Source organism: Elephas maximus, chromosome 20 (genome assembly GCF_024166365.1).
Source record: "Elephas maximus indicus isolate mEleMax1 chromosome 20, mEleMax1 primary haplotype, whole genome shotgun sequence".
Taxonomy (NCBI): domain Eukaryota; kingdom Metazoa; phylum Chordata; class Mammalia; order Proboscidea; family Elephantidae; genus Elephas; species Elephas maximus.
This window is the reverse complement of record NC_064838.1, coordinates 59,877,891-59,949,366: the sequence shown is the minus strand read 5'-3', so window position 1 is coordinate 59,949,366 and position 71,476 is coordinate 59,877,891. Positions and strand designations below refer to the sequence as shown.

Below are 71,476 nucleotides of genomic sequence, written 5' to 3'. Positions count from 1 at the left end.
TTCAAAGAACCACATTTTGATGGTATAACCAGTAGTTACCTCTGGGCCAGGTTGGAAATGAAAACAATTCTTTAAACCACTAAAAACTTGCTGAGAAATCGCCTTATGAGAACGTGGTGTGTGTCTCTGACAATGCATGGCACATCTAAATTGATCATTCATAATTTTATCTACCCTGTCCATGTACTGAAGAGTGGCAAAAGCCTGAGGCACCTCCATCTATCTGTTCCCTGTGTCCGTGCACCCCATGGCTGGGACATGACCAAACCTCAGACTCTTCCCATTCCTGTACGTGCAGGTCTCCATGAAGAAGCTGGGGGACTCGTTCACATTTCAAGATCCAAACGCTGTGCAAACGGTGTAGCTTAGATCTTTCTGGAAATGAAGGGTCATTTCTCTCTCTTTTTATTTTAAATTTGTCTCCAACATAGTATTCCAAAGCATTTTCAGCATCAAACATGAAAACATTGATGAATGAGGAGCAATCACGAAAGCTGTGTATCTGTTTATAGCTCTGTGCAACGTGTATGTGGGCGCAGAGCCATTTAAGCACATGCCAGGAAAGAGACCAACTTTTGAGGTCTTTTACATACAGGCACTTGGGACTGAGGAGAATTCAACTCCTACTGCTTCTTCTGAAGATTAAAAAAAAAAGTTGTTGTAACTTCATAAAACTCCTGAGCAAGTCGGACAGACATGCAACTCTTGTATCAACCCATTTTCTTGTCAATGGAAGAAACCCTTCCTTCCACTCCTATGCAAGTGGGAGTGAAAATCTGCATTTGTAAAGGACAAACAGTGAATTTAAGCATGAGTGGCCTTAATAAATATAGTTGTCTTTCTTTGCTGCTGTGGAAAGGATTCTAAACAAATATCCCCGAGGTCTTGCATTGAATTTAGTCGTCATTATTACTTTTTTTTTTTTTTTTTTAAATGTTGGTGCAATTAACTCTGGACCTGTCTTATGAGCCATAGAGATATTTCTAAGACAAACATCTTATTTATCGAGGAAGATAAAACCGTGTCTGAGTTGCACTGTTCATTCTTGGTGGTTAGGAGTAATATATTCAAGCAGGTTTCTTGCTTCTGGCTTTGTTCTTGTCATCGGTAAGTATAGCAGACTACATAAAGCTTATGTGTTGCATAAACAATTCAAATGCATTCATGTTTAAAAAGTTTGTCCTTTAACTATAGAAGGGATTTAGGCTTTGGTTGGAGAAGCGGGAAGAGTTCTTTGCAAGCGTATCTAGCACATTTCGACACAATGTTGCACAGCAAACCCAGGCCACAGAAGCAGCTCCATGAAGAGTTAGGGTGTTCTCAAAGAGGCGATTCTCGTTGCCTCCTGAAGCCAGGGCTTGACCTGAACTCGGCAGCTGAATGCTTGAAGTAGGAAATCCACAAGGGAACATAGGGTCCTCGAAATGGGGGGAGAAAAAAAAAAACCACCATGTATAGTTAGCTGTTTCTACATATGTGCCAATTTTGTCACAGGTATTGTTTTGGGGATCATTTTTTGCCCCACTTATGTTGCATAGAAGTATTACCAGTCTGACCTTTATTGAGGGTATATCATTTAGTCCCTTAAAAAATGAAAATTCTGTGTAACATCTTTTCCCATTTCATGTAGTATTCTTTGATGTTTGGGGGTTACCCAAAAAACAAAACCAAAAACCCCTTTTCATATATTAAGAATCGTCTCTGGGTTTACAATGGACACTGTGATGTTAGGAAGGTATTTCCTTTGCGCAAACTCTAGCAAGTTCCCCTTAATGGTAAATGAAGTTTGAAAAAAATAAAAACAATGTGGGCTAACCTTTAGGAGAAGCTGGTCTTTGTGCAGAAGCAGGCTTGTACTTTATACCCCATTTGATTTCATTGTACAGTCTCGATTTTGTATTTAATGATTTTTGTGTATCCAGTATGCACGTTAACAGCGTGTCAACTTTCATTTGAAAGTGGGTTTCAACTTACTTTTTAAACAGTGTTTATGACGAGACCTCAAATGTGTTGACATAAGCTCTATCTGCGATGTTTTTGTTTAGAGTGGCGTTTGAATGCTGCCCAGGGGTCAGTATATCTAATTCCCCAGACCCTCATTTGATAGTGCTTCTTGTAATATTTCTTCCAAGTGAGTGGCATGTGGTTGTGATATTGATCATGTGATTATGGACATTGATATGAAAAAAAACAAAGTAACAAAACTAAGGAACACTCAGAAACTATCAGTGGGCATGTGTTGCCAGTCATCCTAAACTCGTGTCTAGTAGTACCTCGTACAAGATAATGTACAGTTCATGAATTTGTTATCATGTGTATGACAAGTACTTTGTGCTGGCCGCCTTATTTATATTCATCAAATAAACTTTGTTTCTTTCTGAAGTGAGTTCATTCCATGTTTAATAAATGCTTCAATTGTCGTGATTTCTAATCTCTTTTGGAGTCATGGATCCCTATTTGGAAATCTACTCAGAACACTGTTGACTTGAAGAAAAAGGGAATTTATTGGCTCACTTATCTGGAAAAGCCAAGGCATAAACCTTCCTCTAGGCATGACTAGATCTACAGGTTCAAATCAAGAAGTTAAGTCATGGAAGATCTCTCTCTCCCTTCTCCCCTCCTTCTTCCTCTTCCCTTTTTGCCCTTCTCTAACCCTCAATTCCTCTCTCTTTTCTCCATCTCTCCTTCCCTCTCTTCCTCCTTCCCATTTTTCCTCTATTTCCATTTTTCCCTCTTTCCATGCCTCCATCCATCCCTCTCTCTTTATCTCCCTGTTTCCTCTGCACTTTCCATTGGATTGGCTTCAGTTTCTGCTAGGGTGTCTCCACTAGGTGGCAAAGATGGCTCCTAAGAGCTCTGAGCGCTTCTGGTTTTTTGAGGAGAAACTCTCCCAGCATTCGTATTAATCCCCTAAAAGCACTCTTATTGGTCCTTTTTGGATCGTGTGTCTAATCACCTTTTTCAAGGGTTTTGGGGAGATGAGGCCCTGTGATTGACAGTTTTGCTGGATGTTGGAGGGGTAGTTTCCAAGGAGACAGAGGGTTGGAAGAAGAATGGAATAAATCAGTTTTAAAGGAAGTACATCCAGAATGCTCCTTAGAAGTGAGGATGGCTTTGGACATGTCATCAGGAGGGACCGATCATCAGAGGAAAACATCATTCTTGGTAAAGTAGAGGGTCAGCTAAAAAGGAGATCCTCAGTGAGATGAATTTGACACAGTAGCTGGAACCAGAGACGGATTACCCAATAAGGAAGGTACACATGGGCTTACTTGTGCTTACTTACTAACTTGTAGTGTACAATTTCACCTGTTTTTCATCACATTAAAGATGTGGTGAACCCTATGTGAAACTGTGCCCTACAGATTAGTAAATAAACACAATTAAGTCCGTGCATACTTTGCTTACTATAAGCCTGCATGTACCTTGTTTAGTGGTTAATCTGCCCCTGGCTGCAACAGTGGGCTCAAACATAGCAAGAGTTATGAGGATGATATAGGACTGGGCAATGTTTTGTTCTGTGAAATCCAAAGTCGCTATGAATCAGACCTGAGTTGATGGCACCTATAACAACAATAATTCTGGAAGATCCCTGGGTAGCACAAACGGCTGATACACTTGGCAACTACCTGAAAGACTGGCGGTTCGAATCCACCCAAAGTGCTACGGAAGAAAGGCCTGACGATTTACTTTTGAAAGATCACAGCCGTTGAAACCCCTATGGAATATAATTTATACTCTGAAGCACATGGGGGCGCCATGAATTGAAATAGACTGATGGCACCTGGTTTGGTTTTTGGTTTTATTCTATAAGAAAGATACAAGAAAACTGGGCACACAAAAATAATAGATAGCCCTGCCACTGCACTGCCTCAGAAAAATACATACCAAAACATCCATGTAAGGGCTTACCAGCCATCACTGCCTACCTGTGGATCATAGCTGAGAAACCTCATTGCCAAGTGCTCTTTTCAAACCTGCAGAACTACTCCTGGAATTCTCTGTATTCCAGGGAATGAATTTCCAATTCTTAGCATTATTGAAATCAGAGTCACTGATTGTCAGAGCTCGAGAGAATGTTAGATGTCATATAATCCAGCATCCTCATTTTACCAGATGCGGAAACTGAGGTCTAGTCAGAAGTGACTGATCCAAGCATGCAGGGTAAATTTGTGGAAGAGCCAAGGCTGTGCCCAGAGCCCCTGAGGCAGGAAGTCCTGAAGACTCTCTGGGGAGGAGAGGATGGGACAAAACCTTCCCCCAGTTGGCCCTTGGTGACATAAGGAAAATAGCATTGGTTTCTGTGCTTTATGGACTCAAAGCCACCATGTGTGAAATTCTCTCAGCCAGTCACTTCTTTGGGGGCCTACAAAGTCATTTGCCCTCTTCATTATGTTCCCCCTTTCTAGAAAGAGAATGTTTGTTGGGCAGGAATTTCTTACCTCATGGGACTTCCTGATGCAGCTGGGCTGGCTTTCAGACCTGGTTATGTAAACCCAGCCAGGTGGATGGAGCCTGTGTTCCTTCGCCCACAAACCAGGACTGTTGGTAAGGAAGGTACCTACCTGTGCACACACTGCTGGGCACAAGCCGGAAATCAGTTGGTACCTTCAGCTTCTTTGAGGCACATAGCCTTAATTTTGTTACAACCTCAGGTTTTGGTCTTAAAAACATACCCTGGCTGCTTCAAGTATCTGTGAACTGCCCTTACAAAGGATAGGATAAACATTCTGATTCTTGGAATGGCTGATCCAAAAATAATGTTGCTTTTGTTGGGTCCCATTGAGCCAATTTGTGACTCATAGCAACCCCATGTGACAGAGTAAAACTGCCCCATTGGGTTTTCTGGGCCCTAATCTTGATGGGAGCAGATCAGCAGGTCTTTCTCCTGCAGAGCCACTGGGTGGGTTCGAACCACCAGCCTTTCAGTTAGCAGCCAAGCACTTAACCATTGCATCACCAGGCTCCTTCCAAAAATAATAGCCATACTAATAATAAGTAAACACAGAAAATAATTGAACATCATTGAGTGTTTTCCAGGAGCTGGACCGTGCTGCTAAGAACTTGGCATGTATCGACTCGTTTATTTCCGACAGCAGCCCCATAAGGTAGGTACTGTCATCATCTCCATTTTACAACATGGTCTCACAGCTCACAGGTCCTGAAGGAACTGGTTACCTCATCAGAGCCACCAACTGCCATCAAATCAACTCCAACTCATGGTGACCCTATGTGTGTCAGAGTAGAACGGTGCTCCGTAGGGTTTCCACTGGCTGATTTTTCGGAAATAGATCACCAGGCCTCACTTCTAAAGCATCTGTGGGTGGATTTGAACCTCCAACCTGTTGTTTAGTAGTCAAGGATGTTAACCATTTCTACCACCCAGGGACTCTAGTTGACCAATATTGTGAGGAAATGGGCTACCGCGTGGTCAAGCAGTGGATTCCAGTGGAAATCAAACCATGTGTGAAAAGTAAGCCTAAGCAAAATTTGGTACACTGGATTAAACCTGTTATTCATGGACCTCTCATTTCTTTTAAGCCTTCAGTCTTCACCTGAGATGACCTTTCAGTCATCTGTGGAGTTGTAGGGTAGAACATCCAGTGAGAGGGGACTAGACAGGTATCCCCAGGCTGGAAAGGGCCTTCAGCGCCATGCTAAGGGGGTGGACATAATGATCTTGGCCTTTGGTTCCCAACTTGAGTCATTCGAATACCAATTTCCTGATGTGTACCAACAGGGCTCCTTGAAGATAACATGTAGTATTAGTCAAATAACTGTTTCATTAAATGGGCTTATGTTTTTACTTAAATAATTTTAAACTAAAATGCCGCTGCCATAAATGAGAAAGTAGGATCGTTTAACTTGTGTAAGTATATGGCACCAAGAATAAGAACAATGAAAGTAATTAAAAATAATGAAAGCCAAGCTCTGAGCCTGAGGCCCTTTTCTTTGTTAAAAAGGAATGTTGGAAAAGGTTAGAGCAGTGTTCCTAGAGGTAAACAGGACTTTCTCTTTTGTCCCGAGTCAGAAAGACTGAAAAATCATCAATGAGGCAGTAATTCGCTACCTGGCTCACAGCTGTTGAAGGCTATGCTGGTTAACTACTGAATTTTTAGAAACCCTCCTACACCAACAGGAATCCAGGATGGATTTTTCTTTTCAATAGACTGATTTTCAGAACAGTTTTAGATTTTCAGAAAAATTGAACAGGTACTGCCAGGGTCTCCATATTGTTGTTGTGAGTTACCCTCGAGTCAATTCCAACCTACAGCAAATCCAGTGTTACAGAGCAGAACTGCCCTGGAGGGTTTGCTTGGCTGCAATCTTTACAGGAGTGTATCGCCAGGCCTTTTCATCTGCAGAGCTGCAAGGTGGGCTAGAACCATGAACCTTTTGGTTGGCTCCTATATATGCCCCCAAACACACACACACCCATTTTCCTTGTTGTTGACAACTTACATTGTTATTGTTAGGTGCCATTGAGTTGGTTCTGACTCATAGCGATCCTATGTACAACAGAACAAAACCTTGTCTGGTCCTGCGCCATCCTCACAATCATTGTTATGCTTGAGCTCATTGTTGAAGCCACTTTGTCATTCCATCTCCTCGAGGGTCTTCCTCTTTTTTGCTGACCGTTTACTTTACCAAGCATGATGTCCTTCTCCAAGGACTTCTCCAAAGTACGTGAGACGAGTCTTACCATCCTCGCTTCTAAGAAGCGTTCTGGCTGTACTTCTTCCCAGACAGATTTGTCTGTTCTTCTGGCAGTCCATGGTATATTCAATATTCTTCTCCAATACCATAAATCAAACACATCAATTCTTCTTCAGTCTTCCTTATTTACTGTCCAGCTTTCGCATGCATATGAGGTGATTAAAAATACCATGGTTTAGGTCAGGCCCACTTTAGTCCTCAAAGTGACATATTTGCTTTTTAACACTTAAAAGAGGTCTTTCGCAGCAGATTTGCCCAATGCAATATGCCATTTGATTTCTTGATTGCTGCTTCCATGGACATTGATTGTGAAGCCAAGTAAAGGAAATCCTTGACAACTTCAATCTTTTCTCCATTTATCATGATGTTGCATATTGATCCAGTTGTGAGGATTTTTGTTTTATGCTGAGGTGCAATCCGTACTGAAGGCTGTGTGGCCTTTGATCTTCATCAGTAAGTGCTTCAAGTCCTCTTCATTTTCAGCAAGCAGGGTTGTGTCATCTGCATATCTCAGGGTGTTAATGAGTCTTCCTCCAATCCTGATGCTGCATCCTTTTTCATATAGCGCAGGTTCTTGGATTATTTGCTCAGCACGCAGATTGAATAGGTATGGTGAAAGGATACAACCCTGACGCACATACGTCTTTACTGATTTTAAACCAGTATTTCCTTGTTCTGTTCAAACAACTGCTTCTTGATCTATGTACAGGTTTCACATGAGCACAGTTAAGTGTTCTGGAATTCCCACTCTTTGCAATGTTATTCATAATTTGTTTTGATCTACACAGTTGAATGCCTTTGCATAGTCAGTGAAACACAGGTAAACATCTTCTGGTATTCTGTGCTTTTAGCCAAGGTCCATCCGACACCAGCAATGATGTCCCTAGTTTCACATCCTCTTCTGAATCCAGCTTGAAGGTCTGGCAGTTTGCTGTCAGCGTACTGCTGCAACCGTTTTTGAATTATCTTTAGCATACTTTGGAAACCCTGGTGGCATAGTGATTAAGCGCTACGGCTGCTAACCAAATGGTCAGCAGTTCGAATCCGCCAGGTGCTCCTTGGAAACTCTATGGGGCAGTTCTACTCTGTCCTATAGGGTCGCTATGAGTCAGAATTGACTCGACAGCACTGGGTTTGGTTTTTGGTTTTAGCATGCTTTTACTTGCATGTAATATTAATGATATTGTTTGATAATTTCTGCATTCCATTGGATCACCTTTCTTTGAAATGGGCACAAATATGGATCCCTTCCAGTTGGTTGGCCAGGTAGCTGTCTTCCAAATTTCTTGGCATAGATGAATGAGCATTTCTCATGTTGAATCCATTTGTTGAAACATGTCAATTGGTATTCTGTCAATTCCTGGAGCCTTGTTTTTCACCAACACCATCAGTGCAGCTTAGACTTTTTCTTTCAGTATTATTGGTTCTCGATCACATGCTACCTGCTGAAATGGTTGAATATCGACCAGCTCTTTCTGTTACAGTGACTCTATGTATTCCTTCCATCTTCTTTTGATACTTCCTGCACTGTTCAGTATTTTGCCCGTAGAATCATTCACTATTGCAACTCAAGGCTTGAATTTTTCTTCATTTCTTTTATCTTGAGAAATGCCAAGTGTGTTCTTTCCTTTTGGTTTTCTAACTCCAGCTTTATGCACATTTCATTATGTACTTTTAAAAAGGTATTTCAAAAAAATAAATCATTACCCTTGCAAAATTCTATCATGTGACCTCCAGCGTCGTTTCTATCACCAAGGCCATGTTTTCCAACTACTGATCCTCCTCCTCCTTTGTTTCCAACTTTCACATTCCAATCACCAGCAATTTATCAACGCATCTTGATTGCATGTTTAATCAGTTTCTGGCTGCAGAAGTTGGCAAAAATCTTCAATTTCTTCATCTTTCGCCTTAGTGATTGGTACATAAATTTGAATAATAGTTGTATTAACTGGCCTCCCTTGTAGGCATATGGATATCATCCTATCACTGTCAGCATTGTTTTTCAGGATAGATCTTACATTAGTGTGTACATTTGTCACAATTAATGGATCAACATTGGTACATTTTTGCTAACTGAAGTACATACTTTGTTCAGATTTTTCTAGTATTCACCTAATGTCCCTTTTTTTTTTGTCCCAGAACACCACACACACCACATTGCATTGAGTCATCGTGTCTCCTTAGGTTCCTCTTGGCCATGACAGTTTCTTAGACTTTCCTCGCTTTTGTTGGCCTTGACGGTTTTGAGGAACACTTGTCAGGTATATTCTAAATTATATTGGAATTTGTCAGATATTTTTCTCATGATTAGACTAGGGCTATGGGATTTTGGGAGGACAACCACAGAGGAAAATTGCCTGCTCATCATATCTTATCAATGGTACGTACTGCAAGCATGACCTACGGGTGATGTTAACCTTGATCACCTGCTTGAGGTAGCGCTTGTTGGGTTTCTCCCTTGTAGTTACTCTTTCTCCTTCTTTGTGATAGATTTCTAAAGTTCAGAGATATGTGATCAGACCTCTATCTTTGAAAGAGTATTCTGGTGGCAGTTGGAAGAAAAAAAAAAAAAAAATCCCCAAAGTCTTTTGGACCAAGATTGTTTGAGCCAATAGCACCGTTGTTTGGATTAGTTTTTCCCTGCTATTTAAATATACCTGTGATGGTTAATGTTATGTGTCAACTTGGCTAAACTGCGATTCTCAGTGGTTTGGCAGACACTGTGTAACCACCTTCTATTTTGTGATCTGATGTGAGCAGCCAGTGAACTGGGAGTTTCCTTGGGGGTATAGCCAGCATCCAGTATATAAATGAATATTCGGGCAAAGCTCGCTCTCTTTCTCAACCCGGCACTCTTCTGATCTCCTGTCCTCAGGTTTTTGGGACATAAGCCTGCAGAAGTCCCTGGCCTACTACCTGACCTGCAGATTTTGGGTTTTTCAGCCTCTGAGGATGATGTAGGACAGGACAGTGTTTCATTCTGTTGAGCGTGCGGTCGTTATGAGATGGAACTGACTTGACGACACCTAAGAACAACAATCCCTGCAACCATGTGAGCCAGCAGAAGCCTTCAGCCCGTTGCCTGACCTATGGTTTTGGGACTTGCCAGCCCCCATAACTGCGTAAGCCATTTCTTCACAATTGCATGAGCCATTTTCTCACAATTTTGTGGGCCATTTTCGTAAGTAAATTTCTCTCTATTAAAAAAAAAAAAATCAAGCCCGTTGCTATGGAAGTCTATTCCGACCCATAGTAACCCTATAGGACAGGGTAGAACTGTCCCATAGGGTTTCCAAGGAGTAATTGGTGGATTGGAACTGCCAACTTTTGGTTATCAGTTGAGCTCTTGACCACTACACCACCTGGGCTCCAAATTTCTCTCTAAGTGGGTTTTTTAAATATATTATATATATGCCTCACTGGTTTTGCTCCTCTAGAGAATTCAGACTAGGGCAATACCATCCCTAGCCGTTCCTCTCCCTATTCGATTATTACTTGAGCGAGTGGGGTAGACCTTTCCCCAAGTACAAGGAAATGCCAGTATTTCTATATTTTAAAAACAAATGCTGTCCTCTGGGTGACTTCACTTAGGGAGACTCTGGAAAGAAACTTTGCATAAGTTCAAGACAAAACTTTAGTCTGCGTAACTGCAACTTGCTGGGTAAGGAGTTATGGTTCTTTGTATTTGGGGAGGAGAAATATAGGTATGTATTTGATTAAGTGTATCCCTTAGTAACTATTTTTTCTTTTGAAAGTGCCCCCCACAAAAAAAAAAAAGAGGAAAAAAAGAAACAAGAAAAACCTAATATAAGATATCTCAAGCAAAAAGAAATACACAATAAACATCCACAAATAGTTTAGTGATGATGGGCTTTAGGTGTGGCTTGTTCCAGGGTCTCAAATGATTCTCCATTCTCCTTCTCTTAGTTTTGCTTTCATGACATCTAATTCATTCTTAGTTACTATCAAGGTTGCTGGTGAAGCACCAGGTCCTACATCCCTGTCCCTGAGGGGAAGAGTTGTGTACTCCCCCCTTATGCTAGGGATGAAGCCCAAGGCCAATTTAGCGAACGAGAGAGGGGAAAGGGTGGATTTCCAAAAAAGAAAGGGAAATGTATGCTGGGGAGGCATCGCATTCACACAGCAGTATGAAATGGTCCCAGCAAAGCAACAAAAGATTGGTTTATTTTTCCTTTGAATGGAGTTTCGACCCAGAGAGGAACAACAGGATGTCTGTTCGAGTAGAAACAGCATCAGATTGGTAATCAAGGCTAAACATCAGCTAAACCCTCAGTTTTGTGACTATTCTGCCACACTTGCTCTTGGGATAGCGTACAATCCTATAACCACACGGGGCCTTCGCTTATGAATCTAACCAGTGGGAACATTATGTCTCCTAAGTACCTGACATGGGATAAAAAAAAAGAAAAAAAATTTTTTTTTTTTTTATGAGAGGATAAAATGAGACAATAAATGGGAAAACGTTTAGAAAAAAATATTTTAACAGCAAAACTCTCCCTGTAACTGTAACAGATTCCTAGATTGTCTTGTTTTAATTTTTAAAATCTCTACTTAGAGAACAGGAGCCCTGGTAGCTCAGTGGTTATGCTCTCGGCTGCTAACCAAAAGGTTGGTGGTTCAAATCCAGCAGCCGTTCTGTGGCAAAAGGATGTGGTAGTCTGCTTCCATAAAGATTACAGCCTTGGAAACCCTGTCCTGTTGGGTCTCAATGAGTTGGAATTGACTTGACGGTAATGGATTTTGTTTGTTTGGGTTTAGTACTCAGAAAAGTTAAGTCTTCCTCCTTAATTTCCCAGGTAGAAAGTATTCAGGTGAATATTTCCAACAATAGATTTGAGGATACAAGCTCTTTAGAAGGAACTGTTGCTACATGCCACAACATGGATGAATCTCACATAATATTGAGTGAAAGCTGCCAGACCCAGTAGAAGATACTGTCTGTGCCATTTATATGAAGTCCAGTGTGGGATAAAATTAATATATGAAGCTAGAAGTCAGGATAGTGGCTGCCCTCTGGGACGTTTATAACTGGTAAGGGCCCCAGAAAAGGCTTCTGTGATCCTGGTAATATTCCGATTCTAGATCTAGGAGTTGCTTCCACTGGTGTTCAGCAAGTGAAAATTAGCCAAGCAATACGCTTCTGATTTGTATGCATTTCAGTCTTTACGTTCTGTCTCATTTTAAAAATTTGCCTTAAAAATTTTTAATACCATTTAGCACTAATCTAGTTTCAAATTACAGATGCTGAAATACTAGGGCCTACGGAGTGAATCAAACCAAAAGGTCAGCAGTTCAAATCTGCCAGGCGCTCCTTGGAAACTCTATGGGGCAGTTCTACTCTGTCCTATAGGGTCGCTGTGAGTCAGAATCGACTCAACGGCACTGGGTTTTTTGGTTCAGTTTACGGAGTGAATTTAGACCTCCGTTGTTTCTTGTTTGGTCAGCACAGGGTCTTAACATTTTTAACAGAGCAGTAGTGTTAGGTACGGAGTCTAGGGGATCTCTAGGTTGTTCTCACCACTCTCTAATATGTTCTGCCTGACAAGCTTCACTGCAGTGTGTCACCTGCCTGGGTGCTGAAGGTGTTTGAGTTTGCAGCCTGGAGACATGTTCAAATGCTGGCTCTACCACATCCCAAACAAATGACCTGTGCCAGTTCCTTAGTCTCTCCATGTTTATTTCCTCATCCTAAAATTAAGGATTATAATACATTCCCAGAAGTTTGGTTTTGTTTTAACAAGGATCAAATGAGCCTTTACCACAGTGCCAGCCACAGAATAGATTATGAATTAATAGAAATGATAACTATTAGTAATCATAATATTATCATAAATAATAAAAATGTTTTACAAAATAAAATCAACGGTCACTTGCTGACTGCCAGCCATTCTCTCACAAGAATTGCTGCTGAGCTGGTCCTCATTCAGATCCCATTTGCCACGTCAGGGTTTTCCTCGACCATGTTTAATAACCAGTTTCCAGATCTGGATATTGGGGGCTGTAAATTTCCCTGGCGACCGTTGCCAATGACAGGGGAGGAAAGACTTGCGTAATTACCACTTGTACTTCCACAAAATGCATGAACTCAAGTCGAGAGCAAGGGTTTTGGACAATAAAACACTGAGTTTTAAAAATACACTAAAGACCTGCTGAACTTGTGTGATAAGAAATGTGTGCGTGATTAGAAAAACAAAAACAGGGCTAAAACTGGCCTCACGTAGTGCCACTGGAATCCTTTGCATTGGACAAGATAATTTCCTCTTTCCCTCTCAAAGGCAGGATAGCCACACATCTCTAAACAGAAGGAAAGCCTTGGGATTAGTCATGTGTTGGCTGGGAATCGGCACCTTTGCCTGTGGCCAAAGTCTGTGGTCTTGGATTTAAGTGTTTCTTTTGTAATGCAGTTGCCTTTCCTAGTTTGTTTTACAGTTTGATTATTTGGAAATGATGCCACGTTGTTCACATTCTTTGAACAAGGTACGTTAATGGGCTCCATGGACACATCCCAAGACAGCAACATACTAGGGCTTTTGGAAACATTAAAATTCTGTAACTCCAGGTGGAAATGCTGAAGAGAGCCCTTGGTAAGATACTGGTCCTGGGTCCCAAACTCTAGTTGATGATGCTTTGATTTCTCAGCATCATGTTTTTAGTTTAAAAGAAAGGAGGTAGAGATGGGTTGAGGAAGGGGATTGCATTGCCTTTGAGTTCCCCCAAAGTGTTTGATTTTTGGAAAGAAGAAGATAGATAAGCTTTTAAAAAAATCTTTTTTTTACCCTGCAGTGTTTATGTGTTAGGAAGACAGCATTTCTTAAGTAGGCTTAGGTTGGTTTGGTGTTTCTGGAAGGAGCTGTCCACATCAGCACAGAACCAAGGGAACTGAGAAAAGCCTGAGCAGATTGAGCAGGGATAGGGAACAGAACTGGAATTTGTAGAGCGACCAGCCCCAACCCTCCTGTGCTTCCAGAAGTCAGGAAGCCATGGGAGAATTTCTCCAAGAGTCTGATTTGACCAGTCAAAGAAACTGAAGACCACCGTGAGTTCTTAAAGAGCAAGCTCAGGGCATGGCACATGGCCCTTTCTAGAAGCATAGATGTCCTCCCATCAAGCTAACAAAATGGGGCCTTATTTTCATTCTGACAACAACCGTTACATTGAAATCTCACTTTGCCCCAAACCAGTCAAAACTGACAACAGAGTAGTTGGTTTTAAATTACTGAAATCTCAAGTAGGAGGAAAGGAATAAAAATTTGTTCCAGGTATTTGGAGGGAGAGGACCTTTCGCAAAATAGGACAAGACTGATCATTATCAGCAGTTTCTCCAGTAGACCAATTTCTGTGCATATGCCCTTGGAGTTCTTAGCTGGAAACATTGATTCCTCTTGGCTCACCTGGAAGGCTTCTCTTTTCCTAGCCTGTGACTTTGGCTCGTACAACTTTACCTATTGTCAAAAGCATGCAACTAAAAAGAGTAAAGGGTGTTTGATGGAAGAGCTCAAAGGTGAATAATTGGACTCCAGGTTTTATACAAGTCAAAGGTAGTTTATGCTCACCTTTTCTGTCTCAATACTGGAGTAAATTGCAAGATGTGCCTTAAACCTTCTAGGTGCTACAGATTGCCTCTGAAGAAAACATAAGCAGAACTTCTATTTAGAACAGTTCTCCCTTTGTCCTCCAAAGCTGTCCTTGTAGGTATGATCGTAATAGAGCTAGGTAAAATGGCTAGCACATTTGGAGCAAGGAGCTGTATTTTTCTTCAGCCAATACTTTGGAAAATTTTGATGTTAGTTTGGACATTGGTATTAAACCAGTCCATGCAAGCTTAGTCAGATGCAGCTACAGAAGTTGCATGTAAAAGCCACTTTGTGCTGAAGGCATATAACTGGATATTAGCATGTCATGGTAACTGGCACGTTGGTTTGTACGTTTGACTAGAATTTCAGTAGGTAATTGTTTCATTCCCAGGTCTACCTCTGGCTCACTATTTGACCTCAGACTAATTGCTTAATCTTTCTTGGCTTCAGATTTTCTATCTTGAAAGCGAGAATAATAATAACTTCCAACTACCTATCTCATCCGGGTATTGAGTGGATTAATGGGGTCATGTTTATAAAGTCTTGGAAAATTCTCAAGAGAGAGAAAGGTCTACTTCTTGTGCAGTTCTGGTTGGTAATGTTTCAGGGCCCTAGGTGGGTAGAGCTGATTTAATGACCAATGTTCTCTGCTTTCTTATAGCTAAGGAATGGTCACCTTTTGAAAGCAGAACTTTTCACTACTATGAAATCTCTGATTCTCTGTTGTTGTCTTAACACTCTGGGATCCCTGTGGTAAACCAAGTTTCTCCCCCATCTAAACAGTTCATGGAACACTAAGGAAAGCACCGTGATTTCATGGCCACATGGAATTACCCAGAATACTTCTGTGTTAGTAACACATACATTGCTTTTGGGGTCAGCAGGCTTGGGTTGAGTCCTGGCGCTGCCACTTCCTGGCTAGGTGACCCTGAGCAAATCAGCCAACCCGCCTGTGCCGTTGTGTCCGTGGGAGAATTGCGTGGGACCCCTTCATGGAGAAAGCTGAGCACTGTGGTTGGCTGGGGTGAGCTCTCTGGAAATATTGTTGTTAGTTGCCACTGAGTTGATTCTGACTCCATGTGGTTTTCAAGGCTTGTGACCTTTCAGAAGCAAATCACCAGGTCTGTCCTCCAGGGCGCCTCTGAGTGGGTTCAAACCACCAGTCTTCATGCTAGTAGAGGCGTGTTTACCTGTTTGCACCACCCGGGAAACGTGTCACCTATAGTAATAACGTGAGTAACAGTAACTGCATTTATTCTCTAGTGCCATGAAGAATTATAATGGGTCTGATAAGTTCAGTTTTGGTTAATTATAATGGGTACTAGTCCTTAATTAACCAAAACCGAACTTATCAGAACTTGTGCTTGACCAGAACCTAGCTAACCACGGCCATCTGTTAACAATAGTCTTATTTTGTGAGCACTTTAAATTTAGGAAAATGGCAAATCAGAAGGAAACAACTTGGTATCAGGGATTTATGCAAATTTCTAAGTATGTTTTTATGTCATTACTGGTTTAGCTCAATCTTATGACTTTCCTGGTTCAATACCACAGTCACTCAGAAGAGCCGACATTTACTAAGAGCGGACTACATGCCAAGCACTGTGCTGAACACTGTGAATGTATTTTCTCATTTAATCGTCATAACAGCCCAGTGACATAGATACTGTTAGTTATCCCTTTTATGGGGGGGGGGGGGCGGGGACCAAGGTTCGGTGAGGTTAAGTAACTCATCCAATGCCACACAGTTATTAAACACAGAAGCCAGATTCCAAGCCTTACTCAGACTCCAGAGTCTACATTCTAACCTGGTGCTACCCAAGAGAAAATAATGCAAGCCACATATGTAATTTTAAAATTTATAGTAGCCATGTTGAAAAAAATGAAAAAGAAGTAGTGAAATCAGTATTAATAATATATTTTATTTAACCTAATATATCCAAAATATCATCTGAACATGTAATCAATACAGACATTATTAGTGAGATTGTTTACATTTTTTTCATACTAATCTTTGCAATGTAGTATATATTTATTTTATACTTATAGCATGTCTTAATTAAGACTAGTCATATTTCAAACACTGAACAGCCACATGTGGCTTGTGGCCACCATGCTGGACAATGTAGCTCCAACCATTGTACCATCATAGTTGAGTCTTTGAAGATTCTGTCAAGTGGGTTCACCAGACTGTACTTACTGAGGAATAAACTAATAGGTTTTCCATTTTCAGCAAAGGTAATAAAACATTTTTTTAATAAAAAGAGGAAGGTTAGGCATGGAAGAGGAGTTTACCATGTTAATGTTTACATTCTCAATTTACCAAACAATGAATTTACCCTCAAAGAATAGCTCTTACCTGAAACTTTGTACTTACTGTGTTTTTACTTTGTCATGTGTAATACAGAATACATCTCACAAATGGGTGCAAATATTAATCTTTGAAGGAAGGAAGGAAGAAAAGGAAGAACATATTCACTGCTATGTAAGAAGAAGATCTCTTAGGCAGAAAGAACGTGTAAGCTCCATAAGAGGAGGGATTTTCTCTGATTTTTACCTGCCTCTGTAGCCCTGATAGCGTAGTGGATAAGAGTTACAGCTGCTAACCAAAAGGTCAACAACTCGAATTCACCAGGCGCTCCCTGGAAACCCCATGGGGCAGTTCTACTCTGTCCTATAGGGTTGCTTTGAGTCGGAATCGACTCTACAACAATGTTTTTTTTTCTTTTTTTCCTGTAGCCCCACCCCTAGCACAGTGCCAGGCAGGTAGACAATTTGCAAGAACTGTTTGAAGAAGCAATTAATGTCTTCACATAGAGAAACTACTTATTTCAAATTTCATCCCTAATGGGCTTAGGGAATCTAAGGTCCTTCTTTCTCTCCCCTGGGCTTTAAGACCCAAAGTTAAACCCAAATAGACTTAGTTTATCTAATCCATTTAAATTATGTCTCTAAATGAAATAGCGTCAGACAGCCCACAGTAAAAATGAAGAGTCTACTTTTAAAAACCAGTTGCTGATTTTCCCACAGGTCTCAAATCTCTAGACTTGATTATTTTTAACTTTACCATTTTTCCTGATAATCCCAAATATGTCAAAGCCAGCTAGCCTGTAGATGTAGGTGTAGGTCACCTACAACAACAAACAACAAAGAAGCAATCTAATCTTGGCCTCATGAACTCTTCATCAGGTATGTGATGACATGTAACAGATTACAATCAGGATTTAAATACGGGTGTTTGATATCCTGCAGGTCCATCTCTAGACAAATTAGAGAATTAGCAAATCTGATTCTTTCCCATTGCTCTTCTGGGAGACTTGTCTTGACACCTTCCTTTCTCCCTCATTCCCATCTCCATCCTTTTCTTACATTCTTCCCATCTCCCTTGCTTCTTCTCGTCCCTCCTTCACCTCTGCTTTCCCCCCTCCTTCTTTCCTCCTCTTTTCTACATCTCTCCTCTGCTTTTGCCCTCTGGAATCAAGGCTCTTGATATATAAGACCCAGGTTTAAATCCTGGCTGTGTGACCTTGGGCAAGATGCTTCACCTCTCTGAGCTTACTTTCCTCATCTGTAAAACCAGGATAATAGGAGCCACTACTGTTATTCAAAGGACCCCTGGTGGTGCAGTGGTTCAGTGCTCAGCTGCTTACTGATGGTTCAAACCCATCAGCTGTTGCATGGGAGAAAGATGTGGCAGTCCGCTCCTGTAAAGATTACATACAGCTTGGAAACCCTATGGGGGCATTTCTACCCCGTCCTGTAGCATCGCTGTGAGTCAGAATTAACTCGATGGCAATGGGTTTGGGGTATTTTTGGCACTATTACTCAGGTCAGGTTCAATGATATCATCTATGTAAAGTGTTCAGCATAGACTAGTGCAGGAGGTTTTGGAGAGAAGTGGGAGAAAAGCTGTGTTCTGTGTGGTAGTCGAGACTGTGGGAAAGAGCCTCTCTTGATGACAGTTCTCCCCACCCTAGACCAGCCTCCTCTTACATGGTCTGAGATGCTCGTATCCTCTGAGCCTCCCACTGGATGGCGATGCTCGGGGGCCAGGCAGTAAAACGGCCATTGCAGAGCATTTGTTTTCTGATGGTGACCCATGGGGCCTAAGTCAATCCCATCCTCTTGCTGGACCCCTTGGGACCACAGACTTCTAGGGTGGCCAGCAAGCACAAGGTGGGATCCCTAATGTTGAACTTTGGCCTTAAGCCCTTGTAGCCCTATTCCAAAGCCACTGAGCTAAGAAGCTATAGGCCCTAGGACCTTGCCTAAGCAGCAACAACATCCAGGATATGTTCAGAAACACGTTTTGGGGACTTTGATCTCACCTGTACATTTGGGACTTCCTTTTAGATTCTGTTCAGTTTTGGCACTTAATAAGTGTCCAGTAATTATCTGTGGACTAAAATAAACAAACCAATGTGACCTGATATACCAAAACCAAACCAAACCCACTGCTGTCGAGTTGATTCCGACTCATAGCAACCCTATAGGGCAGAGTAGAACTGCCCCATAGAGTTTCCAAGGAGCGCCTGGCGGATTCGAACTGCCAACCTCTTGGGTAGCAGCCGTAGTACTTAACCACTACACCACCAGTATGGTACTAATTTGATGAATGAATGGTGTTTCATAAATTCTTATTAAATGAATGGTTGATGATCCCAGGTAGATGATCCATAAATATTTGTTGAACGAGCAGACAATGAAATGAACGAACGAATGAATGAATGAACAAATATGTTACTGCAGCTGTTACTTTCCATATGTTTTAAGCTCCCTTTTGATTTATTTTTTGTAGCTATAATTCAGTCCCAACAAACTGACTCTCTAAATTTATGATTTGCTTTTATTTTCTGTTGTTGGATTTTTAAGTGGATGGTAATATCATATGGATCGAATCCCACTTCAAAAAAGCAAAGAGGTATTTTCAGACCCCCTTGCCTTGAGCATGCAGAATGAGGGAGGGATGGCACTTATGGACCGACTAATCTCTGTTATGACATATCCGCATGACGGAGGACTGAGGGCCACAGGGGGAGGATCATACTCGTTGGTTGAGAAGAAGAGGGTTGCCCACAAATGACACGTGAGTAGAACCATCATGTTCATGTATATACTTGGTAGATATATGAATGGGCCGGAATAGGTAAATTTAATCCTTTGCCATTATTCATTTCACTTTCTTAAATTCTGTGGTATTTCCAAGGAGTGACTGCTTTTCTTCTAGGTTAAGTAGAAATCTTTGCTTAAGTCAAAACCACTTAGTTTAAATATATTCAGCAGCATGGAGATCTTTTGCCCTTGGAGTGTTTCTCATGGCTTTCACAATTACTGAATTATCACTTGACCCTAATGGACACCTATAGATCACCGAATTGAGAACTCCACTGAGTGGAGAAAAGAAGCTTTAATCCAAAATTCACTGATTTACTGAGACACATTTGGGAAGTCAGAAGAGTCACTTTGTTCAGTATCGATGATTACAGGAGCAAAACCCAAAGCAAACCAAACCCGTTGCTGTCGAGTTGATTCTGACTCACAGCCACTCTATAGGACAGAATAGAACTGCCCCATAGGGTTTCCAAGGAGCGGCTGGTAGATTTGAACTGCCGATCTTTTGGTTAGCAGCAATAGCTCTTAACCACTGTGCCACCAAAGCGTACAAAATTGAAACGACTTGGATTTTAATTCTGCTATTCAGAATTGTTTGGGGTCTCTTTTAAAGAGGTTGGGAATGTTGGCATAGAAAAATAAAATCACATTAGAGTAATTCCAATTAAAATTATGTAAGATACAAAATTGCTATGACAGTGTCAGAACATTCTTGAAAAGTTATATAAAAGAAGTGCACTCAACTTCCTGGATGTTTGAAACACAGCTTGGCATCAGGAAGACCAAGTAACTGACTGAATGCTAAGATAGATTCTTTTCATTTAGAATTTTGCTATCGTGTAGACATAGTTCTCAAACTTGCAAAGTTTTTCTCCATCATTGGTTTATGTTCAAATGAAGCATCATATGGCTGAGACTGACCCAGAGAGATGTTCATATTCTTAAGTAGGCTTGCGATGATTTGACCAAGTCCATTTTGACATTCCTCCCAATGTGTTCCTCGGCAGCTTTCCAGGTGGTAATGAAAGGAGGACTGTTCATTGCTTCTTATCTGGAAGGGACAAGATTTGATCTATATTGGAAATTAGTTACAACTGAATATGAGCCTTAGCTTGCTGCTTTCTAATGAGATCTTTTCCTCTGCCAGCCTGCCTTAAGTCAAAAAATTTTGAAAAACACTCAAGTTTTCTAGATTCCCCTTCCAGAAAATAGAACTTTATAAAACAGTTTTAAAACTTGCTGTTACATATCCGAGAGCATTTGGCTGCTAACCAAAAGGTTGGCAGTTCAAAACCCACCCAGTAGCTCTGTAGGAGAAAGACGGGGCTACATGTTCCCATAAAGACTACAGCCTAGAAAACCGTATGAGGCATTTGTACTCTGTCCCATGGGGTCACAGCGAGTTAGATCCACTCGATGGCACTCAACAACAACAACAACAATGACATGGCTGTGTAATGGGTTGTTGAGAACAAAAGTAATTATCCAGGAGAGCTGAAAGAGAGTGCTGAAGCCCTACTACGCAGACTTAGCCATGCTGCTGTCGTTAGTTGCCTTGGAATTGATTCCTATTCATAATGACCCCTTATGTGCATAATAGAACTGCTCCATAGGACTGACCCCTCATTTTCGACAGAGAATATCAAAAATTACAAAAAATAAATAAAGTTAAAAATTATAGTCTTTTTTTTTTTTCCACTTTCCCTCTGATAAGAAATTAAGCTTCCTCCATGTTAGTAAGGGGACGTGTGTTCCCCGGAATAATTAATCTACATTCTTCTAAGCCCAGCATATAGCTGCCCATGGCCCGTATACAACAGGGAATATACGATATGGAACTGTGTCACAGGACTGATCATGCCAGCTGCCTTTCATGAGAAAATGCCAGCTAAGAGGAAACAACTTTTCAGAAAAAACCACAGGACAAGAGGGGAGAATAAAGGGAATGCTGTCTTTCTTCAAGAAGAAAACTATTTCTCTTACCAGACTCTTTCCTCTTATGGTAAGCCTTGTGTGGAAGAGGACAAGGGGAAAAGTGGGGGCACATTTCAAAAAATATAGTTTTGTCTTTATAGGTAGGTAAGGTATAGTGATTAAGACCCTAAGATTTAGAGAGAGATTAAAAAACAAACGAAAAAACAACTTGAGTCCTTTCAACTTACGTCCCTTGGTGGCACCCATGGATAATGCACTTGGCTGCTAAAAGGTTGGAGGAGGTCCAAGTCCACCCAAAGGTGCCTGAGAAGAAAGGCCTGGGGGTTGGCTTCCGAAAAATCAGCTATCGGAAACTGTATGGAGCGCAGTTCTACTCTGACACACAAGGGGTCGCCACAAGTGTCCATTACTAGAATTCAAACTCTTGCTCACCAGTTATGTGGCCACGGGTAAGAGCAGTTGATCATTCATTCATTCACTCACTCTGAGCCCTTTCTCTGAGTCAGGCACTGAAAATTACAGCCTTGAACAACACAGGTGAGATTCCTGCCCTTCCAGAACTTACATTCTAGTGAGGGGAGACAGAAAATAAGCAAGTAAACAAACCTGCATGTAAATGAAATAAGATCATTTTAGGTCAGGATGACTGCAATGCAGAAAATCATACAGGTAAGGTGATGGAGGACCATTGGGAAGGGGCAGCGACTCCTTGGAGACTGGTGTGTCCACTGGGGTGGTGACCTGAATGAAGTGAGAGTTCCCAGACTGGAGGGAACAGCATTTCAGACAGAGGAAACAGCAAGTGCAAAGGATGTGTTCTGATGAGCTTGCAGGCCAGGCCCAGTTGTTTAGGCCAACCCTGGGGATTTCCTGAAGGTTGGTAAGCAAGGGAGTGACAAGATCTGAGCTGTACTGGGGAAAGAGAACCCTAATGCCCTTATCCATTGCTTCAGTGATGACATGGGACAAACACCAGACCAAGCTCTCTTCAGAGTGCGAGGAATTCAAAAAACACTGCCCGATACAAGGTACAAACTCCAGGTGCCTTGCTGAGTACAGATGCGCTGTTGCTGATGGTGGTGGTGGGGTGGAGGCAGGGAAGTCATGGCTTCATAGTAAGCCAAATAATGATATAAGAGCAAATCTTTGACAGCTCTGTTGAGTTGGACTTGAAGAAGGTTTTTCTGGTATGGCTGATTCTTATAGGGTTCGTGCTGAGTGCTTAGTGGAGTGAATCAGAAGCTTTCAGGATTCAGGCCCCTGGTCTGCTTTTCTCTATATAATGCGGACAGTGCTAGTAACTACTTCACTCAGTAGTGCTGACTAAACATGGTAATGAATGTAAGGAGTTTAGACAGGGCCTGACACCTGCATATAGCAAAAACACAGTAAATGTTAACAGCAATTTTTTATTATTATTCATTATTATCTCAACACTTACAAGACTTCTCCTTATTGAGTTCCATGACATAGACATGGCACATAACTGTATAGATACCCTCCATTTTCTCTACTTTCTGTCCCTACCCTCCTCAGATTCATTTGTCTCAGGATTTTACCTGGGGACCCAGGGACAGATATTTATTTCTAGTGTTGAAATAATCACAGCAGCTGGCATTCACCGAGCTCTTGCCATCAGCGGGGGCTGATGTATACTATCTCAATTATTAAAACAACCCTATTGTTGTTGTTGTTAGGTGCCATGAGGTCAGTTCTGACTCATAGTGACACTGTGTACAACAGAAGGAAACACTGTTCGGTCCTGCACCATCTCACAATTGTTGCTATGTTTGAGCCCATTATTGTAGCCACTGTGTCAGTCCATCTCCTTGAGGGTCTTCCTCTTTTTTGCTGACCCTCCACTTTACCAGGTGTCATGGATTGAATTGTGTTGCCACAAAATATATGTCAACTTAGCTAGGCCATGATTCCCAGTATTGTATGATTGTCCACCAAATTGTCATCTGATGTGATTTTCCTAGGTGTTATATATATCCTACCTCTATGGTTTAAAGTCAGGAAAGGTGTGTATCAGTGTTGTATCTTTTTACCATACTTATTCAATCTGTATGCTGAGCAAATCATCCGAGAAGCTGGACTGTATGAAGAACAGAGTATCAGGATTGAAGGAGGACTCATTAACAACCTGTGTTATGCAGATGACACAACCTTGCTTGCTGAAAGTGAAGAGGACTTTAAGTGCTTACTGATGAAGATCAAAGACCCACAGCCTTTGGTAGGAATTGCACCTCAACATAAAGAAAGCAAAAATCCTCACAACGGGACCAATGAGCAACATCATGATAAACAGAGAAAAGATTGAGGTTGTCAAGGATTTCATTTTACTTGGTCCACAATCAACACCCATAGAAACAGCAGTCAAGAAATCAAAAGACATCAGATATCACCTTGAGGACTAAGGTGCGTCTGATCCAAGCCATGGTGTTTTCAGTCGCCTCATATGCCTGTGAAAGCTGGACAATGAATAAGGAAGACCGAAGAAGAATTGGGACACCTTTGAACTGTGGTGTTGGCGAAGATTATTGAATATGCTACGGATTGCCAAAAGAATGAACAAATCTGTCTTGGAGGAAGTACAACCAGAACGCTCCTTAGAAGCAAGGATGGCGAGACTATGTCTCACATACTGTCTCAGGCTGGGTTCTATAGAGAAGCAAAACCTATAAGTATCTAAATATATAGAGAGATTTATATCAAGGAAACAGCTCACGCAGTTATAGAGGTTGGAGCGTCCCAAGTCCACGGATCAGGATAGAGGCCTCTCCCAATTCACACAGCAGCAGAAGCTGGCGAACCCAAGGTCAGCAGGTTGGAGAGCAGGGCTCCCGCTCACAGGCTGCGAAGGCCGAGGTTCCAAGATCAACAGCTAAGCTGCTAGCTCGAGTACCAAGAACGGGAGGTCAGACAAGAGACAGCTGCTGAATCCAGAATAAGCCAAAACCTTGGCAAGTTGGCAGGAAGGAAGTAGGTGGTGGAGGGTGGAGAGATGAAGGCTGAGGGGGTGGTGAGCCACCACAGGCCCCGCCCCCACCAGTACCACTCAGCAGATTCCATCATGGCGGTGATTACATATAAAGTTTCAAGTGGAAATGATCAGAACGTTACGCAACTGCCAAAACACTGAGACTCATGGCCCAGCCAAGCGGACATACAATCTTAACCATCATACATACTTTGTGCATGTTATCAGCAGGGATCAGTCTCTGGAGAAGAACATCATGCTCCGTAATGTCGAGGGCCATCGAAAAAGAGGAAGACCCTCAATGAGATAGATTGACACAGTGGCTGCCACAATGGGCTCAAGCATAGCAACAATCGTGGGGATGCTGCAGGACTAGGCAGTGTTTCTGTCTGTTGTGCATAGGGTCACTATGAGTCAGAACCTACTCCAAGGCACCTAACAACAACAACTATGATGTTAATGAGATGGGATTAGTGACAGTTATGTTAATGAGGCAGGACTCAATCTACAAGATTAGGCTGTGTCTTAAATCAATCTCTTTTGAGCTATAAAAGACAGAAGCAAGCAGAGAGACAGGGAGACCTCATACCACCAAGAAAGTAGTGCCTGGGGTCCCTGTGCCTGAGAAGCTCCTGGATCAGGGGAAGATTGATGATAAGGACCTTCCCCCAGAGCCAACAGAGAAAGCCTTCCCCTGGAGCTGGCACCCTGAATTCACACTTGCAGCCTGCTAGATTGTGAGAGAGTAATTTCTTCTTGTTAAAGCTATCCATTTGTGTATTTCTCTTATAGCAGCACTAAATAACTAAGACATCAAGCATGAAGTCCTTCTCCAGGGACTGATCCCTCCTGATAACATGTCCAAAGTACGTGAGATGAAGTCTTGCCATCCTTGCTTCTAAAGAACATTCTGGCTGTACTTCTTCCAAGACAGATTTGTTCATTCTTTTGGCAGTCCGTGGAACATTTGATATTCTTTGCCAACACCATAATTCAAATGCATCGATTTTTCTTCAGTCTTCCTTATTCATTGTCCAGCTCTTACATGCATTTGAGGTGATTGACGTTACTTATCTTCACTTACAGGTGAAGATATTGAGGCTCAACAGCTTAAGTGACTCCTTTAGGGTCACTCAGCTAGGGAGTGGCAGAGCTGAGATTAAATCTCAGCTCTGCCTGATTCTGATGTCCCTTAAAAAAATAAGCCTCCATTGAGACTCCCAAACAAGCTTTCCTGGGTATAAAAATAAAGGGGGCTTTTAAGTTAGGGAGGTCCTGGGTGGCACACATGATTTGCACTGGACTACTAACCTGAAGATTTGCAGTTTGAACCCTCACAGCAGCACTGCAGAGGAAAGGCCTGGCAATCTGCTTCCATAAAAATTGTTGTTGTAGTTAATAGCTGCTGTTGAGTCAATTCTGACTAATGACAACACAGTCAAGAAAACCCTGTGGAGAAGTTCTACCGTGTAACGCATTGGGTCAGCATGAGTCAGACTCAGCTCAAGGCAACAGGGTCTAAATTAGGGACTGTATGCTGATTAGCCTCCAGGTGTCTCTCAGTTTGTTGTACTGTGGGGGCTCGTGTATTGCTGTGATGCTGGAAGCTATGCCACCGGTATTCAGGTACCAGCAGGGTCACCCATGGAGGACAGGTTTCAGCTGAGCTTCCAGACTAAGACAGACTAGGAAGGAGAACCCAGCCGTCTACTTCTAAAAAGCATTAGCCGGTGAAAACCTTATGAATAGCAGCCGAACACTGTCTGATATAGTGCTGGAAGATGAGCCCCCCAGGTTGGAAGGCACTCAAAAGATGACTGGGGAAGAACTGCCTCCTCAAAGTAGAGTCGACCTTAATGACGTGGATGGCGTAAAGCTTTCAGGACCTTCATTTGCTGATGTGGCACGACTCAAAATGAGAAGAAACAGCTGCAAATATCCATTACTAATCAGGACCCAGAATGTACAAAGTATGAATCTAGGAAAATTGGAAATCGTCAAAAATGAAATGGAACGCATAAATATCGATATCCTAGGCATTAGTGAGCTGAAATGGACTGATATTGGCCATTTTGAATCAGACAGTCATATAGTCTACTCTGCTGGGATGACAACTTGAAGAGGAATGGTGTTGCACTCATTGTCAAAAAAACAAAAAAAAAATTCAAGATCTATCCTGAAGTACAACGCTGTCAGTGATAGGATAATAGCCATACGACTAAAAGGAAGACCAGTTAATACGACTATTATTCAGAATTACACGCCAACCAGTAGAGCCAAAGATGAAGAAATAGAAGATTTTTATCAGTTGCTGCAGTCTGAAATTGATTGAACATGCAATCAAGATACATTGATAATTACTGGCGATTGGAATGCAAAAGTTGGAAACAAAGAAGGACCAGTAGTTGGAAAATGTGGCCTTGATGATAGAAACAATGCTGGAGATCGAATGATAGAATTTTGAAGACCGACTTCTTCACCACAAATACCTTCTTTCACCAACATAAACGGCGACAAAAAAAAAAAAATTTTTTTTTTTTTTTATACACATGGAGCTCGCCAGATGGAACACACAGAAATCAAACTGACTACATTTGTGGAAAGAGACGATGGAAAAGCTCAATATCAGCAGTCAGAACAAGGTCAGGGGCCGACTGTGGAACAGACCATCAATTGCTCATATGCAAGTTCAAGCCGAAACTGAAGAAAATTAGAGCAAGTTCACGAGAGCCAAAATATGACCTTGAGTATATCCCACCTAAATTTAGAGACCATCTCAAGAATAGATTTGACGCATTGAACACTAGTGACCGAAGACCAGACGAGTTGTGGAATGACATCAAGGACATCATCCATGAAGAATGCAAGAGGTCACTGAAAAGACAGAAAAGAAAGAAAAGACCAAGATGGATGTCAGAGGAGACTCTGAAACTTGCTTTTGAATTTCGAGCAGCTAAAGCAAAAGGAAGAATTGATGAAGTAAAAGAGCTGAACAGAAGATTTCAAAGGGCCTCTTGAGAAGACAAAGTAAAGTATTATAATGAGATGTGCACAGAGCTGGAGATGGAAAACCAAAAGGGAGGAGCACGCTTGGCGTTTCTCAAGCTGAAAGAACTGAATAAAAAATTCAAGCCTCGAGTTGCAATAGTGAAGGATTTTATGGAGAAAATATTAAATGATGCAGGAAGCATCAAAAGAAGGTGGAAGGACTACACAGAGTCATTATACCAAAAAGAATTAGTCAATGCTCAGCCATTTCAAGAGGTGGCATATGATCAGGAACCGATGTACTAAAGGAAGAAGTCCAAGCAGCTCTGAAGGCATTGGTAAAAAACAAGGCTCCAGGAATTGATGGAATATCAATTTAGACGTTTCAACAAACAGATGCAGCGCTGGAGGTGCTCACTCGTCTATGCCAAGAAATATGGAAGACAGCTTCCTGGTCAACTGACTGGAAGAGATCCATATTTATGCCTATTCCTAAGAAAGGTGATCCAACCGAATGTGGAGATTATAGAACAATATCATTAATATCACATGCAAGCAAAATTTTGCTGAAGATCATTCAAAAGTGGCTGCAGCAGTACATAGACAGGCAACTGCCAGAATTTTTTTTTTTTTTTTTTCCAGAAGAGGATGTGGAACCTGGGATATCATTGCTGATATCAGATGGATCCTGGCTGAAAGCAGAGAATACCAGAAGGATGTTTACCTGTGTTTTATTGACTATGCAAAGGCATTCGACTGTGTGGATCGTAACGAATTATGGATAACATTGCAAAGAATGGGAATTCCAGAACACTTAATTGTGCTCATGAGGAACCTTTACATAGATCAAGAGGCAGTTGTTCAGACAGAACAAGGGGATACTGATTGGTTTAAAGTCGGGAAAGTTGTGCATCAGGGTTGTATTCTTTCACCATACCTATTCAATCTGTATGCTGAGCAAATAATCCAAGAAGCTGGACTATATGAAGAAGAACAGGGCATCAGGATTGGAGGAAGACTCATTAACAACCCGTGTTTTGCAGATGACATAACCTTGCTTGCTAAAAGTGAAGAGGACTTGAAGCACTTACTAATGAAGATCAAAGACCACAGCCTTCAGTATGGATTGCACCTCAACATAAAGAAAACAAAAACCTCACAACGGGACCAATGAGCAACATCATGATAAACGGAGAAAAGATTGAAGTTGTCAAGGATTTCATTTTACTTGGATCCACAATCAACACCCATGGAAGTGGCAGTCAAGAAATCAAAAGACGCATTGCATTGGGCAAATCTGCTGCAAAGGACCTCTTCAAAGTATTGAAGAGCAAAGATGTCACCCTGAAGACTAAGGTGCACCTGACCCAAGCCATGGTATTTTCAATCACATCATATGCATGGGACAGCTGGACAATGAATAAGGAAGACTGAAGAAGAGTTGACACCTTTGAATTGTGGTGTTGGCGAAGAATATTGAATATACCATGGACTGCCAGAAGAATGAACAAATCCGTCTTGGAAGAAGTGCGGCCAGAGTGCTCCTTAGAGGCAAGGATGGCAAGACTGCGTCTTACATACTTTGGACATGTTGTCAGGAGGGATGAGTCCCTGGAGAAGGACATCACGCTTGGCAGAGTACAGGGTCAGCGGAAAAGAGGAAGACCCTCAATGAGGTGGATTGACACAGTGGCTGCAACAATGAGCTCAAGCCTAACAATGATTTTGAGGATGGCTGAGGACCAGGCAGTGTTTCCTTCTGTTGTTCATAGGGTCGCAATGAGTCAGAACAAACTGGAGGGCACCTAACAACAACAACAACAACAACACTGATTAGGCCAAGTGCGAGGAGATTCTGAGATTTTTGAAGAGCCTCTAGGAGTCATCCCAGAGTACAAAATATCCTCTAACCCCAACGGGGGCCTCTGTCTCCCACAGGCCAGTGGCTGGTGGCAGTGGTCTGATGGACAGTATTACTTTGACTGTGGCCAGGTGGTGCTGAGGAAGCCCCCGTCCCCTTCCGGCCTCTTTGTCCTATTTAGTGCTGGACCTGGGGGCCTCTCTTGGGCAGGCGGACTGGTCTTGACTCTGAGGCGAAGGACTGAGCATCTTGGGGCTCTTTATTAGTTTATTTCAGAAGATGGAGCCTGTTTGTCCCTGGGGCCCTTCCCCCTTTTATGGCCTCCAGCCCTTCTTGACAAATTCTAGTGACTGGAGAGAAAACCGCTTTCTACAGCAGATCATTAAAACACCACCATAAACCCAGGGCCATAAAATATTATTTGCTGGGCATAAAAGGGGGTAGATTTTCCCAGAATGACAACCTGGGCCCTGCTTTCTCCTGCTGGGAAAGGCAGTACAGGGATGCAATCGTTCATAAATTCCTTATCTTGCACTCTGTGAAATAGCCTTGTTGGGAGAGCAGGCAAAAGTATTGATTTATTTGTCCCATAGACTGGAGGGCATTTTGAACAAACACAGCATGGCAATGCCTTGCCAGCATGTCTTCGGATGGCTCAATCCCTGAACACGCATCCGTGTGTACACACAGTTTGCAAGGGGGAAACACAGAGTCTCACGGGCTGGAGATCTCTTAACAAAAACCTTTGCAACCGGACAGACCTCTGTTTTACTCATTCCAATTGTCTGCTCATCTCTCAACCACACCAGTTAACACTGGCAGTGGGACTGGGTCTGACAACTGAGCCTGGCTTTCCTGGGCAGCCCTGACTAAAGGCTCAGAGTGGATTTCCAGTTGGCTCCCATCAACAGTCCTTCTAGAAATAATCCTTTTATCCACTCACTTATTCATTCATTCAATCATTCAACAAATGTAATTGAGCACCTACTAAGTGCCAGACACTGTTCTAAGCACTGGGGTTACAGCCAAGAGCAACACAGATCAGGCCATGTAGTCATGGAGCTTACTGCATCCTAATGGGGGATAATCTCAGTACACCCATTATTAATATAATCAGATAAAAGTCCACGATCCTGTATCTGAAGTCCTTAGGACCAGATGGGTTTCAAGTGGGAAATTTTGGGATTTTTTTCAAAGATAAAATGGGGGCATATGACTATTTCATTTGCAACAGTCCCAGTGTGGTCCGGGCTGTACCCAGTAAGCAAACACATTCCCATTTCTTCCACAAAAAGTATGACTATTGACCCCAAGGAGGAAAAATGCAGACCCGAAATGCCCTTGTCATTTCCGGTCCATTGTTGCAGCCAAAGGATTGTGAAGACCTGTTTTCGGAGCTGCTTTTTGTAGGTGAGCAGGTATTTAATGCCAGGTAAGTTTTTTTTTAAGTGCCTGGCACCATGCTAGTTGTGTCCATGATCACCCTGTTTCATTCTCACCTATTTCTCTCTTTTTAAAAGAGGATTCTGAGCACCAAGAGGCTAAACAACTGGTCCAAGTTCTCACAGCCAGAAAGTGACAGAGCTGGGATGGGAACTCTTGCATGGACCCTCCTCCAGGGGTAAGATTGGGAGTCTGCATTCTTCACCACTTACCCCCACCACCTTGTAGGAGATAGAACTGCTGGGGCTGTGTCTACATGAGCAAAGGCAATTGGAGAGAAGCAGGTAATTATCCAGATAATTCAGAATATAGCAATTAAAAAAAAAAAGATCTGTGGTTGAGTAGCTGTGTTTCTGGCCTGGCTGTATGGGTAGAGCAAATTCTCAGGTTACCGATCCCTCTGCAGCAACGTGCTCATCTAGGTGAACTGCCTCGGCCCTGGCACTCCAGTGCAGGGTGATCTCAGCACCTTTGGGGACTCCATTCACAGCTAACTCACTTCGTGCCACCTCTCAGGATGGCTGCATTCAAGTGGGATTCTGTGGAACCCGCCCAGGGGTTTGTGCACTCCCATGTGGCCAGCAGAATCTCAGGCTGGAGCCTCCAGGCTGGAGCCCACTGGCCCTAAGTGGTCAAGGCCTATCCAGGGTTAGGAGAAGGGAGACTCAGGAAGTGAGGGGGGGCGGGATGCCCAAAGGGGAACTTCGGGACCTTGGGTTCCTTTTCTTTAAGGCTGCGCGCATCCCTGGCAAAGAAAGCTAGGCCAGACGGCGCAGGGACATCTCTTGCAGCTCAGGGAAGTCCACACTGCTTTTTGGGTGTACCCAGGGAAGGAGGCCAGGGCTGGGAAGGGGTCCACTCGGCGGCGGCAGGTAAGGATCTCGAAGGGGTTGGGGGGGGCAGGACAGTGCTGAAGGAGCTTCTCCTCTAGCACCCTGTGGTCGTCAGCTGCGGGGCTGATGGGGGGGGGGAAGGGGACAAAACAACCACCGCTCCCAAATACCCAAGCCACAGATTTTGTGCCTTAAGGTCAAGTGCGTGCCAGATGGGCGGCAGAAGTTGAATCTCCTGGGCATGAGGGGCTTCCATGTCAGACGGCTGGCGGCGGGGGGGTGGTGAGGAGAATCAAGAACAAAAATTTTGCTCCAGCGTAAGGCAGTGTTTGGGGGTGGCGCACCACCTCCACACCGGCCCCGTTGGGCTCCCAACAATCGAAACTCTTCTGGCCTGATGCGTCTGGAAGTTCCAGTGCCCGCCCGTATCCCGCTTTTGTCAGACTTTCCAGGCTTCTCACTGAGCGCACCCGCCGAGATCCGTACGACAGGACCACGCGTAGCGCCTGGATACGCTGGGTCGGAGCTGGCTGTGCAATTGCGCACCCCAGTACCCAAACGCCTACCCCATCCCCCAGTCCCGGGGCGGGGCTCAGGGACCCTTCTCCAGGGGGAAGAATGGAGAGGTTCCCCCGGGATTCCACGTCTAGGCAGAAGTCCTCGTGCTGACCCAGTGCGAACGGCTTGGGACAGGCAAGCCAAGAGATCCGCCCGAGAAGTTGGGGTTCAGACTTCTGTGAGTCGGCAGCTTTGGAAGGGGCGCAGGCGGCGGCGTGGCGGGCAGGCAGCCGCTACGTAGCGGACCTCTTTCTCTCCGCAGATGCCTGGGGGATGGGGAGCCCAGAGAAGAGGGTCCAAGGGGGCGTGCACCCCGCCCGCCGGCACCCCCCCAGCACCTCCCCACAAGCCGGTTGTACGGCTTTAAAATCCTGCGGAGTTTGTCATAGGCCGGCCTCAAGACGCATGCGTATAGGCGAAGTTGACTGGGTTTTTTTTTTTTTTCTTCCCCCCCTTCCTTCACTTTCTAGCCGCCTTTCGTACGGCAACTTAAAAAACACACACACACACACACACACACACATTTTCTGAGAACACCAGGGGAAAGAGGAGCCCGGAGAGAGGGAGGGAGAGAGCGCGGCAGTTGGCCAGAAGGGCCGGGGGGTGGGTGGGTGGGTGGGGGACGTGGTCCTCGCTGTCGGTCTGTCTGTCTGCGGGGCACCGGATCTCGTGGAAGGTTGCTGCAAACTCCAAGGCGCCGCCTCCGCCGCCCAGAGTTCGGTTCCGTGCGGCATCTGCCGAGCGAGCTCCCCTCGCCGCCGCCACCGTGCCCGGGACCGCCCGCCAGCCCGCCCGCTCGTTCTCCCGCCCCTCGGGCCCCGGCGCCAAGCGAGGAGGTGGGCAGTCGCGCCGGCCATGGACCGCCGGAGCTGAGCCACAGCCGCGGAGCTCCGAGCCCTCGCCCCTCCCCAGCCCCGCGCTCGCGGTGCCCTGGCTCCTCTTCGCCCTTCGCCCTAGAAAGGCGGGGAAAAGAGGGGGATTAATCCGCAAAGAGAAAGAAGGGGGCGGGGAGGGGGGGGAGCCAGCGTCTCCCCTGGGGCAATCGCCCAGCGTCCCTCGGAACCCACCGCGCGGCAAAACATCCGGGGGCGACTTCCACCCATTTTACGCCCCCTTTTTGCCAAACCCCAAAATGAAAGGACAAAAGTTGGCGTTGACTCTTGCAGCTCCGATGGCGACTTGTGCGTTTTCAGCGGCATCTCCCGGAGAAAAAGGCATGCGCGCCTGATTGTTCGGTGGCCCCAAAGCTGCAGTGGGGGTGTGTGTGTGGCTGTGTGTGTACACAGACGTCCACACACTCACTCGCGGCCGCAGGATCAACGCCTGGAAGCAGACTTTTCGGCCACAGACGCGGAGAGGAGGAGCTGAAGCTCGGGAGGCGTGAGCCGCCGGGAGTTTGCAGAATCCATGGTGTGAATGAACTGGGGGCACCTGGGCGCACGGATCACTTCCCCCTCCCCCGCCGCCGCCCCAGGCCAGAGTGGAATAGTGGGGCATTTTTTTCACCCTCTTGTGAAGAATTTTTTTTTTTATTTGTTGTAAAGTCTTCTGCACAATCACGCCCACATTTGGGGTTGGAAAGTCCTAATTACCGCCGTCGCTGATGGACGTTGGAGAGGGAGCGCCTCGCCGCGGAACAGTCGCCTGCGAGCCCTCCCCAGACCCGCGGCTCACTCCGTGCGCCTCCGGGCCCTGCTCCTGCGGCCGGATCGCAAGCGTCTGCGCCCCCTCCGCTCCCGGGCGCACCTCAGCGCTGCCCCGGCTCGGGCGCCCAGGCCCGGGTTCCAGTGCCCAATTCAGATTTCGTACCCTGCGCCCGCCCGAGGCGTCCGGGAGGAGCCCTACGTCCTGCGCCCGATCGTCCCCCCAGGCTTAACCCCGTCGCTCCACTCGGATTCCTCGGCTGCCCTCGCTCGGGTGGCGACTTCCTCCCCGTACCCCCTCCCCCTCGCCATGAAGGTAGGTGTTCAGTGCTCCGCCGACGCTCGACACTTTTTTTTCCTGTGCTTTTTTTTTTCCTTTTGGAAGTTAGCTGAATTTCCTCACCTCTTCCTATCCCTCCATTTCTCCGACCGCCTTGAAAAGGCTGGAACTCCCGCGTCGCTGGCAGGGACCCCTATTCTTTCGCCTCCCACCCCGCGCGCACTGCCTCTGTGTCCTGGGAGATCTCTTCCCGTCCCACCAACCGTTCCGCAAACCTTTCAAACTTTGGAGCAAATTCATCCTGAGAAAAAGTCGGGGGAGAGCGACAGAAAAAAACTGAGCGCCGTTCCTTCTACCCTGAGAACCACGAGTGTAATTTACTATGTATATTTCAGTAACAGGATAATGATTCAATTCAACAAATATTTACCGAGCGTCCGCTGCGCAGTAATCAAGAGGGTGTGTGGCCGGGGCTTGGAAAGAGGAAGGGAACTCCTCTGCTGAGAGAGCTAGCAGCCGGACTAGGGGCCGGCTACCCCTGAGCAGCACCCACCTTCATCCCAGCCCAGGCCCGACAGCGGCTCGTCGCGGGTCCGGGAGCCGGAGCGCTGCAGGACCCTGCTGCTTTAAGAGTGCCTGGCTGGGGGCCAGCACGCACCCCGGCGCGGGGATCGGGGTCGCGTTATTAGCATTATTAGCCGCCTCTGGGTGAGCTCAGGAGGTGGTGGCAGTGGCTCTCGTCCTGTCCGCCAGGAGAGAGCACCCCGGCCCCCTGCGCGGCGTCTGCCTTGTCCTTTGGAGACATTTGGGAGAGCGGGTGGGGGCCAGTTTGTGAACTCGTGTTTGTTTTAATTGTCAGTTGTATGTTAAAGCCGAGTCACACACTCCGAAGGTCACTGAGAGTTCACTTTTACAAAAAGTTAACCTTTCTTCCTGCAATGTGAATTGCTATTTTCCAAACAACTTTTCATCTCTCTATCCTCCAAGCCTCGGTTCTTTTTTTCCATATTCCTTGACCTCCCCTATTTTCATTTTCCTAGAGAATAACGTTAGAGTTGGGATTAAAATGTTTCCTAAAAGCAAACAAAACATCCCTTCCACGAAAAAAGGTAAAACAAAACGACAAAAAGACCTGGAGTCCCCGCGGCCCAGTTCTGCTTCCCAATCCCTGTCTGGCGTCGGGGCCCCTTCGCTCTCGTCTTTCTTTAAATGGACATCTTGCTGTTTGGAAGTAACTCGGGGCCTGTGGCAAGATCGCACCTTCTCAGCGCCTGCCCTCCTGCAGACATTCGTACAGTCGCTGCTGAACCAGCCAGATGCGGAGCTTTGGCTTCTAGACAGCCTCTGCTAGGCAACTTTCACCGGGGCAATGCTGGGAACGTACTGCGACGGAGGGGCAGTCGAATATAAGTGTGTCCGACTGTGTGCACCCGTGCCCTGTGGGGGAGGGGTGTAAAGGATCAGTTTTTCTGGTTTTCTGGGCAAACTAGCTTTTTAGGCCCACCCCCTTCTCCCCGAAAGGAGGACCCTCCCCAAACGACCTGGGAGTTCCTTGCCTTCCCCTCCCCTCGCCGGTGCACCCCGGTGCTTAAGGGGTTATTACCCTGAGCGCGGGGCCCTGGTCTGTTCTGGCTGCTTTTTCTTCCACCGCTGTGCGGTGCCGGCTGCCCCCTGTTGGACGCCTCGAGGTAGGACACCTCCCAGTCTCTGTTCCTTGGTGATGACCGCAGCTGCTCGGTTCTCCTTCCCACCTCTGGCTTCCTTCGACCTTCCACACCACTAGGCCCCACTCTCCCAACTGGGCCCCTCGGCAAGCCCCCAGAGGACAAGCTGCACCGCCGCACGGAAGTGGTCGTGGGTCCGACCCAACAAATGAGGCTTGTGCAACTGGATGGAGGGTTGCTTCCTCTTCTCCCTTGCTTAGGAACCGGAGTTATCACCCCAGGATGACTCCTGTCTGGCCCTGGCGCTCTCTCCACAAGAGTGAATTTCACTCTCTGGGTCTCAGTTTCTTGTCTATTAAAAAGTGGGGGTTGAAGTACTCTTTAAATTTTGTTTCTCCATCCATGGGCACTCTGCTCTACCTCTGAACAGAGCTGAGCCTGTGTGGAGAGTTAGGCGTCCAGTGTGAGAAAGTTTAAGTGACATGGTTGGGGTGGGGGTGGGGGGATCCCACGGGGTCTAGGCAGTCGACCTGCAAGGAACAGAAGGGAACCAGGCCATTCTTCCCCCAGAGCTTTCCTGTTTCAGGTCCTGAGTCCGGGGTGGCCGGAGACTGGCCACCTACCATTACACCGATTGGGGTTCATGGAGCTCCCTCCACGATCTCTCTTCGGATACCGCCTTCTCCCCCCACCCCTTGCCTCCCCACGCCCTGTTACTGGGGCACATCCTGGCGACGTGGGGCGGTCACGGATTTCCTGCACCCAGGTGAGCGGCGCTGGGAATGCCAGCTCCTTTGTCTGCTCCCCCAAAACAGACCTCCTACTGGCCTAGGCCTAGTGCTGTGCATCCTTAAGTGTCTCTTTGCCCCCCAATCTCCGCATTCCCCGGGGCTGGAGATCCTGAATTTGTAACTGCAACATAGGCTTTCTCCCGCAAGTTTCTCCAGCTCTTTCCCTACTTTCGGTAGATCAGAGTGAGGAAAACAATTTCGTTTCCACCAAAAGCGAAGATTCTTCCTAGAGTTTCCCATCCTCCTTTTCGCCATCGCGAGCTCAGGTCAAACTCCTTCCTTCCACCTACTTGACTGCCCTCATCTTCTTCCACTCCCCTCGGTTTGCGAGGTCCTGGGCTCTTTGAGCTTAGTGGTAGGGGGTGTCCACATGGAGGGTGGCAGAGCCAGTGGCCGAGGGATGGAGGATCTTCGCCAGCCTTTGCATCATTTGTTTTTAGGGGACATCTCGGAAGACTCGGGTGCTGCAAGGGTTTGTGTGAGTCCTGATGCTCCGTCCCCCCCCCCCCCCCCGACCAGAGTGATGGTCTGCTCTCCTTCCACCGCTCTCTACCCAGTTGATAGAGAAGGACTGGGAGTACCATTAATCCAGCGGGAGAGAGACTAGGGGGCCACAAACGTTTGGCTGTTCTGGGTTGGGAACAAGGCTGGCGAACGCCCAGCCCCCACCTCGCCCCTCCCGTGCGCTTGAACCCCATCGTACACTAGGAACAAACTCCGGCTTCCCTGGGCCCCAAAAGTGTTAGAAAACATTTAGCCTGTTCTTTGGGAAACTGCTTCTGCCCAGAAGTTTTTGTTTTACCGCCGGTGTGCCGGTTTGCCGAGAGGTTTCTTTTCGTGCTGTTTTCGCATCAGATCTCTCGGTGAACAGGCGAGGGTGCTTACCCCTACAGAGGCGGTATTTGTATTATTATTTATTAGTTCGCTGTGGGTTCTTTGAATTTTCCGACCTTGCAGGGCCTTTTATTGGGGGGGGGGGATTACGCGGGAGGTTGGGGCCGGAAGAGGGCCAAGGGGTTTCCCGGCCAGCGCATTCGGGGTTAAGTGGAGAACGATTCCCAAGGCTTTCCTGCCCTATCTCCTTTGGATCACCCCCGGCCTCTTCCCAGCCTGGAGCTGGGGGCACCCAAGTCGCGGAGACCGGATGGCCCCTCTCCCACTTGGCACTGGCTCTGGGAACCGGTGGACTCTCCTTGGGGGCATCGGGCCGGGAGTGAGTTCGGTTTGTGTGGCTTTGCTTCTAACAAAGAGATCCGCTGTAATCCGCCGAATCTGTTATCAATTTCTCCGCTGCGCGCGCCCCGCCCCGCGCGCCCCGCCTGTCGGGAAGCTAGAAAAGTGCGCGCGGCCCGCAGCGATTCGGCCCACCGACTCGGAAGCGCGTCGGAGCGTGTGTGTGCACGCGCGTGAGTGTGTGAATGTGCAGGAGTGTGCATGAGCGTGTGCGCGCCCGTGCTGCTTCGGCCGCCTTTGGGGAGAGTCGACAGTGTAGTCTGGGCCTTGCAGAGTGACTGATCCAGCAGCCCACCCCCTCCCGGGAAGGAAACTTGACACTTTGGGCGGGGGTGGGGAAGGAGACTATGCCTTCGCTCTGCTAAACTGGGGATACCCCAGGTTTCTACTCTCCGGGATGAGCCCCTCGCTTTGCAGCGCTTTGGGAACGAGTGGGCCGCGGGCGCGGAGCCCTGGTTAGCGGGCGCTGGGGACCACATAAGCATTTCCTCTCCGAGGTGTCTGTGCCAAAGGGACCCGTGAGGGGCGGCTCCCAGGGAAAAGCCGCGGCGTTCTCCTGAGCCTCTTCGTGTTTCCACAGCCGCCTCTGTCCTCTTAATCTCTGCCACCGCGCAGATTCCAGCCTGGGCCCTTCCGCTGGTCGCCTGGAGGAGGCTCACCTTTCCTTTGCTGAGGAAAGGGCTCTCTCCGATACTGCAGGCGGCGCGGCGCGGCGCGGCCGGGTTACCCTTGTGAGAGATGTAAAAGCGGATTTTGGAAGCCCGCTTCTCCCACCCGCGCCCACCGCTGTCTCGTGCCTTGGCCGCCTACAGGTGGAGAAGTCACCAGTGGGAACGAAAGGGCGGCGGAAGCTTCCAAGGCTGCCTCCTGCCCCTGAAATTCTTCATGATGTGAACCTTCGGTGCCAGGGCCCTCTGCGCGCTCGACTTCAGGGGCTCAGCCGTGGCACTGGAGCTAGCAAAAGGCTGGCTCTGCCAGGGACTCACCAGCACCAGCCTTGGCCTCGCCCTGCACCCCCAGCTTTCGGAACAGATCAGACCTAGTCTACATAGGGCTGCAGAGGCCTGGATGAAGGGCAGGGTGAAAGTTTCCCAAGCCCAGGTTCACTATGCCGAAATGGCGAAGTAGCCGACACCCCCAGGCTAGGACCAAAGGAAATCGAAGTCCCCTTGGCTCCCAGTCCTCTCCCTTGGCAGCCGCTGCCAGACATGGGTGGAGGCGGGATAGCGAAAAATCAAGGGTTGCGGGGGTGAGTCTTGGGGCCAGGGAAGGGATCCTCTCCGAGGACAGCGGGGCCCAGACCCCCCTTCTTTTTTCTAGGATGCTGTCCCTTCCGTGGGCTGCACCCAGCGGAGACCTCAGGCAGGGGAGGGGACACTGGATTCTCGTTTCTTTTGTTGGGAGAGTGGACCTCTCTCTCTCCTCAGTACCCCCGGTGCCCCCATCTCCTTCTCCCCGCCCCAATCTGGTGGGAGCGCTTCCTAAAGGAAACCCGGACTGCCTTTCCCCATCTGGAAGTGGCTTCTCCCAAATCGGCCCGTAAACTGATTATGAAACATACGATGTTAATTCGGATTCGGAGCTGCATATCCCAGCTGGGCTCTCTGGAGCGCCGGTCCCCGGGGCCTCGCCCCCCACCCCCTGCCCTTCCCTCCCGCGTCCTGCCCCCACCCCCCACCCCGCGCCGGCCACCCCGCCTCCTCCGCAGCAGCGGCGCGCTCCACTCGCCTTCCGCGCTCCTCTTGCCCATGGAATTAATTCCGGCTCCACTTGTTGCTCGGCCCAGGTCGGGGAGAGGACGAGGGTGGCAGCGGGCTCCCGAGTGAATTCCCTAGGAGGGACCGAGTGCAGCGCGAACTAGAGGGGAGCGAGGGGGTGCGGGACGCCAGCGAGCAGGAAGGAGGCAGCGCCTGGCACCGGGGCTTTGACTCGACAACATTGAGACATGTTTGTAATCGCTGACGTGCCCCGCGCTCAGGATCCCAGCGAAATCAGATTTCCTGGTGAGGTTGCGTGGGTGGATTAATTTGGAAAAAGAAACTGCCTATATCTTGCCATCAAAAAACTCACGGAGGAGAAGCGCAGTCAATCAACAGTAAACTTAAGAGACCCGGATGCTTCCGTTGTTTAAACTTGTATCCTTGAGAATTATCTGAGAGGCAATAAACATCTGCTGCTTTCTTCCCTCTCCAGAAGTCGATTGCAATATTAAGCCCAGGAGTTGCTTTGGGAATGGCTGGCAGTGCAATGTCTTCCAAGTTCTTTCTAATGGCTTTGGCCATATTGTTCTCCGTCGCCCAGGTTGTAATAGAAGCCAATTCTTGGTGGTAAGTTCACTATATGTGAATCTTCTTCTTCTTTTTTTTTTTTTTTTAAGATTCCTTTGTATGATGCTGGAATATTTAAAGCAAAATAGTGAGTTCAGGATACATTTATCATATGTATCTATATTAAAAAAACCAGTTTTTATGTATCTATATGGACAGATATATGTATGTAAGAAATTTCTTTTAATTTGCTCCTATGATAATGCTTATCTTAGCTCCTTAGGGAGTTGAAACATAAATCTAGGCCTTTTTCTCTGAGGCCCTTGTTTGGATGTGTACTTGCAGTACATCATATAGGAACAGAAATGCACTTCTTTAATAATTGTAAAGCTATCTATAAAATTTACTTTGTGCCACCTACGGGTAGTAAAAGTGAGTTCCACCTTTTATTTTCTGTCACTTGAGGTTATTAATCTACTGGGTCTGAAGTAGGCAGGGTTCTAGGAAAACAGCTCAACTCTAAGTGGGGAAGTATTTGGACTTGAAATTTGATCAAAGGAAAGTTAACTTAAAGTAGTCCCATGTCCCTAACTGAGGGTTTCTTTTTGCTATGTGCTTTCTAGATAGACTGTAATATATCCGGACGATTATTTTTGATGGTGTTCTGGATATTTTTGCCCTGTAAATGAACAGCATTTTTTTCTGACTGTCGTGACTTCTATTCACCGGATCCCCTGTTTTGGGTCCTTAACAATCACATAAGGAACCCTTTTAAAACGTCCAGAAACATGGTGAATTTTCATCAGTCTACATACTTGTCCCTCTGTTCTCCCACCAGTCAAAAGCAACTGCTATCTTCTAGCCGTGTCGGATTGTGTCTACTTTTGGCATTTGTACGTTTTCAAGGCAGATCAGTCCAATTTACGGGACAAAGTGAGTCACTTTCTCCAATGCCAGAGGCCTGTCCCTGAAATTGCCATTCCCCCTTCTCTGAGTAGATTTTGGAAATATTGGTTCAGGTATATGGTAACAGGGAGTGAAAGCCCTAACCAAGGAGCCAGATGGCGGGATGGGGACTGCACAATACCTCCGTTTTCTCAGTGGAGTTTAAACAGAGGAGTTTTATAAAGCTCTCCTCATACTTTGTCATGAAGACAAGTAGGGGAGAGAAAGCATCTGTGTACTTAAAACCATGTATTGCTGACATGGCTCAGGGGCCCACCTCAAGAGTTCACGTAAATCTTCAATGTATATCTCCCCCCCCCCTTTCCAGGTCGCTAGGTATGAATAACCCTGTTCAGATGTCAGAAGTATATATCATAGGAGCGCAGCCTCTCTGCAGCCAGCTGGCAGGACTTTCTCAAGGACAGAAGAAACTGTGCCACTTGTATCAGGACCACATGCAGTACATTGGAGAAGGCGCGAAGACAGGCATCAAAGAATGCCAGTATCAATTCCGGCATCGAAGGTGGAACTGCAGCACCGTGGATAACACCTCCGTTTTTGGCAGGGTTATGCAGATAGGTAGGAAACCATTTAACATTACAAAAAATTGTGTACATACATATATATGTGTATGTATATGTTTACATGAATGTATACATACTTTTTTTTTATACATACTTTTCTCCTGGAAAAATTCTGTAGTGTTTACTTTCATACTTGATTTTGAGAGTCCCTTCCACCTTGAGTGATAGATTTGGGGATTTTGTCATTATTGCTATTGGTGTTAATTCTGGTCCCCACACCTGATTATAAGTTTTGGTTTTCTTTAACTAAATCAAGAGAGCTGACTCACAGACACCTTCATTTCTCTGAGCACTTAATTTCTGTAAACAGCATTGTGTTTCAAATAGAAGCAGAACACTTATGTTGGTGTCTCAGAAGTGGCTGAGTCATTTATACTCTTTTAAACTTCAAAATCTTTTGACTTTCTGAAATTTCTTAAGCCGCTATTCCAGTGGCCCAAACATCAAGCTGAAAATTATCATCTTTCAGAACACCGAATATGTTGGAAGTGAAAGGAGTTTAATTTTCTTAGCATAGACATTTCCTGAGACTAAAGAGATACACACCTTAAAACCTTTATTTTTAGTTCCAAAGTAATTTTAATTAGAAGTGATATAATTTACATTTTTGATATTGGTAGTTGATACAAAAGCATAGGAGAGGGATCTCAATCTCGAAACTTAATTTTTTTTTTCTTTTAACATATGGCTCACAGTTCAATTCTTGATTTTAAGTAGCTTTGAAGTTGTTACTTGTTTCAGGGAGGTGAGAGCATTAAAACTGGGATAAAGGCAATGATTTTGAAAAATTAGTTTGCCTCTGGTTTGGTTTAATACTATGGGATACCATACTACATGGTGGATGTGGTCCTGTGTGTGTTTTCTAGTGTGAATATTTTAGGTCTCTTTACTTTTATGCAAACAAGCCCTTATAATTAATATGACTGCTGTGACTTCTAAAAAAAGAAGCAATTTATCAAAGCAATTAACTGTTTATAATGACTGCAGATAAAAAGTTGGCTCAGTATCCATCACGGATGGATAAAATGCTTTTTTAAGAAACCTGAAAAGTTCATTCATTGAGAACAAAAAAGAGTTGTCAGAGGATGTCTGAGCCAAGCGGCTTCATAAACTAAAATAATACGGGACTGGAAGCCGTTTCTCTAATTGAATGGGAACATGGTCTGCAGCCTCAGCCTGCAAAGTTTCATAGGGCTTTGTCCTTTCTGTTAATGATTAAAATGTGCTAATGTATGTACTGGGATCTGAATCTAGGAGTTGAGCTTCAGAAACACAGACGTTTTCCCGAATACGGGCCCTGTATGTAGTTAACTGGGGGTGTGGTGGAGGGTTAACTTTCCTGCTTTTTGATATTGTGAGTAAGCTAAGAACTTTTAGTTATATCAGAGTGGTGAGTTGTCAGCTTTCCCCCCTTCATCCCGGCCTTATACATTGCCCCTAAACTGCCTCCTTCTCAAACTCTGGGACTCCCTCTTCCGCATTTGTACGACTTAGCAAAAATCATACACCTCTGATGGTAACCAGGAGGGAAAACAGCAATTGAGACTATATTTCTGTGCAGTCATTTGAACACAGCTTTGATTTAGGATCCTCTTCTCGTCTTCATACTTAGCCTGTTTGGGGCCAAAATGTTCAGAATAAGCTATCATTTGCTAAGTGAAATTGAGTTCTCCTGGAGATTTATTTTAAATGCGGTCCAAGATTCAAAGAGCTTGCTTCCTCGGGGAACAAGCAGGCCTTGGTGCAAAGGCCTGTATTTAATCGTCCCTTACAAGTACACTCCTTGGTCCTCAGCTGTGGTAGTCCTCCTGTCTGGGTTCATGGGAAGTGGGTGGGAGTGTGCTGCCTCCTGATGGCCTCCAAGGAAGCACTCCCAGATCCTATCATCAAGTCAGCTGATGTCTTGGGAAGATGAGAATGCCTGCAGCATCCTCCTTGCCAAGGGTTCCCCGAGCTCCTGGTGTTTCAGAGCTGAAAGCTGATGCTGTGGGTGCCTTCGTGGTGGGACACTGATGGGACCATCTCTTTATTTAAAAGAGTGGCAGAGAGAAGAAAAACCAGGATATATCTTTATGGAAGAGAAACACAGACCGAATCCCAACAGTGGGAAAGTTCCCTTTACTTTTATTTTCTCACTTATGGGTATGTTTGAGGAGAATGAGCTAAGGAAAAATTGAAACCCCTTTGATGCTGAAAGGTGTGTGTGTGTCTACCCAAAAGCACTTAGTTCATGAGGGACATTGAGAGTGATTATTGTCTGTGCAAAGCTGACTATGTAATGGGGCCAGTGTCTGAGAAACTCAGGCTGGTACCTCCCACCCCGTCACAACTCATTTTTCTAAGCTGCCCATTGCCTTGCAGGCACTGTGCACAATCGCTGCTTGAAGGGCCCACTCACTCTTCATTCTGGAAACTTTCTCATTTTTCATCATGCTACCCTTTCCTTCCAGCTTTTGTCCTGTCTCTCTTTGTTTCCATGCTGTGAAAAGATATGTAAAAAGGCACTTTTTTTAGGGGTGTGAGGTCCCAAGTCGATGTAGATTCTACACAGAGGGGGACCTAACTGAATTAGTGATATTGCAGCCAGGCTGACTGTATACACAAGAGTACTTTTCAAACTGACATTTTCCCTGCAGTAACCAATTCGTTCAGAGATTTCTACCAGGTTTGTATTCTGAAGCAAAAAAAAAAAACAAAAAAACCTGAAATGCTCACGATAGACTTAAAAAAAAAAAAGCAACATCATTGCGTTTTATATAAAAGCCCCTTTATGCTCTGTGTACTCAAAGGAGAGTGTCTTATTTGCCTGTTTCCCCAGAGGATGGCTTTATCTCCTCTTCCTTTAGCCACAACCTCTTGGTTCTGTAAGACTCTCAGCCAGGGACACAGCTTTTTCTATACTATCAGTGTTAATCCTCAAATAACTCCCAAGAATCTGTCTGCTCTCCTCATTTCTTTCCACTCCCCCGACTTTCTCTGCCTCTCTCATTCAAGCTAGATAGATGTAACGCCCCACAGGAACTTTCTGGATGCTCTTGCCAACCACCAGCACACTCCTCAAATTATTCATTCTTAAAATGTGAGAGGGTGGGTCTGTGGTAAACTGGAACCGTGGATTGAAGTGTGGAGCAGAAGTCCAGGAAAAGGCGTGCTGCTGGATACTGCCTTGGCATTGCCGTCCTCTTGGAGAATGACCCTCTGGTCAAGGCTGAGTCCATAAGCGCCTGGTGTCTCTTTCCCCCTCCCCCATCACCAAAAATATAATTGTTCCCAAGCTTTTGAAGTAAGAGTAGGAGAAACAGATTCTGGTACAGGGATTTCTGTGTCAGAAGGGGCCTTTGCATCCCAGGCATGCAGTTCAATACCCTTATTTTACAGTCGAGGAAAGTGAGGCCCCCTCACCCCACCCCACAGGCCCAGCTTTGGCTGCCTTGGTGTTAACCCTTTCTCTCTCATAGTACGACTTTTTTGATTAAGGGGCTTCTTGTTACATGTAGAAATGCCCCCAAATTTAAGGTAGTCTCTGCGTGCCTCCATTTTTTTTCTTACAAATAAGGCTGCTATAACTGCTTTACAGAGAGAAATTCCTTACATGTTTGGGAGAAGGAGAAAACTTTTCTTTTTTTCTTTTCCCCTAGATTGTGCTTTTTTCCTTCTTGCAGTCATTCTAACACTTGAGGCAAAGGCTGTCGGGAATTGCAGAAGTGGCATTAAAGAGCAACAGGCTATTTTAAAGTAGACACTCTTATTCTTGAATGAGAAGTATCAGGCCAATCAGCTTGGGATTTAAGAAGAGGCAAGTTTTGTTTATAATTCTCTAGGATACAGTGGAGAACTGTCCTCTTGGAGAGTAAAGACCCTTGTATGTGACAGACTTTGTGTGCTTGATGGAGAGAAAAGGTTACAACTGTCCAAGCAGAGTGGGGCGGCAGGACTAAAGCCAGTGTAAAGCCAGCGTGGCCTCGGGCAGGCAGTGTCTGGGTAAGATCCGGGCCCAAGACTTTCAGAGGCTCTGAGTCTCACCAATTCTGTGGCCGTCATTAAAAATGAAATAATACCCAGTGTTCAAATAAGTGTAAGGAAGTTCACCCAAATTCTGAGTTGTCCCTCAAAGACTCCTCTCTTGTGCATTTTTGGAAATAGGAAGTTTCAAGTGTCTTCACGTGTTTGAACGAGAGAGCGAGAGAACCCATCTAGGACTGTTGAGAATCCTGCCTTAGGCTCTGAAATGTCAGAGCAAAGATACCTGTGATCTGATGCGCCTTTATTTGTTGCTTCTGTGCGTTTTTTGGGTCTCTTTTTGCTACCTGTCAAGGTGGGCCCCCAGCCCTTGTTTCCCCAAGGAGGTCCCTGGGGCAGCAGTGTGGTAGGGAATTTCCCTTGCCCTCCTCCCCCGCAGGGACTGCGCCTCCCAGGAGGGCTCATGGGCTGCTGTGTGTTGGGGCCTCTCTCTGTCCGCCACCAGAAGGGCCCAGAGGTGTGCGTTGCAGGCACACCGAGGCGGGCCCAGGGCTGGTGCGCGGGCGGGCGGGCCGCGCGGTGACCCTGCCTCCTTGCCCGCAGGCAGCCGGGAGACGGCCTTCACGTACGCGGTGAGCGCCGCGGGGGTGGTGAACGCCATGAGCCGGGCGTGCCGCGAGGGCGAGCTGTCCACCTGCGGCTGCAGCCGCGCCGCGCGCCCCAAGGACCTGCCGCGGGACTGGCTATGGGGCGGCTGCGGCGACAACATTGACTACGGCTACCGCTTCGCCAAGGAGTTTGTGGACGCACGAGAGCGGGAGCGCATCCACGCCAAGGGCTCCTACGAGAGTGCCCGCATCCTTATGAATCTGCACAACAATGAAGCGGGCCGCAGGGTGAGTGCCCCCACCCCATCTCTGCCCTCCTACTGCCCTGTGCTTCTGCACCCTGGCTTTGCCCTCCCAGCCACCCCATGTCACTCCACACCTCCCTATTCCTCTCTCTACATCCCTCTGTCCCGCTGTCTGGCTTCTGTTTCTCTCTGTCTCCCGCTCTGTGTCTCCTTTTTGTCTTCTTCCCTGGCTCTCCCTGTTTTTCTTTTCCTGATTCTGTCCTTCCATTCCTCCTGTCCTGTCTCTCCTGTCTCTGTGGCTGTCTCTCTCCCCTCTTCTCTTTCCTCAGTGGCCCCACCCACCCACAGGCCACCCAGGAGAGGACCACACTGGAGAAAGGCCTCCTGGGGAGGAATCCTCCCACCTTGGCCCCCTCCAGCCAAGGTGTCCCAGCAGCTAGCCAAGAAGGGAGATCTTTCTCTGCCTTTGTAACTAGTCCCCAGTGCCGAAGACCAGCAAACTCAGAAATAAGACTCTTACTAACTTTCTCCCTTCTTGGGGAACGTATATGTGGCTGGGGGTAAATCTCTGAGAGGGAGTTATTACTGCAGTGGGTGCCCAGATGAGGAGCCCTCACCCCTGCTTTCAGACCTTATCTCCTCTCCGCTTTTTCCTCCCTGCTTCTCCTTAAGGCATAAGATCACTAACCTGAGGGACTGAGTGTTTTTTTAAAGGATGTTTCTAGGAAAATCACAGCATTTTTAGCATCATGGAATTTCATAGATGTGACCCTCAGGCCAGTCGCAGGGTAACTCTGGAGAGACGAGAATACCCCAGAAGTGCCGGGAGAGGAGCGTCCCGCAGCCACCATGAGCCTTCTGTTCCCGCTCTTTCCTTCCCTGGTGGGGATATGAAAAGCTTCTCCACAATATTTTAAAACACCCATTTTTTTCCTGCGGTTAAATACACGGCACTTTATGGCTGCTTTAAAATGAAGGGGATGAAGGCTTTTCTTAACTTTGGCAGCATCGAAAACCAGGGCCATTATTTTTTCACAGAACCCAGGGTAGGTGCCAGGAACTTTCTGGTTGAAGGCTTCACTCTTCAGTCTTTTGGGGTGAGGAAAAGGGAAGGTAATCACCAAGTGAAACATAGAAGGACTGAGGGAAGCCTTCATACCCTCTGGGCCCATACCCTCATTTTAAAGATTGGGAAACTGAGGCCTAGAGAAGCATGTAATGGGTGTGGAAGAAAATGGGTAGATGTAGTTATGAGTCCAAGCTGCTTTTTTTTTTTTTTATTAAACCAGTGCATCACAGGGAGGCAGGAACTGAGGAGTGAAGCAGTGTAGGCTTTGGAATTAGAGAGATCTAGGTTAATATCTGGAAACCCTGGTGGCGTAGTGGTTAAGTGCTACGGCTGTTAACCAAAAGGTCGGCCATTCAGATCCACCAGGCACACCTTGGAAAGTCTTTGGGGGCAGTTCTGCTCTGACCTATAGGGTTGCTATAAGTCAGAATGGACTCGACAGCAGTGGGTTTGGTTTTTTTGGGGGGGTTAGGTTAATATCTAGCTTTGTCTCTTCATTTTAATCTCTGAACCTCAGTTTCCTCATTAAATGGCAGTGACTACTGCTCAGGGTTATTATGAGGACTAAATGGGATCACGTATTAGGTTGAACCATATGAAACTGTCAGTAATTGACTGTTTTTGACCCATACGATGACAGTTTCATATGGTCCAGCCTAAGGTCCAACAGTAGTTTAGTACCATCCAGTAGTAAGTGCTTGATAATGATCATTTAATCATGAAACATTGTGAAGCAAAGGACATGAAGAACTCCTGGATTATCTAGATGACTCCTGCTAACCTTCTTTCTTCTCACCCTTGATGGTAAACTTTTTGGGAGGACGAAACTGCACATTTTTGCCAGCGCTAATCCGAGGGGTCACATAATTGCTTATGCCCCCACTCTGTCCATCTGCAAACCCAGAGGGAGCATGGCCTCACCTTTCCCTGCCTTCCCACTGCCGTGATACCTGCAGTATGTCTGGACCGTCTCCCTGTGTGGCTGCATGGTGGGGTTGTCAGCCATTCTCCCATAAGGCCTTGCTCTCACCCTCACCAGAGGCACAGTTCTCTACACATGCAAAAGATGTACCCATCGCCATGGACCAGAAGTGACGCCAGTGCAGAGATAGGGCTGACCCTTTTGTACCCCACGCATCCCACCCATCTTTGGGGCTTATTTGACTTCTGTTGTATAGAGAGGAGCCCTGGTGGCGCAGTGGTTAAGAGATTGGCTGCTAAACAAAAGGTCAGCAGTTCAAATCCACGAGCTGCTCCTTGGAAACCCTATGGGGCAGTTCTACTCTGTCCTGTAGGGTCACTATGAGTCCGAATCGACTGGACAGGACACGTAGGGAAATCATTGCAGGCTTGGCAATCAATGGAAGAGGGTCAAGGGATTTCCACGTGGCAAGAGGGAGGGAATTTTGGGGAGTTGAAAAGCATTTTTACTGTTATAATTTCATTTAATGTCTGCAGTTTTAAAAAGAGTTATATGTATGTATATATATGATATACATTGATGATATATTTAGATATATGTGGTTGTATAGTGGTTAAGAGCTTGGCTGCTAACCAAAAGGTCAGTAGTTTGAACCCACCAGCTGCTCCTTGGAAACCCAATGGGGCAGGTCTGCTCTGTCCTGTAGGGTCACTATAAGTTGCAATTGACTATGACAATTGAGGGTTTTTTTTGTTTTGTTTTTTAATATTCAATTTTATAATCAGCCAGTGAACTGAGCTTGGATCCCGGCAGGTGAGGTTACATAGAAGACAGTTTTACCCAGGATAATGGCGGGTGGGGGGAGGGCAGCTGGACTCCATGCCAGGAAATTGTATTAGAATCTCCTCGGGGCATTAGCTTTTTATTTTCTTCAAAGGAGAGCAAAGGTTAAATACATTTGCGAAACCCTTCTTCAGACTAGGCGAGTGCCTGAAACTATGCTGAAGAGAGTACACTGTGGCACCTCTTTTAAGAAAGCCCTTGTGAATCCCTGGGTGGAAGAAGGTAGCTGTTCCAGGTGGACACGGTCTTCTAACTCACCTGGACTCCATGTTCCTGACAAGCTCCTCCAGCATGTCAGCACCACACTGATTCTAGAAGGTCACTGGCATGAGAAACTGTGGGCACTCAGCTATAAATAGACAGCTGCAGACTGCTGGGGACAGTGCTCTGGGGCCAGACCCATGGGCACTGCGTCTGGGAAACCCGAGGTGACCAGGGTGGGAGGGGGCAGGATGAGGACACCATGCCCTTGCCATCCTGGGAAAGTCTAAAACGCAAACCCAACCCATTGCCCTCAAGTGGATTCCTACTCGTAGCTACCCTATAGGACAGAGCAGGCCTGCCCCATAGGGTTTCCAAGACGGTAATCTTCATGGAAGCAGACTTCCACATCTTTCTCCTGCGAAGTGCCTGGTAGGTTCGAACCACCGACTTTTTGGCTAGCCACAGAGCACTTAACCACTTCCCCATCAGACTAGAGTGTTTTATTAAGCACATCCTTGTTCCAAGTGTTTTCCATACATCCCTTAGTTCTTTCTGTGCTCAAGACAATGCTGGGAGGTTGGTAACCATCATGGTCCCCTCTAAAGATAGAAAACAGGGGCTCAGAGAGGTAAAGCCAGTTGCCTGAATTCAGGGGTAGAATCAGGAATAGAACCCATGCCTGGCTTCAGAGTGGGTGCTCTCGGCTTAAGCAGTGGGGGGCTGTGCAGGGAACTGGAGTGAGGTCCACATCAGCTACCCCCACCCCCACCTTTGTCCAGCCATGTGACCCATGCAGACCTCTCTGTGTCCCATGTGGCCCTTTGTAATCCAGTCTGTGACATAGTGTTGCTGAGAGTATTAAATGAGATAAAGAGTGTCAGGGCCCTTATGACAATACCTGGCACACAGCAGTAATACTAATAGTAAGAGAAGATTTGAACCCAGATCCCACCAGTGCTGGACTCCCTCTTAGTCCCACCGATTAACAACTAGGTGCCCTTGGGCAGGGTACTAAGCATGAGTTTGTAGTTCAGCTGCCAGGGTTCAAGTCCTGGCACCCCTGCTTGCCTGAGGTTAGATGAATCACTCACCTCTCTGGACCTCGTTTTCATCTTTGTGAAATGGTCGTGATAATAGCACTTCCCTTCTAGGCTGGTTGTGGGGATTAATTGTGCAGGTAAGAAATTGTGAAAGGTCACTGGGGCAAGTATTGAAGATGTATTAATTGCTGCCAACACTGTTGTTGTTTCTCTGCAAAAAAGAGGCAACTGGAATGATTTTCTTTTTTTCCTGTTCCTACTGAAGCACTAGTTCCAAACCCATTACTGTTGAGTTGACTGTGACTCATAGCGACCTTGTAGGATGGAGTAGAACCAGTGGCTGGTGAATTTGAACTGCTGACCTTTTGGTTAGCAGCCAAGCTCTTAAACCACAGCGCCACCAGGGCTCCCAACAACTATGTAGTTGTTTTTAATTATTATTATTATGTAATAGTGGGAACCAAGAAACAATTTTATAGACCTTTTAAAGAAGGCAGCATAAGACTTCTGGTGGTGGAGAATGAGGAAGAAATAATACAGCCCTAATTTGGAGTCCCTGGGTGGTGCAAATGCACTTGGCTGCCACGCAGAAGGTTGAAGGTTTGAGTCCACCGAGAGACATCTCAATAGAAAGGCGTGGCAATCTACTTCTAAAAAATCAGCCATTGAAAACTCTAAGGAGCACAAACCTACTTTGACCCATATGGGGTAGCCATGAATTGGAATCGACTTGATGGCAACTGGTTTGCCAGTAATTGAGCTGGTGAACGCAGATGCATCTAGAAGATCAAGGAGAGCTTTGTTTGTGTGATCCATGCTTGCCTCTGCTTCCCCCAGGAATTTGTACACTGACTGACCCTGTCTTCTTGCAGACGGTGTACAACCTGGCCGACGTGGCCTGCAAGTGCCACGGGGTGTCCGGCTCCTGCAGCCTCAAGACGTGCTGGCTGCAGCTGGCAGACTTCCGCAAGGTGGGTGATGCCCTGAAGGAGAAGTACGACAGCGCTGCGGCTATGCGGCTCAACAGCCGGGGCAAGTTGGTGCAGGTCAACAGCCGCTTCAACTCGCCCACCACGCAGGACCTGGTTTACATCGACCCCAGCCCCGACTACTGCGTGCGCAATGAGAGCACTGGCTCGCTGGGCACCCAGGGCCGCCTGTGCAACAAGACGTCCGAGGGCATGGATGGCTGTGAGCTCATGTGCTGTGGCCGCGGGTATGACCAGTTCAAGACGGTGCAGACAGAGCGCTGCCACTGCAAGTTCCACTGGTGCTGCTACGTCAAGTGCAAGAAGTGTACGGAGATTGTGGACCAGTTCGTGTGCAAATAGTGGGCACCCACCGCCCGCCCCGCCACCCAGCCCCGCTCCCGGGACCCACTTATTTATAGAAAGTACAGTGATGCTGGTTTTTTGTTTTTAAATATTGATTTTCCCCCAACAATTGCAACCGGAACCTTTTTTTTTTTTTTTTCCTCTTCCCATCTAAGAACTATGTGGTTTATTATTAATGTTATTATTTGGCAATAATGGAGGGTGGGGAGCAAGAAAAGTATTTATTTTGTGGATCTTTTAAAAGGTAGTACAAGACTGCTTTTGATGGTAGAGGGGCAGAGAGAAGTAACACGTGCCCTAACTTAGCTGGGGACCTAGGGGTCATATGGGGTGGGTAGGAGCCGGTCGGAAGAGGGCGGCACAAAGCTACGCAGGGTTCAGCTTCAGTGACCCGGATGGACTGTGAACGCCCTGGTGAGGGTTGAAAGGTCCATGGCGGGGTCTTGAGAAAAAAATAAAATGAGACCCCCTTCCCAGGGGCTGCCTACCTGCTTTTTACATTTTTTTTTTAAATTGTACTTCAAAATGTAGGAGTAAAAGCCTCCTATCCCTCAGAGAAAAAAAAGATCTCTCGTATTTCAACCTTCTCAGATATTCCATTAGCAAGTGGTGCTGTTCTAATAGCTGGGGAAACATGGATTGTAGGGAGGAAAATCCCCAGAAATTTAAACAAACAAAAAAACCCAACCTTAAATCTCCTCTATTAAGACAGTGATTTGAAGCTGTTTTAGGAATTACATTTTCACATCAGAAAAGGATCCTCACCCAGGTGATTCTGGGTATTGGACTTTTTGTTTGCGGGAGAGAAGTTGTCTTGAATATAAAAGAAAATATACTGTCATTTTACCTAGGGATGCTTAGTTAATAAATGATAATAATGAAAATGATACATGAATTCCATTCACAGTTGCGTAGCCCAGACAACCAAGGTAATTGCATGCCATTCAGCCCAGCACTAGAGCAGAAAACCTATTTCAGAGAGAAAAGTGAAACCCGCCCTCAGCACTTGACCCCAAGCCCTCTCTGATTCCTCCGTGTGCCGGGATGCTGGCCACGTTTCCAAACGGCAGCTCTGCTGGGTCCCCTTTGATTGTAGGAGAGGAAATGAAACCTTAGGAGCTCCGCTTGGGAAACAGTTCGCTTCATAGGTTCCCCCCCCCCGCCAAAACATTTATTTTAAGGAGCAGTGGTTTCATGTTTTACTGACACTATGAGGCTGATGGAGTTCACGAGGTGTTGCAGCGTTTCACTGTTACGATCCTGTGTTTAGACTATCCACTCGAGCTTTTCCTGTTATACTGCAGGTGTACCCTAAAACTGTTCCCAGTGTACTTGAACAGTTGCATTATAAGGGGGAAATGTGGTTTAATGGTGCCTGATATCTCAAAGTCTTTTGTATATAACATATATATATATATATATATAAAATATACATATATAAATATAAATATAATTATATCTCAGTGCAGCCGGTGATTTAGATTTAGAGATTACTCTGGGTTATTCCTCTGTCTGGAACATCATCGTCCTTTCTTGCAATCCAATTGGGATTTTTGCCAGAAGTTTTCTCAGTCTTGAGCTTAGGTTGTAGCTCTGATGTGATCGTACGTTGAACACCACGAAGCAGCCTTGTTTCTGAGGGATCTTGAAGGTCTGACTCACTGAAATGCACGTTAGTTCAAAATTTCTTTGCTCCTCCCTGCCCACCCCCTTTTTCTCCAACCTCTATTTCTGTACACTTTTCTGGAGAGGGCATTACTTGTTCACCAGAGACATGGAAATTTACAAGTATTCAAAACTCAGAAGCATTGTTAAATGTTTGTTTTTTTCATACATAGTTCATTCTGCAGGGTGGAAACTGGTGCCTGTTAGGTTTGACAGTCCCTAAGGAAAATCCAAGGAGCCCTGGTGGCAGCATGGTTAAGCGCTTGGCTGCTAACCGAAAGGTCGGCAGTTTGAACTCACCAGCCGCTATGTGGGAGAAAGATGTGACAGTCCGCTTCTGTAAAGATGACAGCCTTGGAAACCCTGTGGGGAAGTTCTGCTCTGTCTTATAGGGTCACTATGAGTCAGAATCAACTTCACAGCAATGGTTTAAGCAAAATTCAGTTCACTAAAGACATAGCTAGTTGTTTGGTTTGATTTCTTTAAGCAAGGACACCTCTTTCCAAAAATTGCCATCAAGAGTGTTTTTATCTCAGACTTACATTGTTCTCAAAGTTTGGGAAGATGTACATCTCCCACAGCTTTCGTAGGCTTGGTGGCGTTCACATCGCCTTAGCTATCTGTGGCTCTTAATTTATTGCACAAGGATATTCACGTCCCCTCAGTTGCATTGAATTGCAAGCAAAAGATCTTGAAATTAAAAAGCACTAATTAGTCTGAAATGTCACTTTTTTGGTTTTTATTATACAAAAACCATGAAGTAATTTTTTTGTTTGCTAAGTCAGATTTTGTTTCTTTTTAGTGATTCATGTTTGTGAAGAGAGCTGATTTTAACAATCCTAGCTTTTAAAAGAAACTATTTAATGTAAAATATACTACTTGTCATTCAGATACTATGTATATCTTCTATGGCCTTTATTCTGGACTTCTAATGTACATATTTCTGTCTCGCGTGATTTGTATATTTCACTGGTTTAAAAAACACACATCGAAAGGCTTATGCCAAATGGAAGATAGAATATAAAATAAAACCTTACTTGTATATTGGTAAGTGGTTTCAGTTGTCCTTCAGATAATTCATGTGGAGACTTTTGGAGGAAGCATGAGGGATAGTTTAGGGTGACTACATGTCAAAATAACAGAGGAGTGGAGACTTTTACCAAAACCAAACTGTATTTGGAAGCTTCAAAAGATTTCTATGTGTAACGGAACAAAAGGAGAATTCTCTTTTCCTATATGTGTTCCCCCCATAAAGAAATCAAGCAGATGGTTTAAAGCTGGTTACAAGATTGCTCACATTCTTTTAGCATTATGCATGTAACTTAATTGTTTTAGAGCGTGTTCCTGTTGTAACAGCCAGAGAAGAACCGAAAAGGCACATCCTTTTATCCATGACCAGATTTTTGTCCCCCCAGAAAATGTATCTTTGTGTTTACTACTGCAACTGTTGCACCTCTCTGTGTGAATTTTCTGCGGACCACGTGTGGTGTCCCCGTGCCGCTTAAAAGCAGGTTTATGAAAAACAAGCCTCAGCCTGTGGAGGATGAAAACTCATTGCAAACTAAAGGTTCGTTGTGTTAAGTGCAATTAATATGAAAATGTACAGCGAAATATGTCCGGAGCTGCCCAGATTGATACGTTAGCCCTTCTTTTTCTTTTCGGATAAACGTGTAACGTATTGAAACCTTTTAAGGATGCCAAGAATGCATTATTCCACAAAAAAACAGTAGACCAACCTATAGAGTGTTTAAAATAGCATTTCTGGGCAAATGCAAACTCTTGTGGGTTCTAGGGCTCACATCTGTTTCAGTTTTTCCTCAGTTGTGTATTGACCAGTGTTCTTTATTGCAAAAACATATACTAGGTTTAGGAGTGTCAGCATTTTTTTTTTCCTTCTTATCCTGGAGTGCATTCAAGATCTTCCCAATACAGGAAAATTAACAAAAATTTATGTATAGGCAGCAGCAAACAGAGCTGTATTCAAAATAGTCATTATGGGCTCGAGGAAAGGGGAGACTCTTAAGTTTTAGTCCAGTTTATCTGTTCAGTTCTTGAGTTTCTCACCTCCTGAGACTGGCAGTATGTGTGTTTCAGTAGCCTACCCAAAGCCTTTTCTTATACGATTTTGCCAATACCAGTGTTCAATTTGTTTTTGCAAAACATAGTCACTGGAATTATCAAGTGTGAAGTTTTGTGGGGTGGTGGTGGTACATGCCGTCGGGTCACTTCCGACTCATAGTGACACAGTGAACAACAGAACGAAACACTGCCTGGTCCTTCATCATCCTCGTAATTGTTATATTTGAGCCCATTGTTGCAGCCACTGTGTCATTTTATCTCATTGAGGGTCTTCCTCTTTGTCCCTGACCCTCTGCTTTGCCAAGCATGATATCCTTCTCCAGGGACTGGTCCCTCCTGATAACATGTGCAAAGTATGTGAGCAAATTCTCACCATCTTTCCTTGTAAGGAGCATTCTGGCTGTACTTCTTCCAAGACAGACTTGTTTGTCCTCTGTTAGTCCATGATATATTCAATATACTTTGCCAACACCGTAATTCAAAGGTATCAATTCTTCTTTGGTCTTCCTTATTCACAGTGGGATAAGTCCTCCAAAGGAGAGACTGGTACTGGCTGACTTGCAGAGATCATTAGCAAGAACCGTCCCCAAAGACTAAGTGGTCCATAGTATGAATATAGAGAGAAATCAATTGATAGAAAGAATTATAACTTGAAGCATATATTTAATACAAACATGTACCAAGGCACAGGTCAAAAATGTTGCATTATCCCTGTAAAGTATACTTTAAAAATTTTTAAAGTTTTTTCTAGTCTCCCCTCTTGATGGAACAGTGAAAAAACCAGATGCCATGCTTTGAAAGTAAGACGGTGAAATGAATTTTTCATTCAGGAAACATTCAGAAGCACAGGAATTAAAACTTAGAAAGGGCATCTTCTGCTTTACTTGTTCCCATGAACTTGACATCTAGATCAATGATTATTGAATATTTCAGTGAAACATCATCTTGTTAACCAACTTAAGGGAGTGCATGTAGAATGATTAAAGGTTGCTATGATTTTTTTTAACTGTATTATTTGAGTCTAGAAAATTTAATTAAAATACTGTCCCAGTATGTTAAAAACAGAGAAGGAACAGAGGAAAATTGTCTTTTAGACCGTTTTTATATGCGGTGTACAATTTGCTGGGCTAGAAATGAGAGAAAGATAATTTATTTTTGTTCATATCTTGTACTTTTCTATTAAAATCATTTTGTGAAACCCAGCGCAGTCATGTGTGTGTTTAGCAGAGTGTTCATCGAAATCCCAAGTTTGATGTGGGCTTGGAGTGTGGTTAGGATTTCAGGTATCCAGAAAAAGCTCTAACATTTCAGGCACGTAGATGATTTGGGTCTAATCCTAAGGATTTGTTTTGCACTTTAATGACCATTTTTCTTTTGCCTATTGCTAATCTTTCTATTTTTTATTTGCTCAGCTTTTACTAATGTATAAATATTATACTTGTTGTTATTAGTTTTTTATTGCTTCAGCTCCATCTCATGGCGACCCCATGTACAACAGAACGAAACACTGCTCAGTCCTGCACCATCTTTGTGATTGTTGGTATGCTTGAGTCCATTGTTGTGTCCACTGTGTAATTTGGAGGGCCTTTTCTCCTGGAGGCTCCTTCTTCCAGCAGTATATCAGACAGTGTTCTGTTGTGATCCATAAGATTTTTATTGGCTAATTTTTGGAATTAGATTGCCAGGCCTTTGTTCCTAATCTGGAAGCTCTGCTGAAAACCTGTCCACCGTGGTTGACCCTGCAGGTGGCATAGCTTCCAGCATCAGAGCAACATGCAAGCCACCACAGTACAATGAACTGACAGACAGGTGGTGGAAAATATTTTACTAGAAGACTGTTCAGTGTAGGAGATTTGGGCTGAGCAATTCTTTGTTGTGGGGCTGTCCTATGCATTGTAGGATGGTTAGTAGCATTCCTGGCCTCTACCCACTAGATGCCAGTAGCACCCCCCATTTGTGCACGTAAAACGCACAGTGTCTGGGAGACGTTGCTGAATGCCGTCCGAGGAGCAAACATAGCCCCAGTTAAGAATGACCACTTTAGGTGGAGTGAGTGCTATGCAGGCACTTGGGCAATACAAGCTGACCACAGTGGTGGCCTGCTCCTTGTCTCGGCTGACTAATTAGTGAGAGGAGTGCTGTGAGTTTCACTGTGTGGAGTAAGGAGATGGAGCATCTTCTATAGGACAACCCAGCTTGGTGGTTAAGAACACGGATTCTGGAGCCAGATTGCCTGGGTTCAAATCCTGGTATTGCCGCTTGCTGTGTCTTCTTGGGAAAATTGCCTAAATTCTTTGTGCCTCCGAGGCCTTATGTATTAAACGGAAGAGAGTATTACTACCAACTTCATAAGGTTGTCGTGAGGATAAGATGAACTAACATGTATGGAGTGCTTAGAGCACGTTGTAGTACGTAGTAAGAGCTCCATAAATATTAGCTGGTGTTACAGAAGGAAAGGTGATGAGGAAAGGATCCCTGAGGGCTAAACTTGAATAGAGAGTAAGTCTGATGACTATACACAGGAAGTGTGTGGCCAGGAAGTGTTGACTTGCTGCTGAGAAGGCACCATTAGTGTTTCTGGGAGGTTGCAAACTTGTGGCCTGCAGTCAACAGCATGCTCACAGATATGTTTCCTTTGACCAACATAATGAAAAAATACTCAGATTAGTTGCCAACACTTAAAAGATGGGTATTTTCACATTAAAATCTGGATTTCCGGCTTCTCTGGAAAAGCAGGAAAAGCTGGTCACATGGGTATCTGGTGTCACAGGTTCCACACAGCAACAGTCAGCCTGATCTGAGTAGCAGCAGCCCTTTTTAGACAGGGATGTCGTTGTTAGGCACTGTGGAGTCCTTTTCTACTCATAGCAACCCATGTGACAAAGGACAACAGCCCTGAGTATTCTTGGCTGTAATCTTTACAGGACCAGGTTGTCAGGTCTTTCACCCTTGGGTTAGCAGCTGAGTGCTTAACCACTGCACCACCAGGGCTCCTTTAAACAGGGAATATTGTATGCTGTCAAGTCGATTCCAACTCATGGAGACCCTACAGGACAGAGTAGAACTGCCCCATAAAGTTTCCTAGGCTGAAATGTTTACGGGAGCAGATCTCCAGGTCTTTTCTCCCATGGAGCCGCTGGTGGTTTTGAACCTCTAACCTTCCAGTTAGCAGCCCAGTGCTTAACCACTAAGCCACCATGGTTCCTTTAGACAGGGCTGGGTATGTCTAATTAGCCTATCAGTTATGTCACCTGACTGGCCTCTGTAAGCTTTTGAGTTTGTGATGGTTTTTTACAGTATTTTTCCTCTAAGCCAGGGTTTTTCACCCTTGCCATTATTGGCATTTTAAGCCGAATAATACTTGTTGTGAGGTGGCAGTCCTGTGCATCGTAGAATGTTTAGCAGCATCCCTGGACTCTACCCACTAGCACCGGGTCCCATTTGTGATAACCAAAAATGTCTCCAGACATTACCAAATGTCCCCTGGGGGAAAACTCACCCCTGGTTGGGAACCATTGCTCTAAACCAACAAAGTTCTGTATTTATGAGTTAGCTAATAAGATTAAAACGAACAAAACAAAAAGGATTAGCCCCTTGTTCTCAAGAAATGCCTGGCATATCATGGGAATGCAATAAATATTCAATAAGTGAATGAAAAACACATCCATTCTGGGTTTCAGCTCCAGCATGCATCTACTGTGTAACCTTGAGCAGGTTCCCGATCTCTCCAATCTTAGTGTCCTCAGCCAAAACATGGGGACAAAATCAGCCAAACAATAACTCAAACCAAAAATCTGTTGCTATTGAGTCAATTCGACTTACAATGACCTCACAGGACAGAATAGAACTGCCCCATAGGGTTTCCAAGGCTGTAATCTTTATGGAAGCAGACCACCACATCTTTCTCCCAAGGAGCAGCTGATGGGTTCGAACAGCCAACTTTTAGGTTAGCAGCGGAGTGCTTAACTGCTGTTTCACCAGGGCCCTTCAACCAATCAATAGGGTTGTGATATTTAAGTTACGTAAATATAACCTGGAATCGACCAAAAACAAAACAAAACAAAAACTTAAACCTGTTACCCTCGAGTCGGCTCCAACTCATGCAACCTCATGTGTTACAGAGTAGAACTGAGCTCCAGAGGATTATCTTGGTGTGATCTGTATGGACGTTTGCAGCTGTTTCTTCTCATTTTGAGTCCTGCCACATCAGCAAACAAAGGTCCCGAAAGCTTGACTCTATCCATGTCATTAAGGTCGACTCTACTTTGAGGAGGCAGCTCTTCCCCAGTTGTATTTTGAGTGCCTTCCAACCTGGGGGGCTAGCCTTCCAGCACTGCATCAGATGATGGTCTCCTGCCATTCGTAAGGTTTTCACTGGCCAGATTTCTCAGAAGTAGACTGCCAGGTCCTTCTTCCTAGTATGTCTTTCCCTGGAAGGTCTGCTGAAACCTGTCCACCAAGGGTGACCCTGCTGGTATTTGAAATACTGGTGGCACAGCTTCCAGTATCGAGCCACCACAGTAGGACAAACTGACAGACACATGGTGGACTAAGGTGAACCTGACCCAAGCCATGGTGTTTTCAATTGCCTCATGTGTATGCAAAAGCCGGACAATGAATAAGGAAGACTGAAGAAGAATTGATGTGTTTGAATTACGATGTTGGTGAAGAGTATTAAATATACCACGGACTGCCAGAAGAATGAACAAATCTGTCTTGGAAGAAGCATAGCCAGAATGCTCATTAGAAGCAAGGATGGTGAGACTTCGTCTCATATACTTTGGACATGTTATCAGGAGGGACCAGTCCCTGGAGAAATACATCATGCTTGGTGAAGCGGAGGATCAGCGAACAAGAGGAAGACCCTCAACGAGATGGATTGACATCGTGGCTTCAACAATGGGCTCAAGCATAACAACAATTGTGAGGATGGCGCAGAACCAGGCAGTGTTTCATTCTGTTGTACACAGGGTTGCCAACTTGACGGCACCTAACAACCACAGTCTTTGTGGAAATAGATTGCCAGTCCTTTCTTCTGCCATACCACTGGGTGGGTTTGAACTACCAACCTTTTGCTTGGTAGCCCAGCGTAAACCATTTGCACCATCCAGGTACCTAACCAATCAATAGGATTGTGATATTTAAATGATGTGAATATAATCTGCAAAAGGCCTCCTCCAAAGCCTAATAATATTAGCAACTTAATAAGAGAGAGAATTAGTCTTAAGAACAGAGATAAATTATCAGCTACATTTTCCTAGACAGCCTACCTTCATATAGCTAAACAAACATACTCTTCATGCTTTGACAATTGTTACTGAGCTGTGATTTCTAAAGAGTATTTCGTTGCTCACGGACCAGGAGATGCTTAACAGAAAGTGTTTCCTAGTCAAACAAGCTTGGGAGATGATGAACGATGAGCGATGAACAATGTTCATTAGCATAATGGCAGTGCTAAAGAGGAAAAGCTGCAGGAAAGAAACCTGCTGCTTAACGCAGAGTGTGCCGAATGTTTTTGACTTCTGTTCATTTCATACCTGTTTACCATCCTCTGGAAGGAGCTCTGGTAGTGCAGCGGTTAAATGCTCGGCTGCTAACCGGAAGTTCGTAGTTCAAACCCACCAGTTGCTCTGTGGGAGAAAGATGAGGCAGTCTGCTTCTGTAAAGATCCCTGCCTTGGAAACCTTATGGGGCAGTTCTACTCTGTCATACAGGGTCACTAGAAGTCCGAATCAATGGTAACGGGTTTTTACCATGCTCTGGACCAGTTGGGAAGTGCTGATGTGGAGCGCCCCTCTCTCTGGCAGATATGTTTTCCTACAGATCAAGAGTTGTCCAGTTTCAAGTCTGTGGCTGGGAAGGGGATAAAGTGCTACCTGGTGAAGTATCTAAAGAGCTGGCGTCCGTTCCTCTTGCTGATGGAGTGGTTGGCCCTGTGGTGGTGAATCTGTTTTCACAGCCTGTCCCTGCCACTTCCCCTGGAGAACTCCATCCCTGAGAAACTCAGGCATATCCTGGCTCCTGCCTGGGCAATGAGAGGGGTATTCTGAGACATAAACAGACCAATAAAGTAGGAAAAAGGAAGAAAGGGGGAAGAAAGAGAGAAGACGGAAGGTATAAAGAGCAGAGGAAATAAACGAAGGCAAGAGAAGATCCAGCTGTCCTCTCGACACCACCTTCAGACAAATCTAATTTTTAAAAAGTCGTGTGGGAAGGTAATATTTGACAAGTGTTTACTCTGTGCCTTGCACTTGCTAAGTGTTTTTACTTTTCATCTGATCTAAGTAATATTTCCAAGAATCTTCCAAAGTAGTACTGTTGCCCTCATTTTAGAGATGAAGAAATGAAGGTTTGGCGAGCTTAAGTCTGACCCAAGAGCCCATTTGTCCACTAAAAATTCACATTCCTCATCTCTCAATGTGGAGTTGACACTGAGAGGTGAATCCTTAACCAAAGATGACATTTCTCAGCTCCCTTACTTCAGGTACGGCTAGAAGACTAGTTCTCACCAATGGATAGTGAGCAAAATGATGCATGTCAATTTTGTAGCCTGAGATTTTAAGAAACAGGTGTGACTTCTCTATTACACTTGTCCCTTTTACCGGCTGGAAGCAGAGGACTCCCTAGGGATTGACGGAGCCACAACATGGAAGGTGCCTGGGTCTTGGACTCACCACACGGGGGGAAGCCATGCGCTGATGAGAAACTCCCTCCTTGGACTGTCATATGACTAAGTTATAAACCTATATGACATCAAACCACTGACATTTGGGAGCTTATTTGTACAGCAATTAGAGTTATTCTACCCAATACACTCCCCGTCCTGGTACTTCAGTCCACCTACTATGCTCCTGTGGTCAGAACCCCGAGCTGTCACTGAGTCCCAGAACATAATAGGGGTCCCCTGAGCAGAAGATTCGTAGATTGAGAAAGTCCCTTGCATGCTTTCCACCCTCATCCTTATCCCAGGAGATGCCAGACCCTGAGAAGCATGTCATTTCACCTGGGAGAACGCCATCTCCTGGGAAAGCCAGGCGTGTCCTGGCTCATCCAGACTCATTATGAAAAGGGTTCCTCCCTCCATCAACTGGGATAGCTCCCAGCCATCTAGGAAAACAGGCCTCATGCAGTAAAGGTGGGGCCTTGTCCTGATTCTAACGTAACCTGGTATGACTTGGGGCAAATCCGTTCTCCACTCTGAGCCTGTGATTTCCTTTTTGTTTTTTGTTATTTGTTCTTTCCCCAAGAATCCATCTAACTTGTTTATCAATTTATCGTTTACTCAGTGTTTATTCAATACCTACTGTGGCCAGGCCCCGATTTAGGTGATGGGGTTACAGAGGAGAGCAAAGTGGACTCAAATGGAGACAATGAGACTTGTGCACCTCACCACACAGGTGTGCTAGCAATCGTTCCCACTTACTCAGCACTTACATACACTCAGTTTTCTGTTAGGCGTTTTTACTCACATTGTTTTGTTTGATCTCACATCATCTGACCAAAGAAAGTGTTACTTTCCCCATTTTACAGGTGAGGAAAGAGAGGCCCTTGAAGATTAAGTATCTTTCCCGCAATTACAAGCAAGAAGCAAAGCCAGGTCTCTCCAATTATATAGTCCTTGCTCTCATCCACTAGACAATATTGCCTTAGGGTTGCTGAGAAGAGAAAAATGAAGGCTAGATACTCTAGAAACCTAAAGTTTTGTTCCTGACCCAGAGTCCCTTGGCCTATTTTTCCAGGTAAGGCCACCTCAGAGTTCCTCCTCCAAGTTCTCCCTTTTGAAGCATTGGGAGAAACTGGGTGGGTATCAAGCAAGCAGGTTTCTCTCTGCTTGTGACTGAGGGCCGAAAGAATCCTGGACCCAGCCCAACAAAACTTTCAATGTGTAGATTCTGGTTCTACTCTGGCCACCACTTTGCTGTGGGACTTTGGGCAAATCTCTTCCCCCTCTGGGCCTCATTCCCCCACAAGTGCACAATGGTTTGGATAGGTTACGTGAGTGAGTTGAGTTCTCGTTCAGAAATATTGTGTCCCAGGAAGTTGATGATACATTGAGGTGGGGGATGGGACCTGAAGCCCTGACATTTGGGAATACAATGGGTATCATTGAAAGCTGCCCCACACCGCTTGGGTCCAGCAATACTATGATGTTGGTAAAATTCTTCGGAGCATCTGCTGCCTGTCCAAACCTGTACACCCACCCCATCCCCTTCATGGGTGCCATCCAGCGTGGGGTGGGGAACAGAAAAACTAGAAGCTTTAGACCTGCCCTATCTTGGGAAAATAGCTTAACCTTTCTGAGCTTTCATTTCCTCATCTCTAAGGGGAGCGACCCATCCTCAGTGTGTAGGGGCTTGGTGAGGATTCCAGGAGAAGGTGTTTGTGTAGGACAGGCACATGGTAACCACTCAATAAATGGCAGCTATTATTTTTTTTTATTATATTATTACCTTAATTCTCAAACCTTCATGCCTGCTGGGACACCTCTTGCCCTGGAGAGAGAGGCCTGATAAATGCTTTGGTGGCAGATTATTTCATTTGTATTAATCCAATAGGCTGTCAGGGATCAGCATCTCAGGAGCACGCTTTCTGAGAGAACAGACGGAAAGAGGACAATTCTTACCCTAACAGGCATCTTTAATATGGGGATTTCTGGCATCCAGGTGGATTTCCTTTCCTAGGGCCCCTTCTGTTGTTCATGATTCAGGCTGCTCAATGTCTAGATCAAGGTCTACCATGTGGTGCGATTCCAGGGCGGACCAGGGAAGAAGATACCACCATGAATTGCCAGGGTAGTCTCCATAAGCTGGCGGGAAAACCACACTCCAAGCACATTTGCAACGAGCAGTTTAAACCGCTTGAATTTAGGTCTCGAAACCCAAGAAACCAGTTGTAAGTGTTTTCACCTCTCCCACTGCTTCCTCCTAATTTCATTAGGGCTGACAATTTGTATATCCACTTACAGTGTAATGTGATTTAAATGGCTGACCGTAACTGTTAGAAATATAGTTTTCCCTGGGCACAGAGAGCAGAGGCGGCAGCTGGGGACACTCCCAGTGCCTCTGGGCCCTCTCCTCAATGGTGCGGTGTTTTCAAACCCTGAATGCGGCTTGTCAGACATGGTGTCCGTGCTAGGAGACAGGAGGGACAGCCTCTTGGCCCCCTTCCCTCTTCACCCTACGATCACTTTTGTTCTTGGAGGCTGAGCTATCTTGGAGTTTTCGTCATGCAATAAAACACCCTCAACCACAAGGCCCATGTCGAGCCAGTATGGCTGGAGGAGAAAGCCAAGGAGGTTGGCTGGACGGTCTACATGGTTAGGTGGAATTGATAGTGTGTGTCCTGCTTCGTGGCTTTCTTTTTTGTTTGGCTTTGCGTAAGGGATGAGATGCTCAGTTTTATTTTATCTGCTATCAGAGTTTTACACACATTATGTGTATGTGTACAGTTATTGTATCATGGGTTGAAATTGTGTTTGAAGTCTCACGCTGCCTCATTTGGTGACCGCAAGCATGTCATTTCCCCTCTTTCAGTATCAATTTCCTCATCAAAGCTGTGTTTCCTGTCTCCGGGAATAATTAGGTAAAGTATCCACACTGTCCAGTACAAGAGTCATTAGCCACATATGGCTATTTAAATTAGTTAAAAAAAACTTAAGTTCCTCAGTCCAGCTAGCCACATATCAAGTGCTCAGTAGTCACATGCCCTAAAAATAACAGCAAAGTTATAAGGCTTTTTCCATCATCACATTCAATGTCCTGTTGGACAGCACTGGCCTAGGGCCTACACGCCTTCGATGCTCAAGATGCCCTGATAGAGAAACTGTGGCCTCGGTTACCTGCAGTCAAGACTGGGTTGAATTACATCAGAAATACATCTTACAGAGAGCAGTTTCCCCAGAGTTTAGAATCTAAAACTCTCAGATCAGCTGTCTTGTTCTTGTAGACCCCTCTTCTTGTGTGTATAATGTCCAAACATGGGAAAGCCCTCCAAGAGGCTGATAAAACAGGAATGATCGCAAAATCGCAGGGACGTACAGCCTCAGGTGTGCAGAGTGCCAATGGTTCTGGACAGTATTAGTTCAGGCTCTTTTACTTGTGATCACAGAATCCAGCTCCAGTTATTGTAAACAACGACGAGATGGGAACTCAGTGGAAGGATGTTGAGATGTCTGCTAGATCTAAAGAAGAATCTAGCCACCAGGGTGACTCCGGGGTCCTCAGGACAGGGATTCAAGTTTGCCCACCCCCGGGTTTTCCAAATTTGAGAGGAGCCCTGGTGGTGCAGTGGTTGAGAGCTTGGCTGCTAACCAAAAGGTGGGCAGTTTGAATCCACCAGCTGTTCCTTGGAAACCCTATGGGACAGTTCTACTCTGCCCTACAGGGTCGTTATGAGTTGCAATCCACTCGACCGCAGTGGGTTTTTGGTTTGGTTTTCAGGACCAATGAGAATGTTTGTAAAATATAGATTCTAGGTCCCTCTCTTAGATATTCACATTTATTACGTTTGGAGGGAGTCCTGGGAACCTGTATTTTTCTAGTTCCTCTAATGACTCTCAGGCAGCCGTTTAGAAACAGGTATTCCGTATTTCGGCTCCCAGGTCTCCTGCTTCTTGGCTCCCACATCGAACGCCACGTTCCCAAAGGAGAGAATCTGATTGGCCCAGCTGGGCGTGGCTGTCATCCCGTGGCCCAATCAGCGCAGACTGGGGCGTGGGGAGGGGTGGAGTCACGTGGCTCAGGCCTGACACCCGCGTGCCAAGTTCCTGGAGGGCAGAGTGTTGTCAGCTGTGCAGAAAGCACGAACGTGTCTCCTGTAGGGCAAAGTCATCGTCAGTCCTTTATTTCGTGACGTCTACAAAGTGAATTTGGGTTTGAATCCCAGCGATTTGAAGAGGGTGGCAGAGTATTTTTCTTGCTATTTAGTGTGCTGTTGATTTTGCATCGTTTTGTTGAAAAACGTAATGAACCTGTGATGTTTAAGGGATGCTTGGTGATATCCAAGGGACTTAATCTCCTTTTTGTCCTCAGACTGAATGTTCGTTTTCATAATGGAAAGTAATGGGTAACATTATTCATGTGTGTGTGTGTATTGGAAAAATGTCTGAACGGTAGTACACTAAAGTGTTAACAATTATCTCTAAGTGGCAGAATTAGTTTTTAATTTTATATTCTTTGTGTTCCCATTTTCTATTATGAACACGGATTATTTTTACAATAAGAATTTTTTTTTTTAATATAAAAATGGGTAAGTGAAATGACTGACGTGTTTGTAATTACCCCTCTTGAAAACTGAGAAAGGATCTCTCTTAGTTGATGGCTGCTTTCATGCTTGAAGCTGTGAGAAGTTTCAGCTTCCAAGAGCCAAGGATTGCTGGCAGTTGGGTCTCACACATCTGGCTGCCCAGGTTGTGATAGGAGCAGGGTCTTCTAGTCTAGTCCCTGAGGCTCAGGCTGGGCACTCTCTCATAGTTTTCCCTGTTCAGCGCCTAGTAAGTGTGCAAGAGATGTTAATTGAATGAAAGGATGAATGAAGAGAGAATCTAAGTCAGACTTAAAAACAAAAATTGGGGAAGAGGGAGAACAAATAGATGGTTACTTGTCCAGAGCATTTGGGTTCCTTTAGGTTTCCAACCTGGGGATGGAAGAGCAAAGGACCATTGACATTTGGCACGGTAAGCAGTTGGCACGGTGCTTGAGAAATTGTGCCAAACAGTAGCAGAAGTCAGACTACCTGGCTGGCAGTCAAGGGAAATGAAGCCACGGTGAGCTTGGGAAGTTCTTTCTGCTTGAGGAAGGTGGTGAATGATGACTGCACGCTCCTGGCATGGTGATGTGTCCTCAGTCAGGGGGTGAGTGCCCCTCCTTGGTGTGGACACAGCTGACCCCTTTTTTATGGACACATTTTCCCCATGACTTGAAGATGCAAATAAGTTGATTGCATCTTACTTGTTCCCTCACTTTATATCTATCTGGCGAATTGAACTTTTTTTTTTTTTTATTATATAGCATTCTTCTTTATATCTAATAATGGTTTGCACCTCAACGTCTATTGGGTTTGGCATTAATATGGCTACTGTAGCCTTCTTTTGGTTGTTATTTGTCTTTTTCAATCATTTTCAACTACTCTGTGTCTTTAGGCTTTGAGCGTTTCTTTTAAAAATCCAGGGTTGGGTCGTTTTGATTTGTTTTACGTCTGACAATTTTTGTCTTTTAACTGAAACCTTTAGTTTACTGTATTGACTGTGATTATATTTGAGCTTTCTATTTGTCCTAATTTTTATTTCTTTTGTTTATCCGTACCTTTTGGATCGATTTTTGTTTTTTTCTTCATTCTTCCTCTTTTTTTTTGTTAGAAAGTTATATTTTCTGTGTTTTGTGTGTGCGGATACCCTAGCTACTTAAACATTGATAGTTAATAAGGTCTAATATTAATGAATACCTTGACCTTCTCCTCAAACAATGAGGTTATAGATAATTGTAATTGTAGTTACCATTTTCCTGACACATACACTCTTATTTAAATAGTATATTAGCTTTTCTAAAATTTGTTGTGCTTTAGGTGAAAGTTTAGAGAGCAAATTAGTTTCTCATTAAATAGTTAATACACAAATTGTTTTGTGACATTGGTTGCCAACCCCATGACATGTCAACATTCTCCCCTTCTTGACCTTGGGTTCCCCAGTTCCATTTGCCCAGCTTTCCTGTCCCCTTCTACCTTCTCATTCTTGCCCCCGGGCTGGTGTGCCCATTTAGTCTCATATACATGGCATACATGGTTGAACTATGTGTGTTACTGTTTTTGTTTTTAACAGTCCTGTCTAATCTTTGGCAGACGGGTGAACCTCATGAGTGACTTTAGTACTGAATTTAAAAGGGCGCCTAGGGGCCATACTCCTGGGGTTTCTCCAGTCTGTGTCAGACCAGTAAGTCTGGTCTTTTTTCTTTTTTTTGCTCGTGAGTTTGAATTTTGTTCTACGTTTTCTCCAGCTCTGTCCAGGACCCTGTCTTGTGATCCCTGTCAGAGAAGTTGGTGGTGGTTGCCAACACCATCTAGTTGTGCTGGGCTCCATCTTATTTTAGTTTTTTAATCCCTGAAAATAGAAATTGTGATTATTATTTTATATGGTCAGTGTTAATTTGGATTTTCCAGTGTATTTGCCAGCATATAATCTCTCAGACCATTTGTGATCCAGATTCATTTCCCTTAGTGCCTGAAGCCAATTCTTTAGATGTTCCTTTAGTGTGTCGGTGGTAATTTTTTGAAAGTGTCTTCATTTGACCATCATTCTTGAAAAAAGTTTCCCTGTTTATGAAATTGACAATTATTCATCTATTTCTTTTATTCACAAAATATGATTGCTAAGCTCTGTGTTAGGCCCTGCGGATTCAGGGACCAGCCAGTGCACACCCCGTCCCTTGTCATGAAACTAACCAGCTGGTTGGAAAAAACGGATGGATTATCAGACAAACAAATGTGAAAGTGCAACTGGTAATGGGATCAAGGGTCCAGGGTGGCATGAGGGTTTATAATGGGGAGCTTGGCCCAATGTGAGGAAGCAGGGATGATTACCCTTAAGAAATAGAAATCAAACTGAGGATTACACTGAGGCTTTATGAATAAGTAGGAGTTACCTTGGCAAAGGACAGGGCTAGGAAGAGTGGTGCCAGGGGAGGTCATTCTGGACATAGGAAGCAGCAAGTGCAAAGGCACTGTGGTGCGATGGCATCTTCAAGAGCCTGGAAGATGGTCATCGTGATTACATGACCAAGAATGAGGGGCCCCTTGGGTTCTGGTTTGTCTGGGGAGGCCAGCTGGGGAATATGAGAGGTTTTAAATTATGTTAAGGGTTGGGACTTTAGATCAGAATGCTGTATTTCTATTTGCAGTTCGTAGTAGAGCAGTTGAAGGAAGGAGAGGAGGAAGGAAGAAAAGCATGCAGATAGATAGGCATAATTGACAAGGAAGAGATAAATAAGACCCAGCCTGAAGTGCAAGGCATTTTCTATCAAAGTCCACATGCTAACATTTTGCAGTCAGAAATACACCCAAGCCCCAGTCTGGGGTATTCTTGAAAGGGATATAGCTTTTTGCTGCAGCTCACTTTATCAAGAGAGGAGAAAAATGGATAGTCAACTTTTTTCTTGACCAGTTTTTCAAAAATAATTTGATTAAACACCATTGCAATCAGCGGCAGCAATATCCTGCTCCAGTCTTCACTCAGGCCCAGCTCGGTCCCTCCTAAATTGTAACCAACAAACCCCTCTTCCCAACACTGTGATAAGTGTTTTCCATCTCCTGAATGTAACTTCAAATTTCATGCATGAAATCCCATTCAAGGTACCAAGTCATTTCAGAGAAATAATTTTTTATTGTCTGTAGGCCAATGTTTTAAATGTTTTGGTATGTTGTAAATAATCATGTCCGTGTCATGTGTCATATAGCAACCAAGGATTTTATAAACAACACTACAATCCCAAAACAAGGGATTTTGTTTTTGTCTTGAGTTCTCTGTGGGTTGTATTCCCCCTTAAAACATATATGTCCTTTGATAGGTTTTTTTTTTTAACATTTACCTTGCAGATACATTTTTGGGAATGCAGTACTTACAAATATAGAAGCTTATTTCTGATTCATCACTGTTTTCAGGAGATGACAATTTAGGTGACGGCTGGGTGAGTTTTTCCCACCTATGGAGAAAAGTTTGCTTATGAATTTAGTGAAGTTAGCAGAGTGCATGGGGCCATTTTATTCTTTATAAGAGAGCTAACTTTTAGACCTTTATTTCCATCCATGTTAGTTGCACTGCAGCCTGGGGTAGTGAAAACAAACAAGCAAGGAAACAAACATAGTATCTGGTGCAAACAGACTTGGGTTTGAATCCTGACTGCACAGCCATTGCTTGAGTGATCTGGGCCCAATTACAAACCTTCTCTGAATCTCAGTTTTCCTGTCTGTAGAATGAGGAACAGCATTATTCCAAAGGACTAAAAAATACATGGGGTAATGCACATTAAGACCAGGTTACATGGAACCACTCAATAAATATTGGTGTTTGCCTCCCTTTTTGTTTATTGCATAAAGTGGGGCTGGTAAAACCTCTTTATCATCTGTTTTGTTTGCCACAAGCTAGAGTCACAAACTGTAGCTAGACATAAAAATGCTGCATTTCTTGAAGACAAATGTCCAGTTCCAAGTGGTGTGGAAATCAATAGAACATCTCTGCTACTTGGAAACCTGAGTGCCAGTTACTCCTCACTGTCCTTCAAAGCAATGGGTAGAGAAGTCTCGAAATGCGTCATGAAAAGATTGAACAGAGACTGCTCAGTGCTGGTGATCACGTGATGAGGCAGCTATTCCTATGCATATGCCATTCAGAACGGGTTATAAGCATAAAATGGCTCGAGCGGTCAACTCCAGGAATCGTGCTTCTGGGATCCATCATAAGGAAATAATCGGGGATGGGAAGAGGGCTAAAAATCTATGTAGCATTATGTTCATAGCAGCATCATTTATGGTAGTGCAATGCTAGAAGCTACCTAAATATCTAATAATATGGACATGGTTAAGTAATTTATGGTAAAATCAGACGACGAAATATTATTCTGTCCTTAAAATGTGGTTTATGAAGAATTTTTAATGACAAGGGAAAATAGTTTTGATGTAACATGGCAGGCTGTGGAAGAGTATCGCTAGCATGAGCTCAGCTATGGAAAAATCTTAAAGAAGTCTCTCTTCATATAGCTCTTACAGAGACAGGGGAAATGGATAAAATATTAATGATGAGCTTTCTCTGGGTGGTAGGATTCATGTGCATTTTCTTTATACTTAAGGATATTTTCTACAATGTGCACTCTTTTATAATCAGGAAAAGGAGTTGTCTTCTCGTTATAAAGCCTGGCCTGGACTCAGCAGTGTGTGAAGTCTTCAGAGAGGATGCCCCACCTGGTCCACGTGCAGGATGATGAGTACCTGGGTTTGTTTTTCATATACAGATTGCTGGAACCCAGTTTCTCCTTGGTTAAAGGGTTCAAGAAAGGCTGTGGGGAAGCTGTCTTCCTGCATTAGCTATTAG

The 71,476-nt window shown here is 45.0% G+C and overlaps 2 protein-coding genes across 8 annotated transcripts in view; both read left to right on the top strand.

The window, feature by feature from the left end:
• Window positions 1-923, top strand: part of ERC2 (ELKS/RAB6-interacting/CAST family member 2) — a 1,130,613-nt gene extending 1,129,690 nt beyond the window's left edge. For both annotated transcript variants that reach the window (XM_049862256.1, XM_049862252.1), the window contains one exon: window positions 1-923. This exon is cut by the window's left edge and continues 601 nt beyond it. The gene's annotated coding sequence lies outside the window, so the exon portion shown is untranslated.
• Window positions 924-30,855: 29,932 nt separating this feature from the next.
• Window positions 30,856-56,533, top strand: WNT5A (Wnt family member 5A). Of its 6 annotated transcripts, none has more exons than XM_049862975.1 (5): window positions 30,856-30,918; window positions 39,830-39,963; window positions 41,177-41,427; window positions 45,996-46,288; window positions 51,196-56,533. In XM_049862975.1, exons 2-5 carry the CDS (start codon window positions 39,869-39,871, stop codon window positions 51,652-51,654), a joined length of 1,098 nt encoding a protein of 365 aa, XP_049718932.1. In that variant the 5' UTR covers window positions 30,856-30,918; window positions 39,830-39,868; the 3' UTR covers window positions 51,655-56,533. The 6 variants fall into 6 exon arrangements, with proteins under 6 accessions (XP_049718932.1, XP_049718934.1, XP_049718933.1 ...); XM_049862977.1 differs by lacking the exon at window positions 30,856-30,918 and adding an exon at window positions 31,378-31,506; XM_049862976.1 differs by lacking the exon at window positions 30,856-30,918 and adding an exon at window positions 32,671-32,861.
• Window positions 56,534-71,476: the final 14,943 nt, after the last annotated feature.

Bases quoted from the DNA above. Each gene is read 5' to 3' on its own strand.
- WNT5A (XM_049862973.1), top strand. From the start codon at position 37,548: ATGGCCCCTCTCCCACTTGGCACTGGCTCTGGGAACCGGTGGACTCTC. The intron at 39,964-41,176 runs GTAAGTTCACTA...CCCCCTTTCCAG, and splicing joins ATAGAAGCCAATTCTTGGTG to GTCGCTAGGTATGAATAACC. The intron at 41,428-45,995 runs GTAGGAAACCAT...CCTTGCCCGCAG, and splicing joins TGGCAGGGTTATGCAGATAG to GCAGCCGGGAGACGGCCTTC.